At 48.7% G+C, this 60948-nt stretch overlaps 4 protein-coding genes and 4 pseudogenes across 15 annotated transcripts; 3 read left to right on the top strand and 5 right to left on the bottom strand.

Annotated features, from left to right (window-relative positions):
* Window positions 1-2692: 2692 nt before the first annotated feature.
* LOC125528786 (LEAF RUST 10 DISEASE-RESISTANCE LOCUS RECEPTOR-LIKE PROTEIN KINASE-like 1.2) lies at window positions 2693-25577 on the bottom strand. Of its 11 annotated transcripts, none has more exons than XM_087546003.1 (4): window positions 24890-25577; window positions 4346-4399; window positions 3916-4170; window positions 2693-3739 (listed from the first exon to the last, which is right to left on the bottom strand). In XM_087546003.1, the coding sequence occupies exons 1-4, from the start codon at window positions 25575-25577 to the stop codon at window positions 2784-2786; spliced, it is 1953 nt and encodes a 650-aa protein (XP_087402129.1). In that variant the 3' UTR covers window positions 2693-2783. The 11 variants fall into 11 exon arrangements, with proteins under 11 accessions (XP_087402129.1, XP_087402123.1, XP_087402124.1 ...); XM_087545997.1 differs by lacking the exon at window positions 24890-25577 and adding an exon at window positions 23361-24758; XM_087545998.1 differs by lacking the exon at window positions 24890-25577 and adding an exon at window positions 23361-24758 and having other exon boundaries at window positions 4346-4384.
* LOC147977911 (uncharacterized) lies at window positions 17918-20940 on the bottom strand. The gene is made up of 2 exons (XM_087546008.1): window positions 18178-20940; window positions 17918-18108 (listed from the first exon to the last, which is right to left on the bottom strand). Exons 1-2 carry the CDS (start codon window positions 18863-18865, stop codon window positions 17924-17926), a joined length of 873 nt encoding a protein of 290 aa, XP_087402134.1. The 5' UTR covers window positions 18866-20940; the 3' UTR covers window positions 17918-17923.
* Window positions 25484-27537, bottom strand: LOC147977910 (uncharacterized; annotated as a pseudogene). The gene is made up of 2 exons (XR_015617987.1): window positions 25705-27537; window positions 25484-25616 (listed from the first exon to the last, which is right to left on the bottom strand). The product of XR_015617987.1 is annotated as an uncharacterized LOC147977910 (transcript).
* A 198-nt stretch (window positions 27538-27735) lies between these two features.
* LOC147977909 (uncharacterized) lies at window positions 27736-28248 on the bottom strand. Its single transcript, XM_087514588.1, has one exon. The coding sequence runs from the start codon at window positions 28246-28248 to the stop codon at window positions 27736-27738; it is 513 nt and encodes a 170-aa protein (XP_087370714.1).
* A 1631-nt stretch (window positions 28249-29879) lies between these two features.
* On the top strand, window positions 29880-31223 carry LOC147977908 (uncharacterized; annotated as a pseudogene).
* A 552-nt stretch (window positions 31224-31775) lies between these two features.
* LOC147977907 (LEAF RUST 10 DISEASE-RESISTANCE LOCUS RECEPTOR-LIKE PROTEIN KINASE-like 1.2) lies at window positions 31776-32822 on the bottom strand. Its single transcript, XM_087546009.1, has one exon. The coding sequence runs from the start codon at window positions 32717-32719 to the stop codon at window positions 31919-31921; it is 801 nt and encodes a 266-aa protein (XP_087402135.1). The 5' UTR covers window positions 32720-32822; the 3' UTR covers window positions 31776-31918.
* A 6094-nt stretch (window positions 32823-38916) lies between these two features.
* LOC125531814 (anthocyanidin 5,3-O-glucosyltransferase-like) lies at window positions 38917-39847 on the top strand (annotated as a pseudogene).
* Window positions 39848-42565: 2718 nt separating this feature from the next.
* Window positions 42566-44042, top strand: LOC147977906 (anthocyanidin 5,3-O-glucosyltransferase pseudogene; annotated as a pseudogene).
* Window positions 44043-60948: the final 16906 nt, after the last annotated feature.

Here is a 60948-nt window from a genome sequence, read left to right as displayed (position 1 = left end):
CTCGGAGGAGGTTTTGTCTCCATGTTACAAAGCCACTTGTAATAATCCAGCGGGAGGTAGTTATTTGCGTGGTGGAGGCGGTGAAATTTTGAAACCACATGTACTAATAGATGGATGCGTTTAGAGAAACATAATTGCTCAAGTTTGTAATTATTCAAGACGGCTTTGTAGCTAGAACTGCCTGCATGGATCGAGCATCTATCCATTATATTTTCCTCTTCCCCTATTCCTCACACTATTCGACACACCTATATCTCATAGCTGACGATGACAAGCCTCGAGCACTCGCCATGTTGTGTATTCCCGTGCTGTGTGGCGGTGCTCGTCATTGTGCTATGTCTTCCCGTGTTGTGTGTCCTGCATCTTCCCGTGTGTTGTGGCATTGCTTGGCTTCGACCATGATTTTTTTGGGCCTTGTAGGGCATAACGGGGCCCTTGGATTCGACCATGATTTTTTTGCCATTAGGAGACTTCCTTTTTTCAGTCTATTGCACAACTGTTCTTTTTTAGATGGAACACTCGTATTCCATTTAATACACGGCTAAATCACCGGTTACATCACATGTTACATCGTTTGGATATGTGTAAAACCAAACACATCGCTCAATAGAAGCTAACCCTGCACCCAAAGCAGCCAGCACATGTGTTGGCTTGTTACTTTCCTGGTGGGCATGAACTACAGAAGCACTGATGAACTGGCTGGTGATCTTCAACTTAATCGCCCTGAACAAAGCTCCAAGAGGTGCTAAATCATAACGATCAGACGTCACTGCCCTCTGGAGGATCGAGCTGTCTGTCTCAAAGATGGCCTTCCCAACGCCAATCTCATCTGCAAAAACGACTGCATTGTGTAGGGAAATTGTTTCTGCATGCAACGCATCCGCAAGTGCAATAGAAGGTCCGGCCGCAGCAAACTGAATTTCGTTTGAGTAGTTCTGCATATTGCACAGTTGTTCTTGGTGTCAAAGGGTGTGCCAAAAAGGTCCTCAGTGACATTCTTTTTAGCATTTGATTTAGATAATCCGCTAGCATTTACGATTCTACTTTTGCGGAACCTTCTCGATTTTTTTATCATATTCTGTAGGTGTCATATGAGCGCACCATGCTTAGTTTCATGTTTTTCCCTAAATTTGTTTGCATTTTCTGAAATTAGAAACCCAATAAACAACATGTTTGGTGTTGAGTCTTGGCACCCTCATGATTGAAATTCCTTCTCTTTTCATGGACAAGGCTACGCATGGACTCAAGAATACAAATATGTTTTTTTAATCCAATTTTGACAACTTTTTCATGAAATTTTAGTTAAAAATGAATTATATGCCGTAAATGACTAGAAATGCACTAAATGGCTTAAATATAGCAAACATACCCTGAAAGATGCCAAATTTTTACATTGGCCATGTAATGGTGTATATTTAGTGTAGATTTTTTTCAAGCCCAATGGATGAACCAGCGGTGACATCGCCTTCAAACTTGACACATTCCCTCCAGATATCATCATTCTTTTTCAGTCCGGTTTGTAGAAGTGTATGTGACAACATTCACGGAACTTTTTCTAATTTTTACCAACTTTCGCGGAACTTTTTCTAATTTTTACCACAATCCGTAGGTGTCATAGGAAGGCACCATGATAAATTTCATGCTTTTTAGACTTTGTTTACGCTTGCAGGGGCATGTGTTGACACCATATTTTGGCATGGCCTAAAATGAACAAGTGCTCAACATGAAAATTATCCTTCTCGTCAAGATGAACATATATTTTTAGAAAGTATGCTTATATTCAAATCACGAAAGAATACAAAGTCTTTAATCCGTACAAGCACACTCTAACACACGCACAGTGAACCAGAATAACAAAGATCACCCTAAAATAACCAATAAAACACGAGTATCTCTCCAGAGCTATGTGTCATCATCTCTGAATCTTGCGAGGAGACCCCTACAACACAGTAATCTCCAACCAGACCCAAGCAGGTCATCATCTTCAACCACAACATAATCACCGCCACGCTGCTTCCCTTGTTTTTCGCTCCAGCACCGAAAAGACAAGGACACACATGTGCATCAAACACGCCCGCACCAGCCTTTGCCATATATGTGCCCCTTCCAGATGGAAGAGAACTAGGACCTGGTTCCTACGTAATGGCCAAACCAACCGATCGGGCAAAGCAGGACACCCTTCCAGCAACAGCACAAAAAAGGAGGAATAACAACAACAAAAAATCATATCGACAGTGAGGAAGAAGAGCCTCCACACAACCACCACCCATCCAACCGGCCAGTACCAGTCAACCTCCAGACACTGTAGGCCACGACCTTGACGAGATCCGAGGATCCTCCACCCCGCTGGCTCCTACACGAAGGCAAGAGCCCCGTCCAACCGTGAACGAAGCTTAGGGAAACTTACTTAGATGCGAAGTCGCCGTGATTGCCTGACCAACGACTCCAACCCTAACCCTACTGGGAACACACCCAACGCACAAATCGGAGGTTTCCCCTCCCTCCCATCACCGGAGCAGCCGACAGAGGGAGATGAAAGTAGTGGCGGCGCCGGCGGCACGCAAAGGGACCTGCTAGCCTCCTGTTTTCCTGGCTGACCCTAACTGCTCGAGGAAAAAAGTTATACAACTTTGATTTTTGTATCATCTCCATCCGAGGTCGTATGCAACCTCGGCAGTCAAAACATTGCAGCTAAACGAATACCCCATGTTGCCAAGCTTTAATATTATTTTTTGTTTTGTCAGTGTCAAAGAGTGCCGAAAAGGGCCTATGCAGCATTCTTTTCAACATTTACTGTTAGATAATCCGCTAGCATTTGATGCTACCGAGTGGTTAGTTGACTGGCTATGGAATCTATGTATGACTGTGTCGGGCGAGAACTGCAGGCCGTCCTCGAGCAAGCACACGTCCTCTTTCTGAGATGCCTTCTTCTTCATGCTCTTAGATTGACAATCTCCATCCCTGACGCAAGTTAGGATCTCCACCACCTCCTTGATCGACGGCCTCAGATCCCTCTCGAGCTGCAAGCACTGGAAGGCCACCTCGGCGACGCGATCGATTGTCCTCTTCGTTTCGGGGTCGGTGTCGTAGCCGAGCTCCGGATCAACCAGCTGAACAACTTGATGATTCTGAATCCTGTTGAGAGCCATGTTCGCCAGGTTGATCTCACTGTGGCTCCTGCTCATGTCCACAGCAGGTTTCGACGATATCAGCTCCACCAAGACGACGCCGAAGCTGTAAACGTCGCTCTTGTCAGTCAGCTTGTAGCACTGGTGGTACACCGGGTCGACGTAGCCCGGTGTGCCCTGTGGAACGGTCGAGACATGGGTGACCTCGAGCGGGAACAGGCGCGACAGCCCAAAGTCTGCAACTTTGACATGGAAGCTGTTGTCCAGCAATATGTTAGTCGTCTTCACATCTCGGTGTATGATCTCGACGGCATGGAGGTAGGCCAGTGCTTCAGCCGTTTCTATGGCAATGTTCAGCCTCAGAGGCCATGTGAGGCCTCGTTCCGCCGAACGGGATCCGTGAAGATGGTCCGCGACCGTCCCATTTGCGATGAACTCGTACACCAGAAGAAGGTCACGGCTCATCCGAGACGTACATCCATATAGGGTCACAAGGTTCTGGTGGAGCAGGCGGGACAGGATGTCAACCTCATTCAGGAATTGCTCAACCCTTCGGTAGTTGTTCTTGTAAAGGCGTTTCACTGCAACTACTCTCCCATCCTTGAGTTTTCCTGAATGACACAAATGCCAAAGTTGTCATTTCCAGTGAATAGGGCAAGATTAGTTATCAAAGAATACAGTTGTGAACTGAGTTTTCCGAAAAGGAGGTTCAAATCCCTGGCAGCATCTGGAATTTGATGTGTTAAGAACTTAAAATTGACAAGAGTTCTGAAAACATGTGTTTTACCTTTATAAACAGTTCCAAAACCACCATCACCAAGCTCCCTTGAGGCACTAAATCCATCAGTAGCTACTTCAAGTTCCTCGAAAGTGAAGATATGAGGAGAACCATCCAACTCAAGGTCTTTACTATATGACGTCATTGATGATCCACTTCGCATGAACTCCTTTGAAGCTATAGCTTGTTTCCTCTTCTTGCGTTTGTACCAGACAAAACAGACGAGACATGCCATGAGTACAGCACCACCTAGTCCTGCGCCAACTGTCCACAGAAACAATATAACACATGAGCAATATGAAGCAACCAAAGGATCTGGCTAATTCCCCATCATGAGATTTCACCTCTTCTTCTCCATATTCCGGTACAATATGGAGCACAGGAAATAAGAACCGAAGAAAAGATGGGACGAGCAGCTTGAGAGTTGATTGACACTCACCTATTTTAAGAATCGTCCCTGTTCCCATTTTACGGTCCCCTGCATAAGAAGAGTCTGTAAATAATTTAAACATTATGAAGTAATAAACAAGTATAGTAGTCGATTGACAAATGAACGGAACTTTTTGTAGTATGAATTGGCATTGTCATGATAACTTTGCCAGCTTCTATGTAAAGCCAAACCCCCTTTCCACTGACTGGTTAATGAGGAAAATCCAGCAACAGCTGAATTTCAGATTTTCAATTCAAGGTGGTAATATATTTGAAGAAAATAAATTCATAGAAGCCACAATCAAGGCATTCAGATCGTAAAAGTGGTGCGAGAAATACCGGATTCATACATTTGCATGATTGAGGAGAAATTATCAAAATGTAAGGGACACTCTTCGGCACTGCTTCATTATGCAGTGCAACACTCGGTTTTTTTTTTACCAAGTGCATGAGCACCTCTAAGCACCCACTGAAACTAACTACAGCATCCAATTCAACTTTGCACCCCTAACTAATTCAACAACAAACAGCTACTCCCTCTGTAAACTAATATAAGAGCATTTAGAATACTAAAATAGTAATCTAAACGCTCTTATATTAGTTTACAGAGGAAGTACAATATATTGACTTCCACATGTCTGAATTTCGAAACTCGAACCAGCGCATAGAAAAGTACTAAGCTAAGCGCGTTGATCGGCAATTCCTTCCGGGAATAGTTTACTTGGAACGAAGCCAGGAACACGTTACCATCGGTTCGGCATCTTTGTTGAATAGCAATGCTGACTAATTCAACAAATGTATTTTGACTAGGAATAGATGAAAAAAAAATAACGCGTTATAGCGTCGCTAATAGCACGCTATAGCGTTTTCAGGAATGTCTCGCTAAATAAATTAATGTACATTGTCTTGCTAATAGCACGCTATAACGTGATATAACACGCTAATAGTATATTTTAAGGGCCACTCTGTTTTTTTTCATTGCTAGGAATCGATAGGCTTAATAAATATCTCAATCAGTGGACTGAACTTCACTAACTACCAAAAACAAAACGGTAATCTGCAGGAGCTCCAAGAAACCAAGCAAGCACCCAAGAGTTGACTAGGCAAAAATTATATCCGTGTCCAATCAGCATCCTATGTTCCTCCTAGCAGCAACAGCGACGTAAAACGCAGTAAATCTGTTCTTGACAGCGATTCTATGTTAGAAGCAGTATCAAAATTGCTACCATACGAACTGCAAAGCAAGGATTGACTAGGCAAAATCACGGTGGCGCTGTCAGCCTGTCAGTTAATTTTGGTCAACTCACCGCACTTCTCGCGGTGGGCGACGCCGGAGCAACTGCAGGAAAACCCGGTGCCGTCGCTGGCGTACCTGCACTGCCCGCCGCTTGCCTCGCACTTGGGGCAGTCGCCCGACGGCACCGCCCACTCGAGCAGAAACCCTCGCCTCATGCTCTGGAGATAGCCGTCGTCGCCGTCCGGAAAACCGAGAACCGGCACGACGGAGAGGTTGCAGGCGAGGGGCAGATCCGCCAGCCCGCGGTGGCTGCCGTACTCCCCGCCAAGGCGGTAGAAGGACCCGTCGGCGCAGCGCGTGCGGGCGAACCCCGGCGACGCCGCCTGCTGCTGCTCGGTGCAGTTGTAGAGGACGAGCACCTCCCTGTTCTTTCTGCTGATGGTGTAGGGCCCCAGCCCGAGGCCCAGCGAGATGTTGAACCACCACGGCGGGCAGCCGGCGCGGGTTGGGACGAGGAGGTTATGGTTCACGGCGACGAGAGAGGAGTTCTCGGCGAAGACCCGGGCGACCTGGTATTTCCCGAACATGGAGCGGCTGAGGAACGCGTGGGTGCCGTTGCACTTGAGCTGGAAGGACGGGGACCCGCACGGCGGCCGGCCGCCGCCCTCCTCCAGCCAGAACGGGTAGGTGATGTTCAGGTCGCCGCATCTCTTGGGCGAGCAGGTGGCACCGGCCGGCGACGGTAGCCGGAGAAAGGAAGCGGAGAGTAGCAGGAGGAGGAGGGGCTGGAGCGGCGGCATGGATTGGAATATCTGGGTATGGAAAGCGGAGCGGCTGGCTGACTGACCGGAGCGGGCGAGGACGAGAGGACTGAGTTAACGAGAGCAACGGGACGGAACGGAGGGCGGGATGTGCGACTTTGAAGATGAAGTACGGTGGCCATGGCGGCTTGACCGGTCAGAGTCAACGCGCTATTTTGTTTCACATTTCCGTTTTTATTTATTTTGGCATGTCGGCTTGAATTCTGGGATGCCGTTCCCCAGCGGGCAATGCCGCGGCGGCGGCGTGGAGCTCCCGCCACGGCTGGGGACGGCGAAGGCGACGGCGACGGCTTGCCAACCCGCCATTAATTTCGCATGGGAAGCTGAGACCAGATTGTAAACTCTATGGGATAGACAGTGATTAGTTTGGCGAGCGAGCTTACCAGGCGGCAGCTGCCATGTCAGGAGGAAGCCCTCCCGGATGAGCTGCTCGTATTCGCTGGCATTCACCACGCCGGACGTCCCCAGCACGGGCACGGCGGTGGCATTGCAGCCCGGCAAATCGTAGCCGCTGGACTTGTTGTACCAGCCCCCCGCGCGGACAAACGTGTTGTTCCGGCACACCGTGTCCACCAGCCCCGCCGTCCCCGGCGCCCTGGAGCAGCTGTAGAAGATGAGGTTCTGGTTGACGGCGCTGATGGAGAACGGGTGCCCGACTTTGGTGGCGGTGTTGGCCGTGGGGACATGGCAGCTGGAACCATTGGAGAAGTCGCCGAGCTTGTGGACGTCGGAGACGAGCAGGGAGCCGTTGTGGACGAAGATGTGGAGGATCCGGAGCCCGAACTCGGGCTCGTAGTACCCGAGGTAGGGGACGTGGTCCTTGCAGTGGACCTGGAACCCCATCTGGGCGCACCGGTTCTCCTCGGAGCCATGGACGACCCCGAACGGGCGCGAGACGGTCACGCTGCCGCATCGCTCCGGCTCGCAGGCCGCCGCGGCGAGCATCGGCGCAGTGATGATCACCGAGACGACGGCGGCGGCGGCGGCCCAGAGGAGGAGGCAAGGCCCGGGCCATGGGGACATACGAAAGAAAATACACCGACCGAAGTCCCTGATGAGGAAGACGAGGACTGAGGAGATTGGTAGTACTATGAACTGCGATGTTCATGGTACAAGCGAGGGGATATGTGATATGAGGATGGAGTCAGTGAGTGACGAGTCCTTTTCTTTCTGGCAAAGTGTGAGTGGTGTGCCGGAAAGTTTGACTGCAAGGCAACCAACGTCCACACACGAGAACTCCACCATACCCGGTCGCGGTCGAGCAGTGATGCGACCGGACCGGCCATGGAACCATGCATGGGTGAGTTCTAAGTTGGTTGGATACTTCATGCATGCTTGTGTGACTGGTAACAGTAGTCGTACACTACATGCACACGTAAACCGGTAAACCTCTATGCTGGTCAGTGAATGTATATATGCACACCTATGAGGATATCACAAAACTAGGTAGTGTGTTTTATTAACTGTAAATGCGTCCCAAGACATTGTGGTTTTTCAAAAATGAAAATTAACTGTAATAAATGTAATAATATAGTGTATCTATTGGCAACCTAAGAAAAAAGGCAATAAAACTGATGCTGTGTTCAGACGTTGTCAACAAGCAGGGGTACCAAGCCCGTGGTTGTTAGTCGGTACAACCTGATGAGCATAACTACATAAACAATCAGTAGCAACCATGCATTTCCGGACCCGGGCCGACTTCAGGGTTCAGAGTTGAAGCTCTAGCTAGGCTGATCCTTTCCTCTCGTGTTGACAAACATCTGCAACTAATCTAAAGTGGTAGTAGTTTAGTTTACGGGCCACATCAAACCGCCCAAGCTTCGTGCAAGTAGTTACTAACTAATCGTGAAAGTAGTTTCCTGTGTACCAGTTTCTAGCGAGAGAAATAAGTCTTTTGTTCAGGGACAAGAAAGCGATGAAAAATCTGCTACACGTATTTGACTAATTACATGGGTGGACACACGATACTGTGAGGATCGCACAGGTAAAAAGCTAGCCTGAGTTTTTCTTAGTGAACACCACGCGTCACATTTGGGTAACAGTCAAAAGTTAACATTCAGTTACCGGGTCCAAACGGGGAAGAAGGATCGACAGGCACTGCCACTCAACTCACCAGAAACTAGCAGAGCAGCTCAAACAGAGGCAAACACGGTAGATTTTTCACTCTGCCTTGGAAGCCAAGACGGTACACGTTTACCCAACCGTCACTGGTGGCTGCTGCGAGGTCAGCACCATAATCCACTCGCTTGCCAGCGGCACCGTAACCCAACACTACCATGCATCTCTATAGCCGCTGAAACATCAGCCCCGGAGATAAAGAGATAAGAGCATCTCCAATAGACGCGCTATATAAGGCGCGTGCCAAAAAAGATTCCTATATAGCGCGCGCGTGACCAAAAATAACGCTCAAGCAAAAGCTGTAAAATAGAGCACGTACAAAAACGAAGTTGCAAATTTAGGGCGCCGGCTTGAGCGCGCGGGCAGCTGCGCGTGGGTCCGCCAGGTTGGGCGATGTGGTTTTGTGCGTCTGGTAAACCTCCCGCGCGCAAAAGCGCTATTTCGGCATTGTATATTTTTTAACGCGTCTGTTGGAGATGCTCTAAACCAAATACATATAGGTGGCCTACCCAAGATGGAAAGGATCGATAGCACTAAGCCAGCGCAAGGCCAGTTGCATGGCACCAACGAACCAACGAACCAAAGATTAGATGCATGGCACCAACGTAATTGATATCCATGATTGCAAAGCCCAAGCCGCGGAACATAGAGCTCCGTAGAAACGGAACGTTCTTACGGCAAGAGACCTCGAAATCTGCGAAACCACATGCTGGTTCCGTCTCGTTGACCAGCAAATCTCCCGCATCACACCACGAAAACAACCTGGCACGGTTCGGACACATTTTTTCTCGTAAACAGGAGACAAAGGTGAAGGAGGTTTGCGGAAGACTGGGCCGTTGTCACACCCACAAAAACCACACCCCCCTATCCCACCCCCGCGCGCACTTCCCGTCCGTCCCTAAACTATCCGCATCCATGCTGCTCCACACTAAAGGCGGCTTAGGACGGACGGGACCTCTCACTGGCACCGTCATTGAAGCGGCATGTCGGCCGAGGGTGCTGCCCGCTGCACGCCGGCTAAACATGCCTCCTCGCCGCATTGAAACGTCTTCATTAAATTTGCGGAAGCCAAAAAAACCTACTTTGGTCACGTGTTCGTTCACGAGCAGACCGACATTAAACGCAATGCCGGCCTGACAGGCAAGCTCCTCCTGTCCACCCTCAAACGAGGCCAGACGCCGACAAGAATCACACCACTCCGCCGCTTCCTGATCTCCTCCTTCCATCATCTTCTTCACTCTTTCGACAACATCCGCCGCTTCCCTGATCTACTCCTTCCACAATTTTCTCCACTTTCGACGGCATCCAACGAGCAGGAAGAGTAGTTCTTCGGCATAAATGTTTTTCTTTAGAATGGAGAATTCCAATTCGAACCTATAGTTCACACATTTTATTTGCATTATTTTTAGGGAACTAATTTTATTCAGATAGATCATAGATATGCAATTTAGATTGGTAAGCCATGACGTGAATTTTTTTGGTTTCCCCTTTGACGGGGTAAGCCATGACCACGACCTCCATGGCCCCGTGATGTGACTGGAACCAAGATGCTTAGCATGATCATTTTGGTTCTGCCATATTCTCAAAAAAAAAAAGAAAAAAAATTCTAACCTTGGTACAACTTTCGCACTTGGCAGGTTACGGGTTAGGGCATCTCCAACGTCGACCCGCAAACTTCCCGCATCAGTTCGGATCACGGAAGCCACCTATCAGTCCATGGCGCCGTCCAGACGTGTTTTCTCCCGCAAACCGGAGACAAACGTGGGAGAGGTTTGTGGGAGTCCAGACCGCTGTCATGCCCACAAAAATCCCACCCCTCCCGCGCGCGCTTTCCGTCCGTCGCCAGCTGCCCACATTCATGCCGCTGTAGAGCGCGCTGCTCCATACTAAAGGCGGCTCAGGGCGGAAGAGACCTCTCACTGCCACCGTCATTGAAGCGGCGCGCCAGCCGAGGGCGTTGCCCACTGCACGCCCGGGGAAACATGCCTCCTCGCCGCATTCAAACGCCTCCATTAAACCCACGTGGAAGCCAAAAAACCTACTCTGGTCACGTGTTCGTTCACGAGCATACCGACATTAAATGCAATGCCATGCAAGCTCCTCCTGTCCGCCCTCAAACGAGGTCAGACGCCGGGCAAAAATCACACCACTCCACCGCTTCCTCATCTCCTCCTTCCACCATTTTCTCCACTCTTTCGACGTCATCCAACGAGTAGGAAGAGCAGTTCTCCGCTTAAATATTTTTCTTTAGAAGGGAGAATCCCAATTCAAACCTATAGTTCACACATTTTATTTGTATTATTTTTAGGGAACTTATTTTATTCAGATATATCATAAATATGCGGTTTAGATTGGCTAGTGTATGGATAATCGTTTCTATTCAGATGCATTGGAAGGCCAAGGGCTAAGGATCAAAACTCACACAGCGGTGTTAAAAAAACCCCGGATAGCGGGCTACCCTAACCGGACTCCACCATTGCGGGCAATTCGTATGCACCACTCGTTGCAACAGAGTGTCGCTAAATCACATGGGAGTGAGCGTTATGGGCCGACCACAACTTTAGAGCGAGTCACATCTGGTTCTTGGCGGTTTTCAAGTCATTGTCTTTTTCAGCGGCGGGGCCAGGGGGGACAAGCAGGGGCATGGCCCCCCCAACGATCGACAATTTTAGTAACAGCGACGAGTAATTACCAACAAGATTAGATCAATATGTACTCGCCCCCCCCCCCCCCTATACTCGAATCCTGGCTCCGCCACTGGTCTTTTTTCTCCTAATGATTATCATCGGTTTTCTTCCATATTTTTTTCCTTTTAGTTTTATTTATGTTTGTCGCTTTTCATTCGGTGTTTTTTTTTCTAATACATGATTATTCTTAGATTCATGGATGTTTAAAATATTATTATCTTTAAATCCATGAACATTTTTTCAATTTTGTGGGCATTTTTGACATTTATAAAATTTGGGAAGATTTTTAGAAATAATAAATGAACAATTCGAATTTTAAAAGGCAAGGTTACTCAATAACCGGCTTTCTACGGAGGGAGAAGATGCTACGAGCGGGCCTGTTTTTCTTCTGATTTTTCTATTTTTGAGATTTGGTTGTTCTTCTGATGGGACGGGCCCTCACACGGCAGCTCTACATGGGCAGAGCCCAGAGCGTGTTATACGGACTATCCATTGCACAAAGCGATGAATAACAGCACTCGCCATTATGGGCCATCGCGATGCAATTTTGCCTAAAGTCCCGAAAAATAAACATGAGCCCACAACTCTATATGTCTGAAAGTCTACTTCTGGCTGGGCTCTCACTGGATTAGTGGATTATACTCGTGAGCAAATGAACAAAGCCAATTTCGGCCATAGACTTCAGATGTTCAGGGTTCAGACAAAACCATGCTACTCATTCTCAACTCGGAATACTCTGGCCTGGGAAGGAGAAAGGAGACGACGGCGCACACACACCATACTGCCAAGATATTACTAGTATAAGTGATCCGGATATATCTAACTTAAACAAAGCATATGTCACAATTTGACTGGTACAGGCAAGCCGCCCCACGAACAACTCAACCTTACCCTCGTTTGGTGACTAACATGATTGATTGATTGCCTGGTTCGATATGGGAAATCCAAGCAAAGGCACTGCGGGTAGCTGGCTAGGAAGTGGATTAAGGACATGATTTGACTGGTGAACTTACGTGGACGGGGGAGCTCCCATGTCAAGATGAACCCATCGTTGATGAGCTGCTCGTACTGGCTCGCGTTCGCCCCGCCGTCTGCGCCAACCACCGGCGTGACGGCAGCGTCGCAGCCATCGTAGCTGCGGTAGCCGCTCGTATCATTGTAATGTCCTCCGGCGCGGACGAACACCTTGCTCTTGTTCCCGCACCCCATCCCCGTCTGCACCAGCCGCAGCCGCAGCCACCGTGAGCATCAGTGATAGCCACAGGGCCCGGAAGAACCAGCAGCCCGGAGCCATATGAGCACAAGACTGAAAAGATTGCAGTGAAACAGCAAAGGGGGGTTGGCTACAGCCTACAGGTATGAGACAATACGGTGGTCTAACCAGTGACCAGGAACGATATATGGGGACGACGGACGGCAGAGTGAGTGGTTCAAATTTGAATAGAAAACTGGTCGTCCACAGATACGCCGAGTGATCCCATTGACTGGCAAGCCATGACTTGCAAAATTTCAGTGTTCCCCTTTGACGGGGTAAGCCATGACAAAGGCCATCATGGCCCCGTGATGTGACTCTCAAACCAAGATGCTTAGCCTGGTCGTTTTGGTTCCGGCATCTTTGCGCTCTTGTCTTCTATCTAGCTACTCTCTCTAGTCTCTGTCCCTAACGCTCTTATATTATGGAACGAAAAGAGTAGATTCTAATCTCGGTACAACCTTCACACTTGGCAGGTTACTGGTTATATTGTATAACATACTCCCTCCGTTATATAATGTAGTGCATATAGATTTTCTGGAAAGTCAATTTACATACAATATGAAATATATTTATATCTACAATATGACCAAGTTTATAGATAAACTATTTATGTCTACAATATGAAATATATTTAATGTGAAAACACGTCTTATGATGTACTCCCTCTGTTCCATAATGTAAGGCGGTGTCAAAAAACGACTTACATTAATTATGGGACGGAGGGAGTATCTAATATTATGTATTTGGTATTCTAGATGTATATATTTTTCTCCACAAACTTCGTCAAAGTTTGACTTCTCAGAAAATCTATTTTCAATGAGATATTTTTGGGGAACAGAAAAAAAAAGATCATGTAGTATGATCGGTCACTAGGCTGCATTTTTTATAAATTGTGTAAATGTTTTTCTTTGCAAGGGATAATAGATGTTCAAACTCGGAGTTCACACATTTTCAATGAGATATTTTTGGGGAACTAATTTTATTCAGATAGATCTACAATTTAGATTGGCTGGCGTATGGAAAATCACTTTTATTCAGAGGAATTGTAATGCCACGGCCAAAGGCTAAGGTTCAAAACCCGGATTGAGGGCTACGCTGACCAGACTCCACCATTGCGGGAAATTCGTATTCACCACTTCTTGTAACACTTTGTCACTAAATCGCATGGTAGCGAGCGTGATGGCCCGGCCGCAATTTCGCAGCTGGTTCTTGGTGGTTTTTTCAATTCCTTTTTTTTTCTAATGATCATCATCAGTTTTCTTCCATTTTTTCTTCTTTCCTTTACAATTCTCTAATGATCATCACTGGTTTTCTTTACGTTTAAAATATCATGAGCACTTCTATAATTCAATAAACTGTTTTGAAATAACCATGAGAGTTTCTAAATTCATCAGCATTTTCTTCAATTTTGTTAGTATTTTTGAACTTATGAAATATATTACAAAAATTGAGAATATTTTTAGAAATAATATGAACAATTTGAATTTAAAAACAAAAGGTACTAAATAACCGGTTTTCTACATAGGAAGAAGTAGCTACGAACGCGCCGTTTTTTCTTCTGATGGGACGGGCCCTCACACGGCAGCACTATATGGGGCAAGCCCAGAGCGCGTTATATAGACCATCCATTGAGTAAAGTGATGCCCACCATTGTGGGGAAAGGCGGTGCAATTCGGTCGTAAATTTCAAGAAATAAACATTAGCCCACAAGTCCATATGTTTGAAAGTCTATTTCGGACTGGGCTCTCTCTCACTGGATTATACTCCTAAACAAATGAACGAAGCCAATTTTGGCCATAGACTTCAGAAGTTCAGAGTTCAGACTAACTATGCAAAAGCCACTCATTCTCAACTCTAAGTACTCTGGCTTGGGACGGAGAAAGGAGACAACCGCACACGCTTAGTGGACAGGTGTAAGTAACTAGCACGAGGTTTGCATGCCATCATGCTGCCAAGATATACTAGTATAAGTGATTCGGAAAATATATCTAATAAAAACAAGCATGTCACAATTTGACTAGTATAGGCAAATCGCCCCACACCTTAGGCAAGCAGGACACCCGGCACGATCAACTGAACCCTCTTATATTATTGGACGGAGGGAGTAGCTAATAGCCCGGTTGATTGCCCGGTTTCCAAGCGTTCTAGCTAGCTAATAGCTATCCAGGAAGTGGATTAAAGAGATGATTTGCGGCGGGTGAACTTACGTGCAAAGGTAGGGGGGCGCACCCATGTGAGGAGAAAGCCATCCTTGATGAGCTGCATGTAGTCGCTCGCGTTCGTCCTGCCCGACGACGAGCCCAGCACCGGCACGATGCTAGCGTCGCAGCCCTCCAAAGCGTAGCCAGAGTAGTTTCCGGTGGCGTCGTAACGCACTCCCGCGCGGGCAAGCACCTCGCTCTCGTTCCCGCACCTCAGTCCCGTCTGCACCAGCTCTCTATCCCGACGAGCCACGGCTGCCGCCGCGCCCTCCTCCGTGCAATTGTACAAGATGAGGCTCAGATTGCCGGGATTGACGCTGAACGAGACGCCGAGCTTGGCAGAGGTGTTCCAGATCGGTACTCGGCAGCTGCTGGAGGCGTCCAGCAACAAGTACAGCTTGCCACTATCAACCACGTGCAAGCTTTCCTCCTGGTAAGAGATGTTGACGACTGCAAAGCCACCGCTAAAGGGCATAGAGCTCCTTAGAAATGAACTGCCGTTAACGCAAGAGACCTCAAAGTCTGGGTGACCACATGGTCTTCCCTTTTTCCCAGTCCGTGAGCCAGAACGGGCGGGAGATGGTGAGGTTGCCGCACATCTTGGCCGAGCCCGAGCAGGCTTCCCCTTGTTCCTCGGCCGCAGCCACCGCGAGCACCAGTGGTAGCCACAGGGCCCGGAAGAACCAGCAACTCGGTACCATGGGAACAGAAGATTTGAAAAGATTGTAGTGAACAGAAAAGGGGGGCATAGGCTACACCTATGAGAGAATACGGTGGTCTAATATATGGGGACGGACGGCAGAGTGAGCGGTGAACATTTGACTGGAAAACTGGGGCGAACGGTCATTGTCTACGAATTCCGCGAGTGACCCCTTTGACTGGTAAGCCATGACTTATAAAAATTTCAGAGTTTCCCTTTGACGGGGTAAGCCATGACCATGACCTCCATGGCCCCGTGATGTGACTGGAACCAAGATGCTTAGCCTGATCATTTCGGTTCCGGCATCTTTGTCCTCATGTCCTCTATCTAGCTAGATTCTAATCTCGGTACAACCTGGCAGGCTACTTGTCACTGCGTAACATAGAAAAGACTCAGTTGCGTTTTTTTAGAAATTGCGTAAATGTTTTTCTTTACAAGGGCGAATTTGAGTTCAAACTTGGAGTTCACATATTTTATTCAGATTTTTTTTGGGTAACAAATTTTATTCAGACAGATATGCAGTTTAGATTGGCCAGTGCATGGAAAATCACTTCTATGCAGAGGCATTGGAAGGTCCAAAACCCGGATAGCGGGCTAGAATGAGCGTTATGGGCCAGCCCCAATTACAGCGCGAGTCGCGGCTGGTTCTTGGCGGGTTTTTTCAAGTAATTGCCTTTTCTCTGGTGATTATCATCTGTTTTCTTCCATTTTTTCTTTCCTTTTGATTTTTATTTGTGTTTGTCACTTTTCATTCTACGGTCCTTTTTTTCTAATACATTGACTTTCTTAAATTCATGCACGCTTAAAATATCATAAGCATTTTTAAAAATCCATGATTTTAAAATGCATGAGCATTTCTGCAATTCAATAAACTGTTTTAAAGTAATCATGGGACTTTCTAAATTCATGAAAATAAAATCAATTTTTTGAGTATTTTTAATCTTATGGCGTAGCACACCTTTTCTCTCAATTCAAGTTTCCATTCAATAAGTGCATCAAGTATTTCGTATAGAAAGAAAAGGAACCACTTTTCTTCTCTTAAGTATATGAAAAATAGCTTTTTGGTCCCTTTCGTCCAGAGGTTAGGACATCATCTTTTCATGTCGAAGACACGGGTTCGATTCCCATAAGGGATAGGTATTATAAATTTTGGGAACATTTAAAGAAATAATTAATGAAAATTTTGAATTTTAAAAACAAAGGTTACTCAATAAAGGGAGAAGTAGCTACGAGCGTGTTGGTTTTTCTTTTGTGGGACGGGCCCTCACATGGCAGAGCTACATAGGCCGAGCCCGAGCGCATTATACGGACTATCTCTTGCATAAAGCACTGAATAATACTCTCTCGGTCCGGAAATATTTGTCGGAGAAATGGATGTATCTAGATATATTTTTGTTCAAAATACATCCATTTTTATTCATTTCTCCGACAAGGATTATCGGACGGAGGGAATACTTAGCACCCACCATTGTGGGCCAATGCGGTGCAATTTGGCAGAAAGTCCTGCATAATAAACATGAGCCGACAACTCTGTATTTCTGAAAGTCTACTAATTATGACTGGCCTCTCACTGGATTATACGGCTGAACAAATGAACAAAGCCAATTTTGGCCATAGAATTCAGAAGTTTAGAGTTCAGACTAACTATGCAGAAGCCACTACTCCCAACACTCTAAATACTCTGGCTTGGGACGGAGAAAAAGGAGACGACCGCTCACTAGACGACCTCCATTTTTTTTCTTTCGTTTTCATTCTTATTTGTGTTTGGGACCGTGAAAGGGACGGGCCCTCACACGGTAGACGACAGTATTCATCCATCCACATCCCCAATTTCAGTGTACATGAGTTTTTCTTAGTGAAAACTAGGTGTCACGTTTGGGTAAACAGCCAAAAGTTAGCACGAAGTTAATGGGTCGCAACGGGATAAAAGATAGACAGGCACTGCCACCCAACTCAGATAGAGGCCGAGAGTACAGGTTTACACGGACGTGGAGTTTCTACACCTAGGAGCAAATGCTCCTGGTATGAACAGTAATATCAAAAATATTTTAAAAAATTCTGAAATTTTTTTGTGGCATACTTTCAAAAATGTTAGTTGTGCATGCAAAATTTCATCACAAAATCACATTGACGGAAGGCGTGGTAAAAAAAACTTTTTCAGAGTCACACAACTAACATTTGCGAAAGTATGTCCCAAAAAAAATTCAAAATTATTTGAATTTTTTTGATTGTACTGTTCATGTCAGGAGCAAATGCTCTGGGTGTAGAAAGGTACTTTCGCGTTTACCCGACTTTCACAGCTTTACTCGTGGCTACTAAGAGGTCAGCCTCATGATCCACTGACTGGCCAGTGCCACCGTGACAAAACACAACCATGCATGCATCTAGCCGAAATGTCAGCCCCTAATAAGGAGAAAAACCAAATGTATAGGCGACCTACTAAAGATGGAAATGATATCACTAGGCCAATTGCATGGCACCAACGAACAAGTGTCACACATGTGGCGTTTATCATTTGGATAGATATATGCAGTGAACCGGAGAAAATCTAGCTAAAAACAAGCATATGTCAGCACATGCCAGTTCGGCTAGTAGTCCTACAGGCAATGGTTAGGTGGGCGCGTGTCTGGCGAGCAGGAAGATGCAAGTGCATGCGGCGCTGGCCGGGCCGGCTGCGGCCAACGTCGATCCACCACGACCACGACTGGGTCTGCGGCCTCATCCTCTCAAAAAGTGAGTGGCATGATTGGTTGTCTGGTGCCATAGTGGAAACCCTAAGCTAACCTTGATCAAAAGATGATTTGATTTGACGGGTCAACTTACGTGTAGAGGGGCGCTCCCATGCCAAGATGAAGCCATCGTTGATGAGCCGCTCGTAGTCGCTCGCGTTCACCTGGGCCGGCGACGAGCCCGCCACCGGCACGGCGGCGGCGTCGCAACCCTCCACAGGGTAGCCGCCCGCGCCCGTCTCGTCGTAATAACGGCCTCCCGCGCGCGCAAACACCATGCTCTCGTTCCCGCACCTCATCCTCGTCTGCACCAGCAGCGCTGCTCTGTCCCGGCGTGCCGCGGTCGCGGTGGCCTTCTCCGTGCACCTGTACAGGACGAGGTTGAGGTTGGCGGCAGCGATGCTGAACGGCCGCCCCACTTTGATGGAGGTGTTCCAGATGGGCAATTGGCAGCTGTTGGAAGTGCGCAACAGCTCCAGCTTGCCTCGGTCAGCGACGCGCATAGTTTCGTCCCCGTAGGAGATGTTGATGATCGCAAAGCCGTAGCCGAAGGCGGCGGAGCTCCGGAGAACCGGAGTGTTGTTGAAGCAGGCGACCTCAAAGTGAGGGGAGGGGGAGCCGCATGAGATCCCCGTCGCCATGTCGGTGAGCCAGAAGGGGTCGGAGATGTTGACGCCGCCGCACCTACTGGCTGAGCCCGAGCAGCCTTCCACTTCTTCCTCGGCGGCAGCGGCAGCGGCCGCGAGAATCAGCGCCCAGAAGAACCAGCAGCTCGCAGCCATAGGAGTGGAAGATTTTGGATCCGTGGTCGTGGACTCGTGGGCTATGGGGACATATGTTTACGGGAGAATTTGACCCAAGAAAAATGGGGCAAATGATCATCCTCCACATTATCGACTCCTCAGCAAACTTTGACGGGTAAGTCATGGCTTATAAAATTTGCACCCCTTTGACGGGGTAGGCCATTGATGTGCTGGAACAAGGATGCTTTGGGGTATTTTCTTTGGGTACCGGCTACTTCATGCTCTTGTCGGCTATCAAGCTAGTAACATAATACTACTCTTGACAGGTGACAGTATCTTTGAATACAAAAAAGCCCTCAGAAAAGCCTTCAGTTGCGCATTTCTAATCTGGACACTATATATACTTCCCATTTTGTGACGTTGGCCTTTGTGATGTGCAGACTTGGCCAGGATAGCAAAAACAACTCCTCGGCCAACTTATAGAAATAGTAAATCCGCAGGATAGTAAACTTTATGATTCAAATGCACTATAATATGTTTTCCAAGATTTAGTTTTCAGAATTCTTTCTATTGCTCATTTTTGTCCACAGATTAGAATCCTTAGAAAAATTCCTGCCGGCCAACTTGTCCTCATCTGGCTACAACTCCCTCCGTTCCGAATTATTTGTCTTAGATTTGTCTAGATACGGAGGTATCTAGTAATTCGGAACGGAGGGAGTATATGCCATAGAAAAGAAGGTTTTATAGCCTGATTGGTCACTGGCTTGCGCCTTATAGAAATTACACGCAATTTTCTCTTTTTTTTGCAAGGGAGAATTCCAGTTCAAACTTAGAGTTCACACATTTAATTCAGATTTTTTTTAGGGAATACAATTTATGCTGATAGATAATGCAATTTAGATTTGCCGGTGATCAGAAAAACTTCTTTATGTTCAGAGGCAATGGAAGGCCACAACCAAGGGCTAAGGTTCAAAACCCGGACTGCTGGCTATGCATACCGGACTCCACCATTGTGGAAAATTCGTATTCATCAATCAACGGTTTTCTTTTATTTTTTTCTTTCCGTTTCCATTTTTATTTTTGTTTGCCATTTTTATTTCGCCTATTTAATTTTTTTCCTTTTTAATACTTGAACATTGTTCATGGACGATTAAATATCATAAACATTTTTAGAATTCATGGTTTAGTTTTTTTATGAGACTTCCTATAATTCAGCATGCAGTTTTTTTTAAAACAGAGTTTCAGAATTAAGGAAAAAAATAAATTATGTAAATATTTTTCAATGATAAATATATTATGAATTTTGGGAACATTTTTAAGAAAAAATAAAAATTCGAATTAAAAAACCAGAAATCCTCAATAACCGGTTTTCTATGGTGCGAGAAGTGTAGCTTTTTTTTTAGAAAACCTGCTAGGCTTTATTGTGGCAGCGATATATTACATTTGGATCTTGAGTGCGCCAGTTTTTGTTCTGATTTGATCCTATAGTGCATTATATCCATTGCATAAAGTGATGGACAAGAGCAACCACCATTGTGGGCCAATGAGGTGCAATTCGGCCGAAAGTTCAGAAAAATAAACATAAGCCCACAACTCTATATGTCTGAAAGTCTATTTCTGACTAGGCTCTGGTTTATACTCCTGAACAAATGAACGAAGCCAATTTTTGCCGTAGACTTCAGACGTTCAGAGTTCAGACTATGCAGAAGCCACTCGTTCTCTGGCTTAGGATGGAGAAAGGAAGAATCCCATACATGAATAGGATTCCGTTCATGTAAGCCAAAGGGCCTTCAAAGGATATTTTTTTCTACAAAATCCTATCCTACAAAATTTCTATGAAATTCCTGTAAACCAAAGGCAGCCTCAGTGGACGGATGTATTAATTGGCACAGGGTTTGCATGCCACCATACTGCCAAGATATACTAGTATAAGTGATCCGAAAAATAATCTACGTAATAAAAAAGAAGCATGTCACAATTTGACTAGTATAGGCAAGTCGCCCCACGCCTTCGGCAAGCAGGACACCCGGCACGATCAACTCAACCTTATCCTCATTTGTTGACTAGCATAATTGATTGCTTACGGGAAATCCAGGCAAATTAGGCACGGAACGTCCTAGCTCACCTACGAACTTGATTAAAAGATGATTTGACGAGTTAACTTACGTGGATGACGCGGGGGATCCCATGTCAAGAGGAAGCCATCGTCGAAGAGCTGCTTGTAGTTGCTCGCGTTCGCCCCCTCTGACGAGGCCGGCACCGGCACCACGACGGCGGCGCAGCCCTTCAGAGTGTAATTGTTGTAGTTCCCGGTGCCGTCGTGGGGCACTCCCGCGCGGGCAAACACTACCCACTGGTTCCCGCAGCTCACGTTCGTCGGCGCCAGCTCTCTGTTCAGACGTGCCGTGGCCGCTGCTCCGTCCTCCTCCGTGCAGTTGTATAGGATGAGGTTCAGGTTGACGGGGGCGATCTTAAACGGCGGGGTGAGCTTGACTGAGGTGTTATAGAACACGGGACGACATTTGTCGGTGGCGTTCAACACGTCCAGCTTGCCGAGATCAACCGCGTAGAAGCTGCGTTCCTCGTAAGAGATGTTGAGGATTTTGAAGCCTCTGTTGAAGGGTATGGAGCTCCGTAGAGTTGGAGTACTGTTGATACAGGCGACATCGAAGTCCGGGTAGGGATCAGAACCGCATGCTCTTCCCGTAGCTCTGTCGGTGAGCCAGAACGGATGAGAGATGTTGACGTTGCCGCACTTCATGGCCAAGCAGTCTCCCCCCTGCTGGTCCTCGGCCTCCACGAGCATCCATGGCAGCCACCAAACCCAGAGGACGGCGAGGAACCAGCAGCAGCTGCGAGACATCGGGGCAGAAGATTTGGGGAGATTGTGGTGAAGAACAAAGGGTGGGTGGTAGCTGGGGATTCAGTGGTCATGGGCTATGGAAGGAAGATAGGCTATACACGGAACAAATGATACCGTGGTCGAGATGGAACCACATATATGGGGACGGCGAACGACTAGAGTACTATTGGCTGGAAACAGGAGCCAAGCGATCACCGTCCAGGAAGTTTCACAGTAATGACGGCATGACGCCATGGACTAGTAAGCTAGCCATGGCTTCTGAAATTTGCGTCTGACGACTTTGACGGAGTAAGCCATGACAGTGACCCCGTGGACTAGTGATGTGACTTGGAGCAAGAATGCTTAGCCTGATCATTCAAGTTCCGGCCACTTTTTGATCTTGTTTGCTGAGGTGTAGATTCAAGTTCAGCATGTTTGAATTTAAAGATTGGATATGTCTAGAACTCAGTCCATTGAGACTTAACATGAGGTCTCAGTCAAGTAACATCAGCGTAGTATTTTTTGCTACAAACGGCAACGAAAAATGTTGCGACGGTATTGCAAGCAATGACCACAAATGCTACAACCGTTCTAACTAAAAATGCTACAACCGTCAATGAAGGATGTTGCAACCGGCGAGATGATGTGCTACAATCGATGATGTGCAAGACAGATGTTGTAACTGGTAAGAAAAAATGCTATCAATGATGGCACAAAATCAATTCACTAGAAAGGAGGTTAAACCATCTCCGGGCTTATCAATTCATCCATCCTAGTAGGGAACCCTAAGTCTGTATGGTGCTAACTATTATCCAAGCCTTTTCGCTGTACTAGTAAACAATATGCCATGACATTCAATGTTTATTCGGATACATTTCAAGGGGCCCTGAAACATAAAGCGCTTGGCGGCCCCGACAAGGCTTGAAACCCGGTCACGGGCTTGAAACCCTTTGTTACAAGTATACCTGGCCATCCCTTGGGCCGGGCCTAGCCAAGCCGGACGTAGAAAACCCAGGCCCGGCCCGAGCATCGGGCCTAGAAAACCAGGCCCAAGCCCGGCCCAACCATGTAAAAGCCCGCTGGGCCTCGGGCCTTGGTCCGGGCCTCTTCAGTTAGCGCTAACATGGCAGGCCCATGCCCGGCCCAGCCCAAGCTTCGGGCTCAAAATCTAGGCCCGAGCACGGGCCGGGCTGCCCATGGCTAGGACTAGATACAACCCAGTAAACGCCTTTTGCACCAATTTTCTCGTAGGCCCAAATCTGATTTCACTTTGAGTGGGAGGGAAGAGACACTGTGCGATGTCGTCTGAGTGCCCTATTGATGTGTTCTATGTTATCTCAAGAAAAGAATTATTGATGGGTTCTTTTAGCTCATTTTGATTATTTTTGTACGTTTTTGTGTGTCTTTTATTTCATTTTCCTTTGCGCCCATTTTATTTTATTTTTTGTGATTAATTTTCGTACATTGCTACTGGGCTGTCAGTGGACCAGTGAACAAGGTCATGATGCCAATTTTGACCGTAGTGAGTTCTGACCAGAGAAAGAAGTTCAGACTTCAGACTTCAGACTAGGCAGAGCTGAGAAGTACAGAGTTCAGACCAGAATCTAGCTTCGCCCTAGCAGCCATTTGTTGTCCTAGCTTAGCTACAAACTTGATTATAATTTATAAAGATGATCTGGTGGGTGAACTTACCTGCCGGCGCAGGGAGAGTGGGGCCCTCCCATGTCAAGCGGAAGCCATCGTCGATGAGCTGCTTGTAGTAGCTCGCGTTCGCCTTGCCTGCCGACGAGCCCATCACAGGCACGATGATAGCATCGCAGCCCTCCAAAGCGTAGCCGGCGTAGCTCCCCGTAGCGTCGTAAGGCACTCCCGCGCTGGCCAACACCTTCATTTCGTCCCCGCAACCCATTGTCGTCTGCACCAGCTCCCTGTCCCGACTTGTCGCAGACGCCCACGCCGCCGCCGCCGCGCCATCCGTGCAGTTGTACAGGATGAGGCTCAGGCTGCCGGGGTCGATCGTAAACGGATGGCCGAGCTTAACGGAGGTGTTCCAGACCGGCAATCGGCACCTTTCAGAGCCGGGAAACAAATCCAACTTGCCTCCATCAACCACGCGCAGGCTGCGTTCCCCGTAAGAGATATCGATGATCTTAAACCCGATGCCGAGGGAGCTCTGTAGAACCGGAGCGTTTCCAAAGCAAGTGACCTCGAAATCCGACGGACCGCACGATCTTCCCACGTTCCAGTCAGGGAGCCAGAATGGGTCGGAGATGTTGAGGTTGCCGCAATTACTGGCCGAGCGCGAGCAGCCCTTGTCTTGCTGCTCCTCAGCCCCGGCGAGCATCAGTGGCAGCCACCAAACCCCGAGGAAGACTAAGAACCGGCAGCTCCGAGGCATCAGACAATAAGATTTGGAGAAGTTGCTGTGGGCAAAAATGGAGGTGGCTGGATCGGTGGTCATGGCTACGGGAAGGCAGACTGCCACCATGGTCCAAGCTCGAACCATATATGGGGGAGGCGAGCGAGCCGAGTACTATTGGCCGGAACGTTTGACTGGAAAAATGGGGCAAGTTCCCTAACTGAACCCTTGGACTGGTAAGCAGTGCCTACTGAAATTTCCGTGTGACAACTCCTTTTCTTTTGCGGGGCCGTCTAACGACTTTGACGGATTAAGCCATGACCAATTGACCATGACCACCATGAGCCCGTGATGTGACTGCGACCAGGACGCTTAGCCTGATCATTTAGGCTCGGGTTACTTTGCTCTCTTGTTTGCTATGGAGTAGATACGACCTTCACAGCTGGCAGGTAATGGTAACAAAAAGGAAAAATTCTAACCTTCGGTTGCACATTTCTACACCTAGGCATTACAGCCGTAGTGCAGACTTGTGAGGTCCGGACTTCAGAGTTCAGGCTAGGCAGAAGTTCAGCGTCCAGATTAGGCAGAGTAGAGAAGCTCATAGTCCAGACCAAAATGGATCTTGGCCCTAGAAGCCACTTGTTGTTCTGTACGACACCCCAGTTCAACTTGTTAACGAACTTCTAATGGTGGACATGGCCACGTACGTGCCTACTCAGAGCACCAGTTTCTCTGCTTGCCACAACCGAAGTTTCTGGCACGTCACACGTACGTAGTAGCACTACGCATTTACGCAATGGACACTGAATGGCCTAGCTTAGCTACAAACTCGATGAAAAGATGGTTCGGCGGGTGAACTTACGTGCAGGTGCAGGTGCAGGCGCAGGGAGAGGTACAGGTTCAGGGAGAGGTGTCGGATGGTCCTCCCATGTCAAGAGGAAGCCGCCGTTGATGAGCTGCCTGTAGTGTCTCGCGTTCACCTTGCTCGTCGAGCCCATCACCGGCACGTCGGTGGCATTGCAGCCCGTCAAGGCGTAGCCGCCGTAGGTCCCGGTCGCGTCGTAGGGCACTCCCGCGCGAACAAACGCGTGCGTCGCGTTCCCACATCTTATCTCCACGAGCGCCCTGCCCCGATGCGCCGGAGTCTTCGTGCACTTGTAAAAGATGAGGTTTAGGTTGGCGGGGCTGACCTTAAACGGGGTTGCCAATTTGCCGGAGGTGTTCCATCTCGGGAACCGACAGCTGCCCTTGGAGTGGCTCAAGTCTTCCTCCTTGTATACATCGACGACACGCAGACTGCGATTCTCGTAGGAGATGTTGAGAATTGCAAAGCCAGTTAATCCAGCGCTCTTGAGAACTGGAGTGCTGTAGTTGAAGCAACCGACCTCAAAATCCAAGGGACCACACGATCTTCTCATCCCCAATTCAGCTAGCCAGAACGGGCGGGAGATGGTGAGGTTGCCGCACTTCTTGGCCGGGCTCAAGCAGCCTTCCCCTAGCTGATCCTCAGGCCCGGCGAGCAAGCAGGAAGGGGAAGTTGCGGCGAACATCTGACACACGATCGACTTTAGCCTTATCCTCGGCTTGTTCTATTACGGCAATCCAGCAAATCACGCACTGAGCAATCCTAGCTTAGCTGCGAACTTGATCAAAAGGTGATTTGATGGATGAACTTACCTGGAGGGGGCGGATCCCATGTCAGGAGGAAGCCATCTTCGATGAGCTGCTCGTAGTTGCTCGCGTTCGCCGAGCCCGAGGACGAGCCCATCACCGGCACGACGGTGGCATCGCAGCCCTCCAATGCGTAGGTGGCGTAGGTCCCAGTCGCGTCGTAGGGCACTCCCGCGCGAACAAACATGCTGCTCGCGTTCGGGCATCTCACCTCCACCAGCGCCACTGTCTTGGTGCAGTTGTAGAAGATGAGGTTCACGTTGGCGCGGGGGTGACCTTAAATGGGGGTGCCAGTTTGACGGAGGTGTTCCATCTCGGGAAATGGCAGCTTTTGGAGACGTTGAAGTCTTCCTCTTCTTTTTTGAAGTATGTCTCTTTGTGTAGATCAACGGCATGCAAACTGTGTTCCTCGTAGGAGATGTCCATGATTGCAAAGCCGAAGAGCACAGAGCTCCGGAGGACTGGAAAACTGTCTTTGAGGCAAACGACCTCAAAATCCAATGAACCACACGATCTTGTAGTCTCCATGTCGAGGATCCAGAACGGGTGGGAGATGGTGAGGTTGCCGCACGTCTTGGCCGGGCAGTTTTCCACTTGCTGCTCCTCAGGCCCGGCGAGCAGCAGCGGCAACCACCATACTACCAAGATGAACACCAAGAACCAGCAGCTAATAGTAGCCATTGGAAAAGAGAGATTTGGCGGTGACGAGGTGGGGGAGACGTATGCAACTATGAGAGGATACCGTGCTCGAAGCTCGAAGAATGATATATGTGGACGGGCGAGTGAGCGGAGTACCTACTATGGTCGGAACATTTGACCGGAAAATCGGGGCAAAGCTATCATCGTCCCTATCACCTTTGGACTGGTAAGGCGTTGCTTTTGAATTTCTAACCCCATTGACGGGTAAGTCATCAACGTGACCTCCGTGACTCTGTGTGCCCTGATGTGACAGCAAACATGATGCTTTAGGCTGGTTCTTGTACCTGCTACTACATGCTCTTGTCGGTTATCTAGCATCTAAATTCTAATATTTGGCAAATTCACAATTGGCATGTAAAAATATATCCTATAAAATTAAGTTTCATCTGCGTACACCGATCGATTATTGAGGTTGCACAGTGCAAATTTCTTTCTTCTCAGGGGACAAGTCCATTTCACGGGTCCTCGTTGGTTCTACTCACTGTCCTCGTTTTCTGTAGGCAGGCTCAGGCTCCACGTTCCGGACCGCGAGGGCATGGGGTCCTCTTCAGTGGCAACTTGGCGTGAGTGGCTAAACGAGGTCCGGCAATTTCTCTTGGCGGCAAGTCTCCTTCCTTGTCGGTAGTCTAGCTAGGTTGATCTATGGTAGGGTGTGGACGCTCCTGCATTCTTATTCTTGTATTTTTCTTGATCTGCTTTGTAAGAGGATCTCTTTATCATCATTTATCGGTTTGGTTGTGTTGCTTTATATATAAAGCAGGGTAAAAGCCTTTCTTTGCTATTTCAACCTAGACTTTACACTAATTTATTTTGCAGTGTTAGCTTTTGTATTTGGCTGAGTTAGAAATAACAAAATTCTTCAAGGACTTGAGAACGTAAAATCCATACAATCATTGGTGTCTTTCAGGGCTTAACCTTTTTTTTATTGAAACGGGTTAGCGAAACTAAAAGGGTTTTTATATTAAAAGTGTAGAAATTTAATAATTGATTTTTTTCCTATAACTTTGCACTATCTCCACGGGACATGACCATTGACTTGTCATAGTTGGCTAGCACATCGTAATTGAACCAAAACCCACTAACACACCATAATGTACAAGACTCCAGGAAGCCAAAGAAATGAGCTAATAATCTGGGAAGCAAGCTTACCAGTCTGCCATGTGAGGAGGAATCCACCACTGATGAGCTGCTCGTAGTTGCTCGCGTTCGCCATGCCATGATCGCCCAGCACCGGCACGACGGTGGCTTCGCAGCCCTCCATATGGTATCGGGCATAGTCATCGGCGGCATCATAACGCCCTCCTTCGCGGACAAACGCGTTGCTCTCGTTGCCGCATCTTATCGGCACCAGCGCCCTGTCCCGACGTCCTTCGTGCAATTGTACAAGACGAGGCTCAGATTGATGGGTTCAACCCTAAACATGCGGCCCAGTTGGTCGGAGGCGTTCCAGCTCGGGACATGGCAGCTGTTGGTGTTGTTGTGCAAGTGATTCCGCTTGTATAGATCGACGACGCACAAACTCCGTTCCTCGTAGGAGATGTGGACGATTGCAAATCCGTCGTCCCCAGAGCTCCGAAGAACTGGGCGACTGTTGCTGCGGCAAATGACCTCAAAATCCAAGGGACCACATGATCTTCCGGTCTTGTTGTCAGCGAGCCAGAATGGATGGGAGATGGTGAAGTACTCCCCGCACCTCTTGGCGGAGCAGCTTTCGCCTTGCTGGTCCGCAGCCGCCACGATCATCAGTGGCAGCCACCAAACGTACGCCAAGAACCAGCAACGCCGAGGAGGCATCGGGCAATAAGATTTGGAAATAAGGCTCCAGTGACCAACTGAATCGGTGGCGGTCATGGTTTTTGGGGGCTGGGGACTGCTGTGAGGTGTGGATGATACTACATGTGAACGAGCGAACATCCGTGCTGTGGCGGGCGTATTTGACAGGGAAATGGAGGCAAGCTATCATCGTCCGCAAATCCCCCGAATGACCACTTGCACTTGGACGGGTAAGCCATGACGTGTGAATTTGTAACCCCATTGACCACAACAGTGAGCCCCTGATGTGACAGGGATCATGATGCTTAATCAGATTCTTTCGGTTCCGGCTACTCTGTGCTCTTGTCGTCTATCTAGCTAGACTCTTACCTCAGCACAACACTCCCACATGTACTGGGCTGGACATTTTTTTTATACGGAGGCATAAAATTTGCCTCATCTGTTAAATAAGGGAGGAATAGAGTTTAGAGTTTTACAAAAGCACCCACATACACGGCATGACGATTACCCATGCAAAAAATAATAATAAGTGGGGTTGGGCAAATTGTGGCCTCTGCACTCTTTTACTCACGCCTAAATCTGCACCAGTTTCTTGTTCCCTTTTGCAAAGAAGGGCAGAGGCCACTTTTTTTTTAAATACAGAAATATTTGGTCCTTGGAAAAAGAAACCATCACCAGGGTATGGCATGACCATTGACCTGTCATTGTGGGCTCGTAATTCAGCCGAAAAAACCAAAGACAAATAGGCCCATTAGCCCGTACATTGGAAAGACTGACTATTGTGAAATATTCTACTATTGTTAGACGATTGGGCTTTGACCGTACTGGATAAGTGCACGATGCCAACTTCGGCCCTAGTTCCGACTTCAGAAGATTCAGAGTCACAGAAGAACTAAGCAGAAGAAATAGTGCCCATGATGAATTTTGAATTCCACTCCTTGTCGTTTCTTATCAATAAAACTAAGCATAAAACCCCTAAGCACATCCTCCCGGGAGCGTTTGGTCCTGGATGAACAGTGCCTCAAAAAAGTTGTAAAATGTTTTTTAGTAATTCAGAATTTTTGTGTGGATGTTTCTGTTAGTGTCTCAAGAATGTTTGACAATTTTCATGTGAAATGGAGTAGTAGTGTTTCGTCGGTGAAAAAAACATATTTGGGTGACATTTTTGGGTAACATGTGTTGTTGTTGTTTTTGCATAGGCCAAAATGTTTAGCCTTTTTGCCTAAAACTTTGCAGGTAGCATTTGAATGTGACTATCAATACATAAAAGATTTGTTAGGTTTTTTCACATTTCAAAACTCACCTCCCCGGAGCCAAATAGGATTCCCGTAAGCAGAGGCCACTTGTTTACATGCTACCATAACCGAACCTTCGGTCAAGTACTACACCTACTACTCCATTATGTTCTCTTTTTCTTTCTTCTTTTTATGGGGTGAGAGATATTTTATTCCTCTAAAATAGAGTTACAGTCAAGTAATACAAAACTAGAAACAGTGTCTGGAATATGGCGCAATGAAAAGGTGGTGCTACCTCCAGAACAAGAAATATTAGCTAGACCATGAGCAACTTTATTTTGACTACGTTTTAATTTCTGCAGAATAAAATCCCATGGTTCCACTCCATTCTGTTTTCACTGGACAAAGTACACCAACTAATGATGTCACCCCTCTGCTCACGACATTGAGTAAACCTTAGAACAGACGAACGAGATGACGACCGCACACATTTACGGGACAATTTCTCGTGTCGGCGCCGAGGTCAATCAAGCATAATAATTCACTAGTCAACTGTCAATGCCAGAACGAACGATGTACTTAGCGTGTTAAAGCATCTCTAGCCGCGCCTTTAGAAAAACCTCTTCAGGCGATTTTTTCACGCCGGCGTCGAAAAATCGGCCCAGCCGCGCCCCAGAAGCCCGATTTTTGCCAGCCTGGGCCGAAATTAGCGCCGGCGGATCCAGGCCGAATCTGGCGCGCTGAGGGTCGCTCGGGGGTGCCGGGGCAAGCGGTTTTGGCGCGAAAGAGCCACGGGTCCGTCGCGTCAGCGACACCGCGCGTCGTCTTCCCACCAACGCCTCGGTCACGGGCGGCGTGTCACGGGGCGGCGGGCCGACGCCTCCCCTCCCTCGCACGCATACACACGGGCGCGTCGCGGCTATATAAGCCGGTGGCTTCCCTCGCCTCTGGCCACACCAGCCCTAGCCGCCGAGTTCTACCTCTCTCGAGAGCCGCCGCCGAGACCTCCCTCTCCCGTGCGCCGCCGTCGAGCCCTCCCTCTCCTGATGGCCGAGCGTTTCCCCGGAGATGAGGCGGCGGCCAACGGCTTTGGCCGCCGCTCGCTCCGCGAACATGAATTTTGGCTCCTGTTCTAGGCGAACATCCCGGCGCCGCCGGACATGCGCGCCGAGCCGACGGGGTGGAGGCTCAGCAACGGGGGAGTGCCCATTCCCCCGTTGTCCGACGCTGTGGCGAAACCCTCCTTCGCCGACGAGGTCGAGGTCGTGCGCGCCTTCCTCACCGACGCCCAGCTCGCCCTCCCCCAGTACGCCGCCGACAACCAAGCGGCGTGGACGGCGTACTTCCAGCGCCGGCAGCAGCAGAGGATGGCGTCCACCAACGGCGCCCCGGTGGTGTGGCCAGCCTGAAGAACTTCAAGCCCAAGACGGAGCCGGGCCGGTGAACTTCGCGTCGGTGAAGACGGAGCCGGGGCTCGCGGCGGTGAAGACGGAGCCGGGCCTCCCCACGGTGAAGACAGAGCACGGCGACGACGTCGAGCTCGACGGCGACGCGGCCCTGGAATGGGCGCGCGCAGACTCCCTGAAGATAGCGAGGGAGCGTCAGTGCGCCGCCCTGCGGCGCTTCGCGCAGCGCCGCTGGGGCCGCGACGAAGGAGGAGGAGTCGTCATCGAGGACAGCGACGACGACGACGCGCCGCCGCCACCAGTCCGCGTTGGCGACGCCGATCAGGGGTCCATCAGGGACGGCCGCGTCAAGGAGGAGAAGCCCAACGACGACGACGGCGGCGACTACTCCGTGTTCAGCCAATTTTTTTAATTGAATATATTATGTAATAAAAATCCGCGACTATTATGTAATATATGCCGAACTTCGCTAAAATTTGTTATATATTTACCTTTTTGAATGCGTCTGGGTCGGTCCTGAGGTCGGTGGCTGGGAACCAACTCGTACCCAGACCGATTTTTGCACCGGCTCCCCTAGGCGGCGTTTTTAGACGCCCCTGGAGGGCCAACCGCTGGAGATGCTCTTAGACAGTTAGCTTGCTAAGGGCATGGCCAACGCTACCCCGTGGACAGGTGCTCCAGCCGTCTACGTCGGCTTGGGTGATCCAAAAGGAAGTATAGTGCTGCTTGCAGAGCCAAGCCGCTTCGTGCAGAGGAGTCGGGCTCCTCCCTGACAAAAGAGGAAAAGAGAGTGTGAGCTTCTCGCTTGGGAACCGAGTAAAAGCTGGATGGCGAGAGATTAAGGCTACTCATAGTGAGGAGTAACTTAAACTAGTAACATACATATGTGACTAGTCTATATTACTATTTTCATAGTGGAAAGTGTCATGGGTTAGTAACGTACATATCTTCATTTATTGCTTTATACATTCATTTTGTATTGGAATCAGCTATATGATGATAACATATTATGTTACTCCCTCTATTTCATAATGTAGTGACTATAGATTTTTGATAAAGTCAAACATTACAAACTTTGACTAAGTTTGTGAAGAAAAACATTTACATTTAGAATACCAAACATATATTATTAGATTCACCGGCGCATGTTGGGCCGCGCAGCTTCCCGTCGCCGAGGCAGAGGCATCCGAACGCCGCGTTCGCGTTGCTGTACCGGCACTGCCCGCCGGTGGCGACGCAGGCAGGGCAGTCGCCGATGCCCGTGCCCGCCCAGTCCAGCAGGAACCCGGCCTTGAGAAGCCAGGTGTAGTTGGCCGCCGTCGAGGCCGACGCCTCCGCCCCGAGCACCGGCAAGTAGGTGTACGTGCAGTTCCCGGCGGGGATCTCCGGCGGCGTGTCACGTTCGTAGCTCCCGCCCAGGTGCGCGTAGATGGGCTTGTCACAGCTGCCCGTGGCGTTCACGTAACCGGGGCCCCGTGGCTCCGTCCCGTTGCAGTCGAAGAGGAGGCACATGGCCTGGTTCGTGGGGCTGATCTTGAACGGGCTGAGGGCTAGGCTGGACGACATGTTGAAGTCGGCGTGGCACATGCCGTTCTCGCGCCTGGCGAATCTGCTGTGGGAGGCGACCAAGGTGCTGGCGGCGTAGTCGATGCGGTGGACGTGGATGGGGGAGCCGCTCATGGAAGCCGTGGTGTTGCCGTCGATGCACCAGAACTCGAAGGCCGGGTGGCCGCAGGAGGGCTCCGGCGGGGGGCGGCTGGGCGCGCCGAGCCAGAACGGGTACTTGATGCTGAAGTTCCCGCACGCCACCGGCACGCACTCGACGGCGTCCACCACATGGACGCGGCGGAGGAGGAGGAGGAACGAGGCCAGGATGACCACCGCCGGAGGCATGAGATGCGCAGCCATCTAGCTAGGTCTCTTGGTTCCGATGTGAAACAATGGAGTCTATGGGAGTCGATGATGTGTAGAAGCTAGTTTGGATGGTGGAGGAAATGGAAATGCGAATGGTGTGGCTTTGTCTGACTGCTCTTTTTCTGTACGTTGGATTTTTTTTATCAACACAAGTGGGAAACCGGTGCTGCCTCTCGACTTTTGTGGGTTGGGAGAGCAAAAGAAAACTCTGGTTTGTGGTTCTAATTAATGATTTTTGAGCTGTGTGTATGGTTCTGAATTTGTGATTGTGATGTTCATGTTGCACTGCCATATGTGCCGGCATGCCGCATATGTGGACAACTATCGATCATCTCACTATGTGAGATATAGTAAAAGGTTGGTGATGTCTGTGATCAGGAGGGAGGCAGAAGAAAGTCATGCAAGGATCATTTTGTAGGTGGAAGATGGAACTACCTTGTACCAAAAGCATATGACAGCACTAGAGATTTGGGGCCTCACAAGCTAGATACAGTACTTTCAAACTGAAAGTCTTTTCTTATGACAGAAATTATAGTTAATATTTATTGATGTACCAACTGACAAACGATTCACTTAGGAAACAGCTACGAACAGCCAAGCGTACACGCATGCAGGCGAACAATTTTTGAGGCCGCCTGACTCGCTGTGCTAATTAGCTCCAATTAATCTAATTAAGTATGCAGGCATGCATATCAGACAAAAATGATGATGTCAGCAAAAATTTCAACAAAATTTAAAATTCAAAATATTTTGTAGCTCAAACCATTGCTCTGATCGAAAAACTGTTTTCATATAAAAGATTCGTCGCGGCGAGACCTTCAAAACTAGATCACATGTTGCCTTTTTTGGTTTCTTTGTTGGATCTCACATGTTTTTTCCTTTTTCTCCGACTTTCCTGTTTTTCATTTCTTCTCTTTTTTTGTTTCTTTTTTCCATTTTCACTATGTTCCAAATACAAGATGCACATTTTTTAAGTTTTGAACACTTTTTGAATACATGATCAATATTTCCAAATACACGATGAATATTTCAATGGGAATAAATATTTTTTCACAAACGATGTACATTTTTTTTGTATATATTAGGAACATTTTTATATACATGTTTTAACATTTACTAAATGCACAATTAACTGTATTTAAGTATATATTTTTGGTGTCTATTTTTATTCAATGTATGTTGCACAATTTTTGTACACACCAGGAAATTTTGTATACATGTATAACATTTTTTAAATACATGATCATTATTCTTTCATACACATTGTACATTTATTTGATATATTTTTCGTATGCATGAGAAACATTTTTCTATACAGATTTCACACTTTTTGAATGTTTGATTAACATTTTCTAGATACATGATCAAATTTTTCCATACACATTATATACACGATACACATTTTTTCTATACATGTTTAGCCAAAGAGGACATTGTAGATGAGTTTACTTGAAGATGAACGATTAACCATCTTATAATGTCGTTTATTGCAATGTGATCTTAATTATAAGTATTGATCTTATGAAGATGGAGATGGCGATTGTGGCGGACAGAGCCTTCTAGGAATCCTCCTTCTCCTTTATATAGTGTAGATTGGCAGAATAGGGAGTCGAGGACGCCTCATGGCGAATTGGACTTGGCCTAATACGAAAGGTTTGTGTTATGACGTCACGAAGGCGGTGGCACCTTATACTACTGTTGGGACACTCTTCTCTGTTAGCTTGTGGGCAATGCCCAGATGGTAGTTTTTTCATGTCTTATGCTAACTGTTATAAGAAAAATGTAGGAAATCATGTCTTATGGTGGTTACAATCATAAAATGTTCTCACACTGGGTAATCTCTTCATCTGCCTCACAAAACAAAACAAAAACAAATATTCATCTGCCTCAGAAAAAAGAAAAAATTTCTTCTGCTAGAGGATCTGTTATGTTGTACAAAATCTAGTGAAAAGATGTCAAACAATTGCCACGCCTTGCAGAATCTACATAATCTAGTTAGATATGTCAATCTTACAAAAAAGGAGTACTACTTAATAATTTCCTTTCAAAAAACAAATATATTTCTTTTCTATTTCTCTTTGGCAAATCAACTATTACTAGACCAACACTATTTGACCGTAGTTGTATTTTTATGCACACGTATAATTTTGGAGGTTCTATTTGCAAAGTTTAGGGACTTATGTGTATCTTTTTAATTTCTTTTGGGTGCTCTTTTGTAGTATTTTTTTTTGAGGAAATGCCATCATGGCTAATTTTATTAAAATTAAATCACGCTTACATCGTCAATCAACAGCGGCAAAATAAAACTAGGTGGATCATCAGCCCACACACAACTATCTAGCCTACATTCATGTGCAAGTGTATGCGCTACCCGATTTGCTTTCCTTGGACAGTGCATAAATAAGATTTTGTCAAAAGAGCTCGCCTGAATACGAATGTCTTCGAATATTGGAGCAGCAACTGTCACAGAGAAACCGCCTTCCAGAAGAGTATCAATAACTCCTGCACAATCAGACTGAATAACTAATTTCTGACAGCCTATTTGATTTGCAAGATGAATACCATCTAGAACTGCTTGAGCTTCAGCTGTTGCCGCGTCAAGCGCAAAAGGAATGAGCTTGGATCCCGCGCCTACAAATCTTCCTTTATCATCTTTGATTACCACACCTGTAGCTCCTGACCTCATATTAATATCGTACTTCGCATCAATATTTACAGAGACAAAACCCTCAGACGCCCGATGCCAAGTACTTGATCTTGGCTGAATCTCTTTCCCTTGTGCTTTCGAGAAACTAGATACCAAGACTTGAATTGACATCGCCGCTTGTGATAAAGATTGCACAGTTTCTGCATGGACTGTCTGTCTTCGTCTCCACCAAATATACCAAGCGGCCATTATGATTGTTTCTCTCAAAAACTTTACTGATGCATCAACTGGAACCCTGAACTTTCCAGCCATCAGATAATCAAGCACTGCACTACCTGACCGATCTATCTGACATGCTTCAGTAACCACCTCTATCAGGCCAATTTTCTGCCAAATACCTTTTGCTTTCTCACACTGAAAAATAACATGTTTTATGTCTTCACAATATCTCTTACAGACCGGACACGTACTGTTATTCATTATGTGGTGGTTAACCAGAACATCATAAGAGGGAAGAATCCCATGCAAACATTTCCAAGTAAAAATTTTCACTTTTGCTGGAACAGCGCACTTCCAAAGATCTCTCCAAATCGTGTTCAAACCTGAAGATCCCGTTCCATCAGATCTTTGCAAGGAGACACCAAAAGTAGATTCCCACTCCATGTGGTAAGCAGAACGAACTGAAAATAAACCATTCTGACTGAATTTCCATGCCACAAAATCACCCATTCCATTCTGACTCAACTCCCGGCGCTTTGATAATGCATCTTTCTTCCAAAAATCGCCCCTTAAAGTTGCGCGTAATGTGGAGTATGATACTCCCTCCGTCCCATAATATAAAAATGTTTTTTACACCAGTGTAGTGTCAAAAACGTTCTTATATTATGGAATAGAGGGAGTACATCCTAATGCAAAGTATCATAAATCATAAGTTAGTAACTTATATTGCCTTACTAATTATCATGCATGACAAAAGTAGTACTACAACATGTAATATGATACGGTGTCCGATATGATGTTATATCCTCTATTTCCGTATTTAACTGTATGTCACATCATTAAAAAATCTAGTTTTTTTAGCATCAGTACGGACACAAGCGCTCATATACACGTGCATACACGCACCCCTATGAACGCACACACGCACACCTTACCCCTATGAGCATCTCCGAGAGACTAAGCCGGCATATCATCTTGAGATTTACGAACTCAACCACAGGTTGATTCACATAAAAAAATCTAGTTGATAGGCATGATATCGCTTATTAATACTTCTGTTACAACCAGCTTAATTGCACGTTGTTCTAGCATTTTCCCGTCTTTCGATACACTTCCCCTGCTAAAAACAAAGATGCATTTTTGGCACACAAAACGCCAAACAACCAAATACATTTCGGCGCACAGAAATAGAATTTTATTCAGCTTAAGGGCCCGACATTATTCATGGCTCAACATTTTCTAAACAGTGCAGATATAGTAATAGTACTGGTTCCGGGACAAAAGCATCTTAGTGGGGAAAATTAGGCGGAATCATATTACGCTTTTGCGGAGCACGCGCTTTACCCCGGGCGGCTCGATCGCCGGGCCGGCCCTCGCTGGCGTGGATCTCGGTCACCGCGTCCCCAGAGCTTGCCTGGCCAGGGACGTCCGGCACGCAGCGGCCGCGACGACGAGCGACCAGCCGGCCCCCGAGGAGCTGGCCACGGCGGCGCGCATGGGCCAGAGGCCCGACTGCACGGTGCCGCCGGGCCGCGGAGCTCCTGCTCGATGTCGAGGTGCTCGGCAAGCTGGCGGCGGTGGCAGAACTGCTTGGGAAGGTGCAGTCGGAGGCGGTCGTAAACGCGCCTCTGCCAGAGGGAGGCGATGCAGTTGCCGTCGCGCGCTAGGCCGACGAAGGGCACGCCCTGCTCCCGGAGCATGTCAGCCACGACCATGCCCGCCGGCCCGGCGCTGAGGACGATGGGCCCGTTCACCCGCTCGCACGGAGGGGAGTAGAGGCCGTCCATTCGATCAAATTCACGAGGGACGAGGAGCACCATCGCTGGTTTGGTAGCTACCTATCTCGTCTGTCAGTTGAGCTTCCTGTTGGGTCGATGCTGTTCGTTCAGGGGGTGAGGGGGTGGGCGTGGGAGCCGGCCGGGGTGGTTAAAAAGTGGAGATGCGCGTGGGAGAGTGGAAGCCAGGAGCTGGATGAGAAAATCCCTGGCCGATAATATTAGACTCATGGGCAAAGGAGCGACGTGTCACTTAATTAAATCTCAGCCAATCAAATTTTAGGCCCCGTTTGATAACAAAGTTTTTTCTAAGTATTCTCAGAATACTACAGTTTTTTATATTACTGTAGTTTTATTTACAAAGGGTTGTTTGGCTGCCTCTAAAAACTGTGATTTTAATACTGCAGTTTTTTCTAAACCACAGTATTTTCTCTGCATAAAAAAGAGAACCTCGTACCTCTTTTTAAAAAATAGAGCAGCCGAAAAAAAGGGTCTGTGCGTTATCTTCCTCCCAGCTATTCTCAACAACTCCTTCGATCTAAAAAAGGCCCCGCTCCCAAGCTGATCCTTCTATGGGTAGCTTCGCTACCAGGTAAGTCACAGGCGATGTGGTGCTGTGGGTGGTCCTTTTTGTATGAGATTTTTTTTTGTGAGGGTAGTTTTGGTTGTTATGAACGCAAGATGGTAATGGATAGCCAGCTAGCTAGCTACAAAAACGCAACAGAATTCAAACGGCCGGCTAGCTGCGCGTGCTTGCACTGCTAATGCAACGGCTAGGTAGCTGTTGAAGTATTTGAACGCAATGGTTAGGCAGCAAAATTTACAGCGTTGTGTGGCAACAACCAAACAGGTTCTATGTATTATGAATACTCTAAAATACTGTGTTTTGATAAAATCATGATATCTCATACCTATAACCAAAAATACTGTAGTTTTGGATACTTCGGTTTATTTCACCCTTTGCTATCAAACACAGTCTTAACCACTCCGTAAATCACCTCTAAAAAACCCATGTGTCTAGCATCACTCGTCCCTGGCCGAGTATCGATAAAAATTGTAAACCCAATCACGGAGGGTTCACGGGCCTATGTAGACTCATTATCTCTCCACGAAAAATGCTAGACGCACGGGCTTAGAGCAAGTATAATAGTACCCAGTCAGCAGGCTATAAGAACTTCCACGTCATCGAAATCATAGCTGGAAGAGAGAGAGAAAAGAGAAAAGAAGCAAGCGGGCGCTTCAGTTATCGCTGGCTACAACGCTGGAAACAAGAAATCCAACCCACATGCAGCCTGCATGCAGCCGGGTGAGCTAGCGCTTCATTCATTCCCGCCAATCAGCATGCGTCTCCTTCCCTCCTTTCACATGCACGCATTAAGTATTGATAGCTAGTTTACAGTCAATCTAATATACTAGCAGGCTATTACGAAGGCTACAAGTGACATGGCGTACATATATAGCCGGCAGCAGGCTTTCTTATTAACCATGCTCTTATCACTCTAGCATTGCTCATCTCTCCATCCCCTCCCCCTGCCCTGATTTTCAGGGGGATGGGGTCCGTCTTCCTCTCTAATCTCCAATCAAACCTTGTCACCTACCACCATTCCGTAAAGTATGTAAAATATGTTCGTCATTCTAGCATTGCTCGCCGTGTATTGCCTCCAGTGTACTGTGTCAGTCTTTTGTCGGTGCCATCGCCAAGGCAAAAGAGCGGCACGAGTGCTTTGTCTGGCTAGACGGCCAACCGGACCGCAGCGTGGTGTGGTGTTCCTCTGCTTCGGGAGCATAGGCGCAGAAAGCCACTCCGAGGAGCAGCTCAGGGAGATCGCCGTCGGCCTTAATAAGTCTGGCCACAGCTTCCTGTGGGTCGTGCAAGCCCCGGCCGATGACTCGGGGAAGCCGCTTGACCCCCAGTGCGGACCCGGACCTCCATGCTCTCCTGCCCGACGGGTTCATGGAGCGCACCAGTGGTTGTGGCCTCGTCGTCAAGCTGTGGGCGCCACAGTTAGACGTGCTCTGCCACAGGGCCATCGGGGGGCGTTCGTGATGCACTACGGGTGAAACTCGGTGCTGGAGACGGCGGGCGTGCCGATGCTGTGCTGGCCGTTGTACGTGGAGCAGAAGATGAACAAACTATTCATGGTGGGGGACATGGGGATCGCCATGGAGATGGTCGGGTGGCAGCAGGGGCTGGTCAAGGCCGGTGAGGTGGAGGGCAAGGTACGGCTTGTCATGGAGTCCAAGGAGGGCAGAGAGCTCAGTGCACGGGTCGAGGCGCACAAGGAAGGCGCGACAACTGCTTGCAACGACGGCGGGTCGTCGCGCATGGCGTTTGCCCAGTTCTTGGCGGACGTAGCCAGCCTTCAGGATCGGGCATGCACCGGCAGGGAAGGCATCTCCATGGAACTCGTGATGCATGATCTCTTTTACGGAATTTTGCCATGTGATCTTGGCACCGGGGAAGTTTACATTGATGAATGATCTTGGCATGCGGTATATGTTGCGTCTCTACAGTGATCATTTTGTTTTACCTATCTATCCGTCTAAGTGGCGTTCCACGAGTCGACTAAGATTTTGTATCTAAAATATTCAGTGTGTTGCCATGTTTTGTTTATCTAGTAAAACAAATATTTATTCACACAATACTATAAAACAATGTAAGTCTTTTGCACAGATCCTAAAATTGGATTGACAGCTCTCGGCTTCATCCAAAGCTGTTCAACAATGGAAGAGCAGCAGAGCAGAGGGAAAGGGAGATTTGGCCAGGAGAGTGGCGTCGGTGGAGGTGTACGGCGGAAAGAAAAGATTGTGCTTTCCCAAAATCAATCAGCGAATGGGTATCCCCGCCCAAGAAAATACCAAACCTTGTTCAAAAACAATATATACTAAACACAATATTTTTGTAGGGTATTAGCCTGACAAACATATACGAAAGCTCTCCCATTGCACCATTCGAAGACAAGGTGATACGTATGCATGTATGTACCATAATGCAAAGCATGCTGGAGCATACAAGCATGCCAAGTACATAGACACACACCATCGTGGTATTTTCACGGCAGATGCCATGGGGTGGCTTCTCTCGTGTGGTTAGGTGCCGACGAGCACCGACGGTGTCCGAATACGGAATTAGGCACAAGCACTGATGGACACAGCGGCGTACCCAGGTTTAGGGCCCTCACATGGAGGTAACACCCCTACTCCCGCAAGGATCTCTAAGATGAACACATGGTGTTACAAGGTTGCTCCTAGAGCTATATAGAGGAGGAATCAGAGGGCTCTAGCTCTGCCCTCTCATTCACGCGTGCGCGCGTGTGTGGAATGAATTGGTCAGGCCCCTGCTAGGGAGGCTCTTGGGAGGTCTTATACTTCGACCTCCCAGGTTACAAAGTGTTTGAGGGAGAGGGGTGGGCCGCTGCTGCCAACGTCTCTAGCCTCCAGTTGGGCCTGCTGGCTGCGGGACCCTATTGGCTGTGCGGCCTGCCGACTACTTGGTACCGTGGCATGTACATCGTGGCGCCACGGGAAGGGTGGCACGTCGCCTCTACAGTGCCGGACCACCCCTTCATGGGTCGTCTTGGCCAGCGGTAACGACGACATTGTAGTCATGCCCACGTGTCGTGGGGGATGTCTTGTCTCGGTACCTGGTACGACTGGATGTGATAGGCGCTGACCCCGCCGGCTCCTAGCTGTGGCCTGCCCTGCCTAGCCGGCCTCCAGCGGGGGGAGCCGGCTGAGGAGCCAGCCGGTTTGAGGGAGCCGAGCTATCTCGAATGTTTTGAAACGTTTACTTGTCTTCTTATGCCTACCCGGGGGTCATACCCCTGACAGTAGCCCCTGAACCTGTTGAGGTCCTGCGGTCTCGAGCGAAGGGCCTCCATAGGTTCCCCCCAAGGACATGTGGTAGACGATGACTGTGGGTCGTGACGAGGCCAGACCCGGCTGGTGAAAGTCTCCCAACAGGAGACTGGTCAGATGCCAGGGACGCTGACTGCTCACAGCCGGCCAAGGCAATGCGCAGCCGGCACTCAAGTGGTACCGCCCCGGCCGGCCTAAGTCCTGTCGGGTGTCAATTCGCGGTCCGCGGTGGGCCAGTCGGGCGCCACGTGCACCCAGGGGAGGGGCTGGGCCCGCCAAGGCAGTGATGTCTCCGTAGGCCTCGCACACCAAGTAGTGGCCTGGGCCAGCGCGCAAGATTGACTGTGGCTTTGGCCCAACGGTAGTGTTTGCGATGCGCCTTAATATTCGCGGGGCAGTGGGGATCATGGGCACAATCTCCAAGGCCTTTAAATGGAGGATGAGGGGTAGCGGCTGAGGCATTTAATTTAAAAGTTATATTTCATAAGATAATAGTATAATTAACCGAGAAAGAGTACAACATCTATGTATAATCTGTTGCGAATACTGGCATTTCTCATGCAAGTAAGAAGACTAAAGATGTGTTTGTGCATCACACTATAGAATCTATGTTACGTTGTTTTTGTATGCTTGTTGCATGCTGGATATAAATCAGGCCGCATCCATCTAGATCGTCATGTCTCTATCCAGGAAAAAAAAATAGGGCCCCATGTCACATAGTTGCAGTCCATTGCATCGTGTAGGTAATCTCTGGCAACGGTTGAGTAGGTATGCATCATGCATGCTTTGCAGTTTGCACAGAGAAGACGCACGCCCAGATCCATCGTGTAGGCCGGCGGAACCCATCTCCCGTTCAATCCGATCCAGATGAGCATTGCCTTCAATCAAATAATTAATAGATATCGACATCCCAAAAAAATTGGCTGATGCGGCTGTAACAAACATATATGGATTCAGGTTGAGCGACAACAAAGTAATATGTTGCCGGCGGCAGATCAACGACGAGGGCGATATGTCGACGTCTACGGTTCATGATACTCCAACTGTCGAGACGAGATGCCGCCGGCAACCTGATCGTACGTCCCAGTATATATGTACGTAATATTTACACATGCGTCACACGCGTCTAACGCCGGAGCGGCTCGCATGCTTGCTCCTGGCTCTTCTTATTGTCGGTATTGACATAGCCAGGTACAGTATTTCATATGACAAAACTGGGACCATACTAAAACTTCTGATTACAAAAGCTGTGGAAAGTGAGAGATTTTGGATCTGGCAACCATCGATTGAAGCATCAATTAATACTGCGTCCTCACAAGTTTATCCTCCCAGCCCCAGCGTCACAGATAGCCCATGGAGAAGACGGTCGTTCTCTACCCCGGCCTCGCCGTGAGCCACTTCGTCCCGATGATGCAGCTCGCCGCCCGCCTTCTCGAGCACGGCTACGCCGTCTCCGTGGCGCTCATCGATCCTAGCGTCATGGAAGACATCGTCTTCAGCGCGGTCGTCGCCCGCGTCGCCGCCTCCATGCCGTCCGTCAGCTTCCACACGCTCCCAGGTGTGGAGGACCCGCCCAAACTAACCCTGGACATACACTTCATCCCCAGGTACCTCGACTTCCTGCGCCGCTACAACGAGCGCCTGCACGACTTCCTCTCTTCTATGCACCCTCACGCCGTGGTCGTCGACTCGTTGTCCAGCGAGGCGGTCGTCGTCGCAAAGAGGCTCGGGATCCCCTGCTACAACTTGTTCACCTGCAGCGCCTCCATCCTCGCCGCCTTCTCCCAGCTTCCTACGCTCCTTCCAGAGGGCGGGGCGAGCTTCGGGGAGCTAGCAGACAACCCTATCGACCTCTTCGGCCTTCCACCCATGCCGGCTTCGCACTTACTGGCCGAAATGCTCGAGGACCCGGAGAGTGAAACATACAAGGCGACGATGGGCTCCGTGTGCTGGATCATGGAGGCCAATGGCACGCTGGTGAACACGTTCGAGTCGCTGGAGGCTCGGGGGGTGGCGGCTCTCAGGGACCCACGGTGTGTCCCCGGCCGGGTTTTGCCTCCGGTGTACTGCGTTGGTCCGTTTGTCGGTGCCATCGCCGAGGCAAAAGAGCGGCACGAGTGCCTTGTCTGGCTAGACGGCCAACCGGACCGCAGCGTGGTGTTCCTCTGCTTCGGGAGCATAGGCGCAGAAAGCCACTCCAAGGAGCAGCTCAGGGAGATCGCCGTCGGCCTTGAAAAGTCCGGCCACCGCTTCCTATGGGTCGTGCGAGCACCGGTCCACGACATGGAGAAGCCGTTCAACCCCAATGCCGACCCGGACCTCGACGCTCTCCTGCCAGACGGGTTCATGGAGCGCACCAGTGGTCGTGGCCTCGTCGTCAAGCTGTGGGCGCCACAGTTAGACGTGCTCCGCCACAGGGCCACCAGGGCGTTCGTGACGCATTGCGGGTGGAACTCGGTGCTGGAGAGCGTCACGGTGGGGGTTCCGATGCTGTGCTGGCCGTTGTACGCGGAGCAGAAGATGAACAAGATATTCATGGTTGGGGACATGGGGATCGCCGTGGAGATGGTCGGGTGGCAGCAGGGGCTGGTCAAGGCCGGCGAGGTGGAGGGCAAGGTACGGCTTGTCATGGAGTCCGAGGAGGGCAGAGAGCTCAGTGCACGGGTCGAGGCGCATAAGGAAGCCTCGGCGGCGGCTTGCAACGACGGCGGGTCGTCACGCCTGGCGTTTGCCCAGTTCTTGGCGGACGTGGCCAGCCTTCAGGATCGGGCACGCACTGGGGAAGGGATCCCCATGGGACTCAGCGATGCATGATCTCTTTTACGGAATTTTGCCATATGATCTTGGCGCTGGGGAAGTTTACATTGATGAATGAACCTGGCATACGGTATATGTTGCATACGGTATATGTCAGTGATCGTTTTGTTTATCCTGTCTACCCGTCTAAGTCGCGTTTCACAAGTCGACTAAGATTTTTATTTAAAATATTCAGTGTGTTGCAATGTGTATTCACATACTACTCCCTTCGTCCCATAATATAGATCATTTTTACACTAGTGTAATGTCAAAAACGCTTTTATATTATGAGACAGAGGAAGTACTGTAAAACAATGTAATCTTTTCCACAGAACCTAAAATCGGGTCGGCAGCTCTCGCCTCTCGGTGTCGACCGAGACTAAAGAAAAACAAACGGCGGAGACTTAGCAATACACATTTCCTTTTATTTGAAAGTTAGACAGTTAGTGCTCATATGTTTCTTAGCTTGCATTTTGCGCTAAGCAAGAATTTATGTGACATTGCGACTGTGACATAAGAGCATCTACAACTAAGGGATCTAGTCTGCTAGAACACGTTCCTTATTATAATTCCATATATAATAGTGTGCGTAAATGTTCACAAACGGCGAGAGCAGAACACAGAGAACCGTCCTCCGTGCCGCTCCCGCGAGCCTGGGCGAAACCCCAGATCGCCGCCGCCGCTCCCCTTTCTTGCCTTCATTCTCCGTCGCTGCCGCCAGGGGACACAGCCGGTCAAAGCTCGCGCGTGCGTCGGCGGCGGCAGGGCTCCCTCCCTCCTTACGAGGCTCCTGGGCGGCGTGGGACGGTCGGCCCTCGCGGTGGCAGGTCGGGCCGCCGGCAGATCTGGGTGGGGATCCCCTGCGCGGCGTTGGCGGCGGCGTGGTCTGCACGGGGCGGCGAGGCGCGGGCTCCTCCTCCTCCCGATCTCATGGCGCCGCGGTGGCACCGGCGCTCGGGCGTGCGGCGGGGTCCGCGAGGGTGGTCGGCGCGTGATGTCTTCCTCCCCGATCTGATGGCTCCACGGTGGCGCCAGTGCTCGGGCGGAGGTTGGCTTCGGCAAGCGGTGGTGGGCGCTGGGCTCACGGCAGCGCTCCGGCGTGCAGGCGACGGTGGTCCCTGTGCGCGGTCGGCGGCTCCGACTCTGACCCGGACGGCGTGGGGGATGGCGGCGGCCTGGCGTGGCCGGCGATCTGGATGCGGTGGTGCCGGCGGCTCGCTGATCTGCCGGTATTCCAGGGTCTGCCTGGTGGTGCTGGTAGTGACGGCAGCCCGTGCACGAGAGTTGGATCTCTTCGAACTGATCTGGGTGAAAACTTGCCTTCGGCTTCCGCTAAGGCCGGCGGTGACGGCGCTATCTGCGTCATTCCCTTCTTGAAGGCATCGCCGCAGAGAAGTTCAAGGCCACTCTCTGCTACCTCCGGGGGAAACCCTAGATCTGATGATCGGATGACGACGGCGCTCTGGTGTCGTTCCTCCCTTGGGGGTGCCATTCTTGGAGGTACACACGTGATCGAGGAACCAGAGGACGGATTCTTTGGTGGAGCGGTGCTTCATCCTACACACTGACGGCGACGGATCTTGACAACGTGGCGCAGTGCAGATTCGGAGTTTGCTGTGGGAGGATGGACTCGCGCAGGAGGACGACGGTGTCGGGCGTCGTGGTGGCATCGATGGCAGAGAGCCCTAGCACGGTACATGCAACAGTACAACTCTGAAGATGGATTGATGGCAGGTGGCTGCGGCAGCCTCAAACCCAGCAGGCGTCCTGATTGAGGAGTGCACTAGGCCTAGTGCACATGTGTCCTTTTTTTCCTTTTCTTAACCCTTTTTGTTTTCTTTTTATTTGTTTTCTGATTTCATTTTTTGTTTCTTTTGTTTTAGTTTTACAATTACAAAACTTGTGCCTCAAATAGCATAATAAACTAGGCCACATCCACAATTAGTTTGGATAAAACATAAAATGGTTTAATAATATTTATAAATTAAAAGGCATTAAATAATTATTTTAAGCCCCCGTTTTAATCATTTAAGGGCATTTAGAACCTTTTAAAATATGGGTTTCAACATGGTAAATATCTAGGGATTATTTTCCACATCGTGAACATTTTAGTTTTGACATTTGAAAACTTTTGTAGTTTGACTTGATTTTAAATTTATATTTGAACGGGGTCTGAATCAACGCGAGTTTGTCAACAGTGATCGTGGTGACATGGCATCATTAGTAGAGAGTTACTGTAGCTTAATTATCCGAACGTCACAAAAAACCGAACCCATATCCGTTCATCCCCTTCTCTCACACGGAACGACACAACTGACGACCGGCAAGGAGCACTGCAACGGACGGCCGAGTGACGCGGCCACATGCGGACGGCGGCCAGCAAACACCCACAAGCTAGAGAGCATCTACCGCCGACCTGCTAGCCTTCAAGCTCCAGCCGCATCAATCTGCCACAAATCTCTTCAGATTTAGATCGATTGTAACGCCCCGAGACCGATGTGCCAAGTGTCTTCCAGTTATTCGCTGTTGTTGCATTGTCATGTGCTTGCGTGTCATGCATTTTATACCATGTCATCATGTGCATTGCATTTGCATACGTGTTCGTCTCATGCATCCAAGCATTTTCCCCGTTGTCCGTTTTGCATTCCGGTGCTCATATGTCCTCCGGTGTCCCTTTCTACCTCTTTTCGTGTACGGGTGTTAAACGTTTTCAGATTGGACCGAGACTTGCCAAGCGGCCTTGATTTACTACCGGTAGACCGTCTGTCAAGTTTCGTGCCACTCGGAGCTCGTTTGATAGCCCAACCGTTAAATATATAGCGGCACCGTTGCCGGTATTTTCGCCGGACGTTTCGGTCTCCGAAACAGTCGCCGGGCCTCACTTCTCTTCTCTCCTCTCAGCCCGAGGCCTCTCTTCTCAGCCCACCTAGTCCCCCCTCTGTCCGGAGCCGTCCGATCGTAATCCGAGGGTCTGAAAACGGATGAAAACCCCCCAACCCTAATCCCTTTTTGCTATTTATAGACCCCTCCTTCCAATTTTGGACTAACCTAGGCCCATGCCTACCCCTCTTTGCACAGTGCACCGGACCTCCTCGCGCGCGCGTCCGAAAGCTGTCCCAGACCCGACCCGGACAGTCGTCACCGCTGGGTTCGGATCATCCTCAAACGTCTACAAAACATCTCTGTTTTGTTAATTAGGCTCCCTAACCTATCTATTCTCGACCGTCTTATCTAAATCGGGTGATCCAAATCATCCGCCTTCCACTATATATATAGTCCACCCCATACCTATTTTGGAAAAACCCTAGAATTCCTCCTCCTATCTCATCGCTGCGCTGCCACCCACCTTCTCCCATTGGGATCCACTCCAAACCAACCAGTGCACAGCTCGCTCCCCTCTCGATTCACCGACTCCTCCCAATCCAGATCCCCACCAAATCCCATCGCCACTTCCACCTTGTTCTCCGTACCCAACCAACCACCCCAGCCACCCTTGCGCGCCTTCCCTTCTATCCCTAGCGCTTCGGCCTTCTCCTCGAGCCGGAGCTCGTCGCCGTCGGCCACAACAACAACTATTGCAGTCCCGCCGCTGGCTAACTGAACCAGCATCCCGCGCCAAGCCTCCTGCCACAGCGACGCGAGCTGCCTCCCAAGCTCGTCCTCCGGTGGATACCCTGCCTTGCCGCGTCTGCCTCTCCCTCCAACCTTGTCCACCAGCAGCTCCGGACGCCGCAGATGAGCCCTGTGCCCTCTCTTCCCTTCCTTCTCCTACTTTTCTCTCTCTCTCTCTCTCAAATCCCTCTCTCGTCTCTGTCTCGTCTCGCAGGAAAGCCCCGAGGAGTTGCGCTCGTCCCCGCCGGCAAGCTCGCAGCCACCGTGGATCCTCACCTCCGCGACCTCCCCGCTTCATCTTTTCACCGAAGTCGTGCCGAGTCCGTCGCCAGCCATCGTGTCACCCTCGTACTCCTCGTCGCCCCGAGCCCGCGCAAGCCGTCGCCCTGTGATACGTCTCCAACATATCTATAATTTTTGATTGCTCCATGCTATATTATCTACTGTTTTGGACTATATTGGGCTTTATTTTCCACTTTTATATTATTTTTGGGACTAACCTATTAACCGGAGGCCCAACCCAGAATTGCTGTTTTTTTGCCTATTTCAGTATTTCGGAGAAACAGAATTCAAACGGAGTCCAAACAGAATAAAACCTTCGGGAACGTGATTTTCTCACCGAACGTGATCCAGGAGACTTGGACCCTACTCCAAGGAGTCAAAGAGGCGGTCACGAGGGTGGGGGGCGCGCCCACCCCCCTAGGGCGCGCCCCCTGCCTCGTGGGCCCCTCGGTGCTCCACCGGCGTACTCCTTCCTCCTATATATATACCTACGTACCCCAAAACGATCAGAACAGGAGCCAAAAACCTAATTCCACTGCCGCAACTTTCTGTATCCACGAGATCCCATCTTGGGGCCTGTTCCGGAGCTCCACCGGAGAGGGCCGTCATCACGGAGGGCTTCTACATCATCATAGCCCCTCCGATGAAGTGTGAGTAGTTTACCTCAGACCTTCAGGTCCATAGTTAGTAGCTAGATGGCTTCTTCTCTCATTTTGGGTCTCAATACAAAGTTCTCGCCCTCTCTCGTGGAGATCTATTCGATGTAATCTTCTTTTTGCGGTGTGTTTGTTGAGATCGATGAATTGTGGGTTTATGATCAAGTCTATCTATGAATAATATTTGAATCTTCTCTGAATTCTTTTATGTATGATTGGTTATCTTTGCAAGTCTCTTCGTATTATCCGTTTGGTTTGGCCAACTAGATTGGTTGTTCTTGCCATGGGAGAAGTGCTTAGCTTTGGGTTCGATCTTGCGGTGTCCTTTCCCAGTGACAGAAGGGGCAGCAAGGCACGTATTGCATCGTTGCCATCGAGGGTAACAAGATGGGGTTTATTTCATATTGCATGAATTTATCTCTCTACATCATGTCATCTTGCTTAAGGCGTTACTCTGTTTTTAACTTAATACTCTAGATGCATGATGGATAGCGGTCGATGAGTGGAGTAATAGTAGTAGATGCAGAATCGTTTCGGTCTACTTGTCATGGACGTGATGCCTATATACATGATCATGCCTATATATTCTCATAACTATGCTCAATTCTGTCAATTGCTCAACAGTAATTTGTTCACCCACCGTAGAATACTTATGCTCTTGAGAGAAGCCACTAGTGAAACCTATGGCCCCCGGGTCTATTCTCATCATATCAATCTCCATCACTTTAATCTTGTTTTGCTTTTACTTTTCACTTTGCATCTCTATACCAAAAATACCAAAAATATTATATCTATCAGATCTCACTCTCGTAAGTGACCGTGAAGGGATTGACAACCCCTAATCGCGTTGGTTGCGAGTAGCTATCATTTTGTGCAGGTACGAGTGACTTGAGCGTGGCCTCCTACTGGATTGATACCTTGGTTCTCAAAAACTGAGGGAAATACTTACGCTACTCTGCTCCATCATCCTTTCCTCTTCAGGGAAATCCAACGCAAACTCAAGAGGTAGCACACTGTTGCCAAGTCCCAGCGCGCATCGCTGATGGAACTCCGCCTCCTCGCCAAATCCAGCGCCTACCCCCTCGTCCGTGACCGCGACCGTCGCCGGCAACCAGCAGCTCGCCGGAGCCAGCAGGACTCCTCCCCGCCACCCAAGTCCCTCGCTGGAGGTCGCCTGTGTCGCCCGCCAACTCCCCTACTGAAAGGGCATTTCCCTACTTTATGTTTTGGATGATGATGACAACCCTTAGTGGTCTCAACGTGTGCTTTATGTTTCAGGTTCTCGATGCTTAGGCTTACATCGGATTGCTATTACCTCTCGAAGGAAAAGATCGAAGACGTGTCCTCTACGGTTTTATTTTCTTTGGTCGTAGAGTACCCGTACTATCAAGAGGGAATCCTCATTAGGAAGCTCTGGGGGAATCAGTTCACGTACACTTTTCTCACCCTCTCTTTGCCTTCCTCAGGTGTGTGTGTGAGAGAGAGTTTTCCTTGCCTCTTCCCCTCTTTTCTTTTCTGCTCACTGTTTCTGCCCAGCGGTTGTACCGCTCTCTGGAGCGGTTGTACCGCTGGGTCTTGTCGCTCACCAGCTGTGCTCAAGCGGTTGTACTGCTGCCTCCGGGCGGTGGTACCGCCACCATGCTCTGCAACAGCTGGGGCGGTGGTTCCGTCCATGCACCGCTCAAGTACCGCTCTCGCTTCTGGTTTGATGCGGTTCTTAGGCGGTAGTGGCCCGGTTGGTCCGGTCGTTCCACGATGACCGGTACCACCGGTGGTCCGAGCGGTTCTTCCGCTCAGGACTTAGCCACCCAAGAGCTCAAGGCCATACGGTTGTTCCGGCCAGGCACCGCCCAAGTACCGGTCAAGCTCCTGTTTTGATGCGGTGTTTGTGCGGTGGCCAGGCGGTTAGTCCGATTATTTTTCTTAGCCGGTACTACCGCCCCCCTGGTCCGGTTGTACCGCTTGGTAGGGTTCTGCAGATACACCGTGAGTCCCGGTTGTACCGGGACGAGGACCGGTTGTACCATTGCAGTGCTAAAATCACAGTAACGGTTGGAAATTGAGGGTGACTATATAAGGGAGCTTCTCCCACCTAGCACTCCCACCTTTGACCTCTCTCACTCCACCATTGATGCCCTTCAAGCTCTCTTGCCCGATCTCTCTCTCTAGCCACTCAAACTTGTTGATTTGCTAGGGATTGAAGGAGGAGACCTAGATCTACACTTCCACCAAAGGATATTTGGTTCCCCCATACTTTCTTGTGTGGATTTTGTTACTCTTGGGTGTTTGAGCACCCTAGACGGTTGAGGTCATCTCGGAGCCATATTCCATTGTGGTGAAGCTTCGTGGTTTTGTTGGGAGCCTCCAATTAAGTTGTGGAGAGAGCCCCAACCTTGTTTGTAAAGGTTCGGTAGCCGCCTTCAAGGGAACCAATAGTGGAATCACGGCATCTTGCATTGTGTGAGGGCGTGAGGAGAATACGGTGGCCCTAGTGGCTTCTTGGGGAGCATTGTGCCTCCACACCGCTCCAACGGAGACGTACTTCCTCTCAAAGGGAAGGAACTTTGGCAACACATCCTCGTCTCCACCGTCTCCACTCTTTGTTATCTCGTGCCTTTATTTAAGCAAGCTTACTTGTTTCATATCTCTTGCTTGCTTGTGTACCTATCCTCGTTGCATCATATAGGTTGCTCACCTAGTTGCATTTCTAGACAATCTATTTTGATGCAAAGTTTAACTTGTTAAAGAAAAGCTAAAAATTGTTAGTTGCCTATTCACCCCCCCTCTAGTCAACCATATCGATCCTTTCAATTGGTATCAGAGCCTCGTCTCTTTATTAAGGACTTTACCGTCCAAAGAGTATGGTTGATACCGTAGACGGTGTGAGGAACACTCCGGTGTGAATCCGATCTCGTCTACGGGAGATGGGGGAACTTCGGTCTCTCGTGAGGAGTTCAATGTGGCCTTGGAGACATTGAAAACCTCCATGACGACCGAAGTCGAAAGCATGTTTACTAAATTTCTTGAGGGGCTTAAACTATCCACCGCACCGTTGAAAGTGGGTGATCCCGCCAACAAGGTGATGGATGCTATCCCCGACAAGGGGGAAGCTAGTAGTGAAAAGGCTCCTTCTTCTAGTGGCAAGAATGGCACCGGCATCTTTGCCCATGTGGAACCACCACTTGTTTATGGTGGACCGGTTCCTTCCACTCATTTGAATCATGCCGGTCCTCCCCCTAAGATTGTGAAAAATGAGGATTTTGATTCTTGGGTTTACCGCTTTAAACGTCATTTAAATCATGTGAACACTAATCTTTGGAGAATCATTGAAGAAGGTTTCTATCCACATGATCCAAGCAACTTCACTCCTCGAGAAGCCGCGGACAATCAATTCAATGAGAATGCTCTCTTCATCATTCAAGATGCTATTCCACCCGAAGACCTACCTCATCTTCGTCCTTTCGCCTTGGCCAAAGATGCATGGCATTGTGTCGTGTCTCTCTACCGGGGAAGCGCAAGCATTCAACGCTCCAACTAAGAAGTGGTACAAGATGAGGCCGATGAGTTTGCAATGAAGGAAGATGAAGAACCTCGTGAGCTCTATCGGAGAGTAACCAAACTCGCGGTCTCACTACGAGATCACGGGAGCAAGGACACGGATGACAATTGGACCAAGCGCAAATTCCTCAAGGCAATGATGCCCTATCACAAGGCTATGTCCTCCGTCATTCGTCAAAGACCGGACTTCCACACTTTGACCTCAAGCGAAGTGTTGGATGAGTTTGTGGCCATGAACATTTTGGACAAGACCGCCGACAATGCGGTGCTCCGTTCTCAATGGGCAAAGAAGCCTAACCTTGCATTGAAGGCCAAGATCATAGTGGAAGACGAAGAAGAGGAAGAAGAGGAGAGCAACCCCAAAGATACGAAGTATGCATATCATGAACACATGGCACTTGCTTCAAGGAAATTTTGGAGCAAGAAAAACTCAAGGCCAAACTTTAGCAAAAACAACTCGAGTGGTACAAGGGGCAAGCAACGTGTAAGGACTTGCTAAAATTGCGGCAACGTGAGTCATTTCGTTGCGGAATGCCCGTATGAGAAGAGGGAATACAATGGTGGCAAACTCATCCGAAAGGACAAGGCCAAGTCGTTCCCCAACAAGAACAACTTCACCAAGAAGACTCATCCCAAGGCCTTGGTTGTGCAAGAAGAGTACAATGAGGACAATGACAATGATGAAGATGATGAGTCGGTTGCCATGGCCTCCGTTACCATTGCAACAACATCACGGGTGTCTCTCTTCGACTCACCCAACGAGAGCATCACCGCCAAGTGCCTCATGGCTAAAGCCACCAACAAGGTAACCTCCAACATCAAAACTACCATCATTAATCATCCTTCCCCAACGAATAGCATTAATGAATTTGAGGGAGCTAATGTGGAGGCTAACGAGTTTGAGGCCTTTATGGGCAAACTCAAGGGAAAATCCAACAAGCACTTTATTGCTCTCTTGGAACAACTTGGTGAGGCCAATGACATGATCGAGGCTCACGAAGACACCATCTCTAAGATGGAAGGACATAGTCGTGACTATGCCAATGAGATTTCGGATCTTTCCAATGCTCTTGAGGAAGAGCGTGGTCTTCGTTTGGCTCTTTAGGAGTCACACAACATAGATCATGCTAAGTTAGAGAAAGATTATGATCATGCCCTCGTTGTTTCTCATGTGCTAAATTCCGAGAAGGCCAAACTCGGGGTTGATCTTGCTAGACTCAAAGAGGAGTTTGATATACTTGACAAGGCCCACAAGGCCTTAAAGGGTATTCACGCTAGTCTCAAGGAGTCTCATGATCAACTCCAAGTGAAGCTAACTAAGGAGAAAGCAAATTTTCATCATATGGTTTTAATTGATAATGCAAATGCTACTAACCCGTGTTGTGAGCATATACATCTTGTTGAGGAAAATGCTAAGTTGAAGGAGCAACTTGAGAGAGGTCTTGCGACTTGCATACAAGGCAAGAAGAACCTCAACGATCTCTTGACCAACCAAAAGGGAGGTGTGGCCAAGGAAGGGGTTGGGTACGTCCCCGACTCCAAGAACAAGAAGAAGAATGACAAGACCAAACGGCCTCCTCCTCTCATGCAAACCTTTGTGAGGGAGGGAGAGAGTGCCCGCGAGGAGAAGAAGAAGAATAATGTCAAGAAGGGCAATGTCACCCCTCCCAACAAAGCCGGCGATTTTAATCCTTCTTATGTGTTATGCCGTGCTAGTGATGGGCATGTTTATGCCAAATTTGTTGGTTCTCTTCATGAATACATTGAATGGTCTATTTGGGTTCCTAAGACCCTTGTTACTAACATCAAAGGACCCATTACAAAATGGGTACCTAAAACCAAGCATTGATCTCTTGTAGGTGTTTGCTTCCGGTGGTGGATCATGGTTGCTTGATAGCGGAGCTACAAATCATATGACCGGAAGCAAGGACTTGGTGGTGGACGTGCACAAGGTTCCATCTATGCCCACCACTGTCGAGTGGGGTGACGCCTCATCTTATAAGGTATTGGGACTTGGCAAGGTGGTCATCTCTCATGATCTCACGATCGAGAAGGTCATGCTTGTTGAGTCCCTTGCATACAATTTACTTTCCGTTCGTCAACTTGCAATCATGGGCTTTGCCACTTTCTTTGATATCGATACCGTGGCCCTCTTGTGGAGCAAGACTCTTAAAGTAGCCTTTGTTGGGCATGTCGAGAACGGTCTATATGTGATTAACTTTTCGGAGCGACCCACTAAGACCGCGACATGCCTAATGGCTAAAGTTGATGTGGGATGGCTTTGGCATCGCCGTTTAGCCCATGTCAATATGAGATCTTTGCAAAGTCTCCTCAAGGGGGACCATGTCCGTCGACTAACGAATGTTAGTTTTGCTAAAGATCGTGCTTGCAGTGCTTGTATCGAAGGAAAGCTACATGAGAAGGCTCACCCTCCCACGACTATCATTTATTCAAAGAGGCCTTTGGAGCTCCTTCACATGGATCTTTTGGGCCTCCATACTTCGATAGTCTTGGAGGTAGGAAGTATTGCTTGGTGATTGTGGATGACTACTCAAGGTACACGTGGGTGTATTTCTTCAAGAGGAAGAGCGAGACCCAACAAACCGTCATTGACTTTGCAAATGAAGCACAACGTCAACACAATGCAAAGATCTTGACAATAAGAAGTGACAACGGCACCGAGTTCAAGAACTACACCTTGGATGAATTTCTTAGTGATGAGGGAATCAAGCATCAATATTCCGCACCATACACCCCTCAACAAAACGGTGTTGCGGAAAGGAAGAACCAGACGTTGATGGATGCGACAAGGACCATGATGGCGGAGTTCAATTCTCCGTACAACTTTTTGGCCGAAGCCATCAACACCGCGTGTCATGCATCCAATCGGCTCTACCTCCGCAAGGGTTTGAACAAGACTCCATATGAGATACTCATCGGTAACAAGCCCAACCTCAAGTACTTCTGGGTGTTCGGGTGTAAGTGTTTCATTCTCAAGAAAGGTGTTCGGTTGTCTAAATTTGAGGCTAGAGCTCATGAGGGCATATTTGTTGGTTATGCTACAAACTCTCATACTTACCGTGTCCTCAATAAATCCACGGGACTTATTGAGGAGACGTGTAACGTGGAGTTTGATGAGAATAACGGCTCCCAAGTGGAGCAAAGTGGCACTTGTGATGTAGGTGATGAAATTCCTCCTCAAGCCATAAGAAGAATGGGTGTTGGTTTTATCCTACCCATTGAGGAACCCCTTGTGGCCGAAGGAGAAGGACAATGCTCCACTCAAGTGGAGCCATCACCAACCCAAGGCCCACACGCTTCCGAAGAACAAAGTGAAGGCCCTCAACCTCATGAACAAGACCAAGGGCAAGATCATACTCAAGACGGTGTTGACACACCAAGTGATGCCCAAGGTCAAGTTCTCTCCCCCGAGCAAGTTCAAGATCAATAACAAGTTCATTACGGCGCTCAAGATGATCAAGTAACCACTCCTTAACTCACCACCGAGGAGGAATTAGAGCGTCGTGCCGCCAAGATTGCATCCAAGCTCTCCACCAAGGATCATCTCATGTCGAATGTGCTTGGAAGCTTAAGAAAGGGGGTAAGCACTCGTAGAAAATTAGCAAATTATTGTGAGCATCACGCGTTTGTCTCGTGTGTGGAACCCCACAAGGTATATGAGGCGCTAGAAGATCCGGATTGGTACAATGCCATGCACGAAGAACTCAACAATTTCGAGCGCAACAAAGTGTGGAGATTGGTGCCAAGGCCAACGGGGAACCACAATGTCATTGGAACCAAGTGGATATTCAAGAACAAGCAAGATGCCCATGGGATTATCATTCGCAACAAGGCTCATTTGGTAGCACAAGGCTACTCCCAAGTCGAGGGTATCGACTACGGTGAAACCTTTGCTCCCGTTGCTCATCTTGAATCCATTCGCTTGTTAATTGCATATGCTTCTCATCATAATTTTAAGTTACAACAAATGGATGTGAAGAGTGCTTTTCTTAATGGTCCCATTAATGAATTGGTTTACGTCAAGCAACCCCCCGGGTTCGAGGATCCCTACTTTCCCGATCATGTGTATCAACTCGATAAGGCGCTCTATGGCCTTAAACAAGCCCCACGTGCGTGGTATGACCACCTTACCGAGTTGTTACAAGACCGTGGTTTTGAAGTTGGGCTAATCGACCCCACTCTTTTTACTAAGAAGGTCAAAGGGGAGTTGTTTGTGTGCCAATTATATGTTGATGATATTATCTTTGGTTCTCCTAACAAAGCTTTCAATGAGGAATTTGCCGCTCTCATGACCTCAAAGTTCGAGATGTCCTCCATGGGAGAGTTGAAGTTCTTTCTAGGGTTTGAAGTGAAGCAAAGAAGAGAAGGAACCTTCATCAATCAATCCAAATACACTCAAGACATGCTCAAGAGATTCAAGCTAAGTGACGTCAAGCCAGCTTCCACTCCAATGCCCACCAAGTGCCAACTTGACTTAGATCCCAATGGTAAAGTGGTGGATCAAAAGGTATATCGCTCCATGATTGGATCCTTGCTTTACCTTTGTGCATCTAGACCGGACATCATGTTGAGTGTGGGAATTTGTGCACGGTTTCAAGCCGCACCTAAGGAAAGTCACTATGTGACGGTCAAACGAATATTTCGGTATTTGGCTCATACCCCAAACTTTGGCCTATGGTACCCTAGAGGATCAAACTTCAAGCTTGTAGGGTACTCGGATTCCGATTGGGCGGGAGACAAAGTGGATAGGAAGTCCACTTCCGGAGGGTGCCAATTCCTTGGTTGCTCTTTGGTAAGTTGGTCTTCCAAAAAGCAAAGTTGTGTGTCTCTCTCGTCCACTGAGGCGGAGTATGTTGCCGCCGGTAGTTGTTGTGCTCAACTCCTATGGATGAGGCAAACTTTAAAGGATTACGGTGTCACTTGTGACAAAGTGCCTCTTTGGTGTGACAATGAAAGTGCCATCAAGATCTCTCTCAATCCGGTACAACATTTCAAGACGAAGCATATTGAGATCCGGTATCACTTCATCCGGGATCACATTAGACGAGGAGAGATCGAGCTCAACTATGTCAACACTCATGACAACCTTGCAGATATTTTCACGAAGCCCTTAGATGAAGCAAGATTTCGCGAGTTAAGGCATGAGCTAAATATCATTGATTCGAGCAATGTGGCTCGAACCCTTGCACACCCTACCACGCTCAACTTGTTGTCTAGTTTAGGTGTAGGCATGGACATAGGGGGAGTGTTGTTCTCTCAATGAACTCTCCCTCCCCCAATTATGCATAAATTGATTGTGTCTTTCACATCAGCCATATTTGATGGTACTTGTGCTTCAAAGACGAGTTTTGGTCATGGACCCAAGGATAATTCTTCGCGGTGCCATACCAATTGACTCAAACATAGGTGGCCTCGGCCACCGTCCTCTCTTCGGGGAGTTGGAGTTAGCCTTGCTGTTCTCGTGTTGTTTTCTCTCTTTCTATCTTTGCTCTTTGTGTTAGGTTCTCCTAGGGTGTTGTTTCTCTCCTGTTTTTGTGCCCCTTCTTCCTCCCTTCGGATTGCACTCATTTGATCTTGGCTTGGGCTTAGGTGGTCGGGCGGTACAACCGGTACCACGAGCGGTTCTACCGCTGGTACCGGGTTGTGCCGTCCCAAGGGTTTCCGTTCGGTGCCTGGGCGGTTCCACCGCACAATCCCACGGTAACCCACGTCCGGTACTACCGGTTGTTGCCGTGCGGTACTACCGCTGCCTTCCAGGCACCGGAAGTACCGCCTCCATCCACCAGTCTGTACCAGACGAGCGGTACAACCGCTCCCCTAAGCGGTTCTACCGGGGCGTGCGTTCGGGCCTATATATACTCGACGGGGCTGAAGGGTTGTCTTTTTCCCTTCGTCCTCATTCCTCTTTTTCTTGCCCTAGCCGCTGGCCATCTCTACCCCTGCCCCAGAGTGCGTCTCGCGCTTCGGATCCTTGGCTCTCCGTGGATTCTCTCCGTGGAGGCCTTCCGAACTCTTCCCATGGATGGTGGTAATGCCTCGTGTTCTTTGCCTCTAGTTTTTTTGTTTAGGGTTATTCCTTGCCTAGGGCTTTACCCATCCTTCCGCGTTTAGTGTTTGATCTATGGCTTAGAAGAGTTCTTTGTTAGCCTCCTGTCTTGTTTGCAGCACTTAGAATTCGGAATATTACTTGTGTGATTCGTATGCCTCGGTTAGATCTATCTTCCCTGGTAGTGCCACTGTCAGCGGTTCTACCGCCCCAACGGGCGGTACAACCGCTGGAGCGGTACTACCGGCGGAAGATCCGGTACAACCGGAGTATATCAACCACTAAGCACTGTTCTATCTTCTCTGTTGTTGCAACTTGTTCCTTTTCTGCTAGTGGGTGCTATCCTCTCATCCTTGTTGGGTTTTTGTGTGTTCTTTTCGTGTGTGTGTTCAGGTGGCTCTAGTTCTCGCTCTGCTCCTCGCAAGACCAAGAAGAGGGCACGAAGGACCTTGCGCCCGGTTGTGTCAGATGATGAAGAAGTTGTGATTCCCACCAAGCCCACTCGCCGTGAAAAGTCTGTAGCTGCTAAGCAACGTGTGGTCATGCCGTTGCATCGTTGGAAAGCCAAGGATTGGGAAGCCTACCGCTCAAAGAATCCATATGAGGTTCCCATTGCTCCCCGTTGGACTACTGTTCAGTTCCGGAATGAGATGCAAGTGCGGATTGTTCGTGAACTCTTTGAGCACAACAAGAATAGATATGCCAAGCAGTGGACGATTGATTTTGATCATTGGAGGAACAACATGGAGTATTTTGGTGAGGCGTTAGCTCTCTGCGAGGAGTTTGATCTTGTCAAGATCATGTTAGTCAACTGTGACTTTGATGTTCAACTCATCCATCAGTTCTATGCCACGGTTCATTTTGGGAAAGATGATGCGCGCACTCTCACCTTCATGTGTCGCGATGAATTGTTTCACGTTCCCTGGAGGGCTTTCTGCAATGCTATTTGAGGGAAATATGCCCTAGAGGCAATAATAAAGTTATTATTTATTTCCTTATATCATGATAAATGTTTATTATTCATGCTAGAATTGTATTAACCGGAAACATAATACTTGTGTGAATACATAGACAAACAAAGTGTCACTAGTATGCCTCTACTTGACTAGCTCGTTAATCGAAGATGGTTATGTTTCCTAACCATAAACAAAAGAGTTGTTATTTGATTAACGGGATCACATCATTAGGAGAATGATGTGATTGACATGACCCATTCCATTAGCTTAGCACCCGATCGTTTAGTATGTTGCTATTGCTTTCTTCATGACTTATACATGTTCCTATGACTATGAGATTATGCAACTCCCGTTTGCCGGAGGAACACTTTGTGTGCTACCAAACGTCACAACGTAATTGGGTGATTATAAAGGTGCTCTACAGGTGTCTCCAAAGGTACATGTTGGGTTGGCGTATTTCGAGATTAGGATTTGTCACTCCGATTGTCGGAGAGGTATCTCTGGGCCCTCTCGGTAATGCACATCACATAAGCCTTGCAAGCATTGCAACTAATGAGTTAGTTGCGAGATGATGTATTACGGAACGAGTAAAGAGACTTGCCGGTAACGAGATTGAACTAGGTATTGGATACCGACGATCGAATCTCGGGCAAGTAACATACCGATGACAAAGGGAACAACGTATGTTGTTATGCGGTCTGACCGATAAAGATCTTCGTAGAATATGTAGGAGCCAATATGGGCATCCAGGTCCCGCTATTGGTTATTGACCGGAGACGTGCCTCGGTCATGTCTACATTGTTCTCGAACCATAGGGTCCGCACGCTTAAGGTTTCGATGACAGTTATATTATGAGTTTATGAGTTTTGATGTACCGAAGGAGTTCGGAGTCCCGGATGAGATCGGGGACATGACGAGGAGTCTCGAAATGGTCAAGACATAAAGATCGATATATTGGACGACTATATTCGGACATCGGAAAGGTTCCGAGTGATTCGGGTATTTTTCAGAGTACCAGGTAGTTACGGGAGAAGCAATGGGCCTTGATGGGCTTTAGTGGGAAGAGGAGAAAGGGCCAAGGGGCTGCTGCGCCCCCCCTCCCCTCTAGTCCGAATTGGACTAGGGAAAAGGGGGCCGGCCACCTCTCCTTCTCCTCCACTTCCTTCTCCCTTCCTCCCCTCTTGGTGGACTCCTACTAGGACTTGGAGTCCTAGTAGGACTCCACATCCTGGCCGCACCAATTGCCTTGGCCGGCCTCCTCCTCCTCCATCCTTTATATACTGAGGCAAGGGGCAACCCCTGAACACAAGTTGATCTTCGTGATCGTTCCTTAGCCGTGTGCGGTGCCCCCCTCCACGATATTACACCTCGGTCATATTGTAGCGGTGCTTAGGCGAAGCCCTGCGACGGTTGAACATCAAGGTCGTCACCACACCGTCGTGCTGACGGAACTCCTCCCCGAAGCTTTGCTGGATCGGAGCCCGGGGAGCGTCATCGAGTTGAACGTGTGCCAAGAACTCGGAGGTGTCGGAGTAACGGTGCTTGGATCGGTTGGACCGGGAAGACGTACGATTACTTCCTCTACGTTGCGTCAACGCTTCCGCTTCGGTCTACGAGGGTACGTAGACAACACTCTCCCCTCTCGTTGCTATGCATCACCATGATCTTGCGTGTGCGTAGGAATTTTTTTTGAAATTACTACGTTCCCCAACAGTGGCATCCGAGCCTAGGTTTTATATGTTGATGTTATATGCACGAGTAGAACACAAGTGAGTTGTGGGTGATATAAGTCATATT

Source organism: Triticum urartu, chromosome 3A (genome assembly GCF_056163025.1).
Source record: "Triticum urartu cultivar PI428250 chromosome 3A, HENAU_Tu73, whole genome shotgun sequence".
Lineage (NCBI taxonomy): Eukaryota > Viridiplantae > Streptophyta > Magnoliopsida > Poales > Poaceae > Triticum > Triticum urartu.
Note: the sequence above shows the minus strand (reverse complement) of the source record. Positions and strands in the feature narration are given on the sequence as shown.

Coding starts and splice junctions, on each gene's coding strand:
- LOC147977911 (XM_087546008.1), bottom strand. CDS start 18,865: ATGGCTGCGAGCTGCTGGTTCTTCTGGGCGCTGATTCTCGCGGCCGCT. Junction 18,109..18,177: donor ATGGGAGCGCCCCTCTACAC/GTAAGTTGACCC, acceptor CTATGGCACCAG/ACAACCAATCATGCCACTCA.
- LOC125528786 (XM_087545997.1), bottom strand. CDS start 24,174: ATGGTTCGAGCTTGGACCATGGTGGCAGTCTGCCTTCCCGTAGCCATG. Junction 4,400..23,360: donor CACTCTCCCTGCGCCGGCAG/GTAAGTTCACCC, acceptor AATTATTTACAG/ACTCTTCTTATGCAGGGGAC. Junction 4,171..4,345: donor AGGGACGATTCTTAAAATAG/GTGAGTGTCAAT, acceptor TTCTGTGGACAG/TTGGCGCAGGACTAGGTGGT.
- LOC147977909 (XM_087514588.1), bottom strand. CDS start 28,248: ATGACCGCCACCGATTCAGTTGGTCACTGGAGCCTTATTTCCAAATCT.
- LOC147977907 (XM_087546009.1), bottom strand. CDS start 32,719: ATGGCTGCGCATCTCATGCCTCCGGCGGTGGTCATCCTGGCCTCGTTC.